Here is a 65,838-nt window from a genome sequence, read left to right on the forward strand (position 1 = left end):
AAGAGAGCGCGAAGAAATAGCTACACAATGAGACAATCTGGTATACCCATACCAGGCTTCCAGCCAGGCCTTCAAGAAGCTGTGAAGTCAGTTATTGTCATCAAGTATTCTTGATCAGGCGGGCACTCGAGTACCTACCAATGCTAACATACATACGCACTCTAAACAATCCAGCTTTCGGTTTCCTTTGTTAGTTTTGTATGGCCATTTATATTCTGTTCATGGCAAACGTGCTTGTGATTCCTAGCACACGTTTTATAAATAATAATTATTGAAAAAAAATTCTTCAAAAGGTTGGTGCCTGATTATAGCAACCAGTTTGTTTTATAGAAGATAAATGAAGCACAGAAAGGAGGGGGTTTCCTGAGTTGCTTTTAATGATTAGTTAATTTACCACTGTGTGTCCGATGCATCCTTATTGCATGGTGCTCTTGCTACCTATGCCAAGTATCTGTGCAAAAATATGCAATCTGGTTGCCTGCATTCTTCTGGAAACACCACACCCAAAGCAGCACACATCTATAAAAATGCTGAATGCTATGTAAAATAAAATACTTCACTTCCGTTTGTTAAATACATTACGTTGGGGCATGGATTTAGCAGCATGGCAAGGCCCCTAGGGAGATATTTTCAAACCAAATTTAGCATGGCTGCACTTTGCTTGGAAAGGATCTGTCAGGTCTGCAAAATCCATTGTTCTATAGGAATTGTAGATAAGTTACGCCTGCTGTGTAGTGAGTGGTACTGGAACGACTGCATGTGCACCAAATGTTCTTTACTCTGTTGCAATGTAATGGGCCGTGCTGAAAATGACGTCCCTTAATTGCTGTTTTTTCCTACACGAAGACGCTGCTTTGTAGACCGAGGTGTTTATTTTTGAGAGTCACGTACCCCAAAATAAACAGTGAGGAACAGAACGAAAACGCAATTAGAGGTTTTCGTCTGCCACTTATTGGTTTCTCCATTCTTGCCAGTCAGGGGAGCCCTGTGTTCAATATGTGGTGAGCTCCGGTCCGGCAGCGAGATTGGATTTCTCAAGAATGCTGCTGTAATTAAGAGGAATGGAGCTTGCGGGAGCCGCGGGAAGACACTGGAGGTGGAAGAAGTGAAACTGGTGTAAACTGTCTGCATTTGTTTTCCTACCCTCCTCCCGAATACCATATAATCCAGCTGACATGTTCACAGCTTTGTTGCTGAACTTTGCTCTTTACATAATGTGTTCCGTTTGGTCTACGCGGGTTATTACAGAAAGTACAGTTTGTGTCAACAGAAGATGTCACGTGCCTCTGAACAGCCCTAGCGGCCAATTGTGGGAGGGGTGGAGGGAGTGCGGCTGGGAGCAGGACGCGCAGCGTTTACCCTGCAGGAGTGAGCGGATAATTGCTAACAGATGGCGCCGCTCGCTCCCGCAAGGGAAAAGCCAAACGTGCACGCGTTGCAATTGAAAGCAATGCAAAGCGTGCACGTTTTTGGGCAAAAATGCAAATCGATTCCAAGAGGTCCCCTCCTATACAGCGCATGCGTGCTGCGTAGGCGAGACCTAAACATATCTGGTGCCTCATTGACTTCCTGGGGCTGGCCAGGCAGACACCAGCATGGTTACAGTGGGGCAGGCACTATGCCTCAAAACACCAACAGACAAGGCGCTGTCCGCTGATCCACCTGAGGGCACTGCATGAATAAATCCTTAAGATTAAGGAGCTTATTTACAAGAGGCCTGCACCACCGGAGTGGCACTTGTTTGACGCGCCAGTGGCGCAGGCCTCGCAATCATTCTACGAGATGAGGCTAAGCCACCCTGCATGGCTTTGCATGGCCTCATACATATGAAGTAAGGCAAGGCTGCGCAAAGCGTTGCGTTGTCCTACTCTGCGTCAAGGAAGCATTCCATGGGCGTTGCGGTGGGTTTTCCCATGCAACACTCATGGAATTTGACATTTTCCCAGATGTATAAAATCATGTAAACCTGGGGCAGCGCAAGAACTTTACGTCCCCCCAGAGCAGGCATAACGAGGAGAAATGTAGTTTTTCCTCTTTCCATATTTGTTGCATTCTGCAGCACACTTAGAGCAAGGTAAATGCCTCTCTGGATTGTTGTTGTGCAGTAATGTGCCACTTCCTGCTCAATAAAAATCCTGCCAACAATGCAGACACCCTTGTACCCTGGTGCAGGGGTGCCTGCCTTGGCACTAGACACCAGATTGTGTGCTGGCTGAAAGGACAAGAATACACCATATCTCATAAATACAGTGCATTCCTGCTCTTTCAAATTGGCGTAGGGCAGCGCTGCTCCAAGCCAATTTTTTTTAAATGAAGCCCTAGGTTTTTCTCAACCGACCATGACCACGTGCTGAGAAACCACGTAGTATGAGAGAGACACAACACTCAAAGGTGGCCAGGTTCAGCTTGCTTGACGCGAGCCCAGCCCCCCATGGCACCTTACTGTATTAAAGTGATCATCATGAGAATTAATGTAAAGTCTTTAGATGCCTGTGTTTAACTGAGCAGGCTCTCCTCAGCTCAGCGCACACTGACATTACCACTTGCTGCCTGCTTAAATGTACCATGAGGCAGCCTCTTTGCATGCACCTCACGGTGGTCCCAGGCCAGACTGGGAACCCAAAGCAGCCCTGGCAAATTTTGTCAGACCAGCCCCCATACAGTGCCTAACCAGCGCAGCACAACGAGTGAGCCTAAATACTGATGGGAGGATTGAGGGGGTTCTTCCCCAAGAAACTGTGGAAAAATGGTGCATACTAAAACACATTTTTCATTATCTATTCAATTGTATTAATTTTTAAAGCATAGTAAGAGATGACCTTACAGTGCACAGGGATATGGAAATCTTTATTGGGGCTCTTCAATAATTCACTCTCTATCACCGTCTAACAGTGCCTCTCGTCTCTCCACAGCCCCTCTCTGACATGTATTTTTTTTGTTTTATATCCTCTCTCATAGCAGTGTACAGTGTTGGAGCATTTTACCTCACAGACACATACAGAGACCATGAATCATACATGTGTAAATCAGTGTATAGAAAATGTTATAGAAAAGGGGACTACACGTTGAGTGATTCATATGTCATTCAGACTGGTAGGCATTTTTTTAAAAGTCCTTGGTCTGGGGAAGTGTGGGAAAGTACCCCTTTTTGTATGGTTACCCCCTGACGTTTTGCCAGATAACTGATGCTAACGACCTGACTGAGTGTGCCCCGGGTCCCCGCCAATCAGGTTCACAGGGCCTGTGTTCTTTCCCAACAACTGTACCTTTGTATCCATAATTGGCACACCCCTGGGCCACACGTAAGTCCCTTGTAAAAGGTACCCCCATACCAAGGGCCTTGTGACCAGAGAGTGCCTCTGAATGCTGCAGCATGTATTATGCCACCCTCAGAGACCCCTCACCTTAACACCCACACCCTGCCATTGCAGGCTGCATGCTTTGGTGCAGACCAAACTGAAAAGTCGACATGGCACATATACCTGTGTGCCATGCCCCCCAACATCACCTGTGGCATGGGTAAGTGACCCCTCTGGTAGGCCTTACAAACCTAAGGCAGGGTGCACCATACCACAGGTGAGGGCGTAGCTGCATAAGCAATATGCCCCTACAGTGCCTGAACCATTTACAGACATTGTAAGTGCAGTGAAGCCTTTTTGAGTACATGGGCTGAGAGTTTGTCATTACGAACTCCACAGCTCCATGATGGCTTTACTGAAAACTAGGAAGTTTGGTATCAACCTTCTCAGCATAATAAACCCACACTGATACCAGTGTTGGATTTAATATAACATGCACTCAGAGGGCATCTTAGAGATGCCCCCTGAAAAATGACCAACTTCTAGTCTATTGGGGGACTGGTCCCCACCAACAAGCCACCACTAGACAGGTGTGTGACCTCATGCGGCGAGAGCCTTTGTGCTCTAGGAGGTGAGACCCCACTTTTGGTGGCAGGGCAGGTGGGAAGAGCAGTATGAGTGTCTACCTCAGCCTGGCACGTCCCTAGTGTTCCTGTTTCGGATTGACAATACCAAAACATTTCTAAGACCAAAAAGTTACTTGCGTTGTGAAAGTATTACCTGCCGGAAAATTCCACCTACCTGTAACTGAATTCAACTTGGTCCCTAAAATAAAAGTAAGTAAAGTAATCTTTTTGAAAAGCATTGGTCTGGAGTTAGTCATTGAGTGTGTGTTCCTGTCTTGTATGAGTGGGTGCAACAAATGCTTTCACACTAAATTTAGAGTAAAATATTTTTTTTTTAATCTCTACCATACATTTGCGATTCCCTGGAAACTGTGCACACTATACCTCTTTTTGGTACAGTATATACAGAGCCGGCTTCCTACATTGGTGCGTCAGTGGTGTGATCTACGACTTTGCATTTGTTGGAATACTTAGCGAACTCCTGATCACACAACAAAACTCCTAAATTATCTTTAAATTCAGATTTTTCGAATGGACAATTCTTTCTAGATTTTGTAAAGCCTGTTAGGGCCTTGTTTAAGTCCCTCTAGCATTTTTAAAATAACAACTTACCGTAGTTAGGGGCAAAAGTATTTTAAATGTTTTCTAGACCTCTAGTAAAAAAATCCCCACTATTAGTGAAATTATTACTGATACACAGGACAGGGTTGAGGAGCTCAACCTCACCCCCCTACATTCATCTAGAGATATTAGTGTGCTAAGGACCCTGTGAAGAGTAAAAAAAATGTCATGCGGTCCCATGCTCCCAAGGTCAAGCTCCAGGAGCTCTTGGTCGAAAATGCAAGGGACCACCCTTCTGAGGGGGGAGATGCCAACTCAGGAAATGATAATGTTATTGACGTGGAGGACAACCCTCAAACTCCCTCACTAAATAGGGTGGACAGCGTCCCTGTGCCCCTGACCCAAGATTAGTACTTACAGCACCTAGAACCCACTCAGGTTGGTCAGGCCTCAATGAGATCACTGAGGACAGCCTCAATGAAGAGGACATCCTTCTAGCAAGTTTGACCAAACAAACAAATCTAGAGTCCAGAGTCATGGCTCTGGAAAAAATGAGAGCAGAGATGGACTTACCTCCCATCAATGGTGGCAGCCAAACAAATAGGAAATAGAGCAATCTTGTGGCCCTAAAAATTGTCCCCAAATATGAGGAAGGTGATGAGTTCGCCAAATGGTTCACAGCCTTTGAGAAGGCCTGTGGCATGTGAAAAGTGAAGAGGTTACACTGGGGAGCATTACTTTGGGAACTGTTCACTGGTAACTGCAGGGACAGACACTTGACCCTTAGTGAGGCAGATGCTGAGTCCTATGACTTCATGAAGGGCACCCTGATTGAGGACTTCAGACTCACAACTGAGGAGTATAGGATTAGATTCAGGGGGGCTCACAAAACCCCACTCCAATCCTGGGTTGACTTCATAGTCTACTCAGTACTAACACTAGATGGTTGGTTAACTGGGAGTGAAGTACATGACTATTTTAGGCTTTATAATATGTTTATGAAAGAACACATGCTAAGTAATTGCACAAATGAAAAGTTGCATCAGTGTCAGGTAGACCTAGGTCTAATTTCGCCTCAAGAATTGGGAAAGAAGGCAGACCATTTTTTGAAGACTAGGGTGACCAAAACTTCCACTGTGGGTGACCGAAAGAAAGGGTTTGCAAAACCTCCCCGGGGCAAAGGGGGTGATTCCCACAAGGATAAAAAACAAAAGTCTTCTAAAAGCCCACAAAAACCTGCTCAGGAGGTTTGACCCCAGAAGTCTTCTCAGCCCAATGGTGGGTATTATGGTAACATTTTTGATCTCCTAAAGGCCTGGTGTCACACCTATAGGCAGGTTGGACACAAAACTGGAGATTCTGCATGTCCTAACACGAATTCCCCTAGTCCACCTCCTTTTAGCACTGGTGTAGCAAATCTCCAGATAGGATCAACAGTGTGCACAGAGCAAATCAGGGTTCATACTGAAGCTGTTCTAGTTTCTGAAGGAGAGTTGGACACTAAAGCTGTCTGCCCCACTTAAAAAAATACTTACAGCACCCCTTAGTGAATGGGACTAGAGTACACTGGGTTCCACAGGACAATACCTGACTGCAAAACCCTATCCAATCACCAATGCTGATAGTGTCACTACAGACCAATCCATGGCTATGGTGACATTAGACTGTGGTGGGAGTGGGGGTGTTGGGGTTACTAACCTGAAACAGGTAGTGGTGCCTCCAAAACATCCAGCAGCCTGTCTGCTTGGAAATGACCTGGAGACCTCAGCATCGACTGAAACTGAAAACCCATGCTGCCATGCTACAAATCCCTGAGATAGTGTGTGTGAAAACAAGAACACAAACTCAAGCCCAGGTTGAAAAAGAAGTGTTGGAGCCTGAAAGGATGGCCCAGTCTTCCAAGAGGAAAGGCAAGAAGACTGTGGCACCAACTTCTGAACAGCCAAAAGATCAGGCTCCCTCTCCTCAGGAAGAGGACTTGTCAACGCCAGAGGGAACTGAGCCCATGGAAGTTGGACCTTACCAGGTGTTAGAAATGGGGGTCTCTAGTTGGCAATGGTTTGCAACTCTGTTCAAATAGGGGCCCTTCCTTCTAGTCAGGATAAGGGGGATACACTCCTAAAATAACCCCTTCTAACCCCTTTGGTAGCTTGGCACTAACAGTCAGGCTTATCTCACAGGCAGTGTGTATAGCATTTTCACATAACCAACAGAAATAAAGTGAGAACACTACAAAAGGACACCACACGAGTTTTAGAAAAATAACCAATATTTATCTGTGGAAACAAGACCAAAAATGATAAAAATCCCCCATACAGTTCTCAGAAATATCAATACTCAAAAATAGACTTGAAATACAGTTTCTTGAAGTTGATAGCTCTGTCCAAGGCTATCACGGCGTCGTGAACAACAAATCCAAGCAGTTCAGGCTGACTGCAGCATCGCGGGCCAGCTACGGCATCAGAAAGACCCGCAAAACAGTACTTTTAGAAATGCAGGGCATCGGTGACCTCTCGTTGAGCTCCTAAGAGCCGGTGTCCACAGGCATCGGTTCCGGAGGTTGGTTCCGGAGTCATCAGGCCTTTGAAGTCATACTTGTTGCAGATCGAACCACTCACGATTTAAGTTGGGAGCACTGCGAAGTACATCGGTGTGACATGCAGTGCCCTCAGGTCACTGTGCAGACAGCGGCTCTGTGACGGTCATCCAGCAGCGTCAGTGAAACCAGGGGTGCGGTGCGAAGTGATGCAGTGCTCATCGCGGTGCTGGCAGGTCATGGTGCAAGCAGCGGGTTTGTCATTGCAGAAGCGCTTTAATCGGCTGACGAACTGAAGTCGATGGCACCGGCATCGGTAGGCCAAGGCTGTGGTGTGGGATGAGGGCGGTGTATCGTGTAACGTACGAGCAGTGCCCTCGAACCACAGTGCAAGCAGCGGCATCGATGCCGGCGTGGAGCGTCGTCGTCAGTGATACCACGGTGGCGGCGTGAAGAGAGGCGGTGCGGAGTGCGGTGCCCACAGGTCGCGGTGCAAGCAGCGGCTCGGTGACGGCATCAGGGGATGTCAGTGAGACCAGGTTTGCGGTGCAAGGTGCGGCGCTGCCCTCTGCAGTGCCTTCAGGACGCGGAGCCAGCACCGGTGTTGTTGATGTTGTCGTGTTGCTTTTACTTCTGTTGCAGCACAACACACAGTTTCCTGTGTTGGTAGCAGATGACTTTGAAGTCTTTGCTGTTCCTGAGACTTCTTGAACAGTGGGCAAGCTCTACCTCAAGCCCTTGGAGAAACTAACACAAAGAAGTTGCAGAAAGTTCAGTCCAGTCCTTTCTTTGCCCAAGACAGAAGCATCTACTGCAGGCCAACACAACAAAGCACACAGCAAAGTGGTAGTTCTACCCCACAGATTCTCCAACTCTATTTCTTGGCAGGTTCCTTATCCAAACGAGTTCTAAAGTTCTGGGACCTGGCCCCAATTTTTATACTGCATTTCACTTTGTTCGCTGGAGCAGAGAGTGTCTGCGCAAAGCCCAAACCAGTTCAGTCCTCTCTGGCCCAGCTTCCAGGCAGGAGTAGGAGACAGCATTGTTCAAAGCAGACCAGGTCCATTCAGGTGCAAGGACATCTCCTCCCACTACACTTAATGCAGCCCAGGTCTATTCAGCCCAGCCCTGACTCATCCAGGAAAGGTAGGACACACCTTGACCCCTCCCCCCAGTGGCTGTCTGAAGAGAATGCCCATCCCCAGCCCCTGTCACTCCAAAGCCAGACAGTTAATCCACAACCCAGCAGAGGCACATCGGATAGCTAAGCAATAAAATACCCACTTTTTAAAAGTGGTATTTTCAAACACACAGTATAAAAATCATCTTTACTAAAAGATACATTTTTATATTCTGAGTTCAGGCATACTAAACTCCATTCTTCTACCTTGTCCCAATGGGAAGTTATACTTATAGGATGCTACAAATAAACTCCCATTCTATCCTATGGGACATATAGCCTTTCCATAGTGAACAAGCATTTGCGATGCGATTGGTCTCACCTTTGGGCCCTTATATGGATTTAGCTATGCAGCACATTAGCCTGCGTTCTGAAACATCTACTATTCTTTAACATGGAGGGAAAGTAAGCACCAAACTACGTGACACGCCAGGTATGAGAACACATGGAGAGAAATATTGCCTTTCAGCAGGAAAATTATATAGTGCAAAGCTCTGTTTTTAATATAAAATCAGGGCCTTCGGTGGTAATAAAATTTGAGAAAAATATTATTGTCTACAGGTGTTTGTGAAAGAAAATTTCTATGGACTGGAATCTAGAGAATGCTAAAGTGATTCTGGTATTTTACTGACCTCTGCTGGTCGTTTTCTATCAAGAAAGTTAAATAGAGGTAGTTGCCACAAAACATTCTAAAAAAAGAAAGTCCCTCAGCAGAAAGCAATTCTGGTATTTTACTGACCTCTACTGGTCGTTGTCTATCAAGACAGTTAAATGGAGGCAGTTGAACAAGCAGAAAGCAATTCTGGTATTTTACTGACCTCTACTGGTTGTTTTCTATCAAGACAGTTGAAAAGAAAAAAAAGTCGCTAAGCGGAAGTAGACAAGTCCTAGGGCTGATCTCCAAAGCCCACAAAGTACATACACATATAAGTATATACTAAAGTGTATACAAGAGGTCTCGAATGCTCGACCTAAAAATGAAATACACAGTATTTCACTATCAGGACATGTCACACACACCAGGACATGTCCTAACTTTCACATACACTGCACCCTGACCACGAGGGGGGAAATTGGGCCTACCTTAGGAGTGACTTACATGCAATAAATGGAATGTTATGGCTTGGCAAGTGGGTGTACTTGCCAAGTCGACATGGCAGTAAAAACTGTGCACAGACACTGCAGTGGCAGGTCTGAGAACCCTTTGAAAGGCTGCTCGTATGGGTGGCACAATCAGTGCTGCAGGCTCACTAGCAGCATTTGATTTACTGGCCTTGACACTCTCAATGCACTTTACTAGGGACTTACCAGTAACTCAAATATGCCAATCATAGAAACACCAATCCATACTACAATTTACAATAGGAGCACTTGCACTTTAATACTGAACAGCAGTGAGAAAGTGCATAGAGATACTACACCAGCAAAAACAGGAGGGCAGAAAACAAAACGACAGGGAAAACACATCAAAAGATGCCAGGTCTAACACCAGATTGAGCTCCAGTGACCAGTGGAACCCTCTATGGAACAGCTGTATCTTGGACAGCAAGTCTGTCTCACTCTTGAGAGCATGGGGCAGAAAGCTGCTGCACAGGAAAAGGGAGATGTCAGTGGCTCACAGAAGACCTATTGGGAGGAGGGACTCCTGTATACTGAGGCCTCAGCTGTACAGAGAGTTTCTGCTCACTTTAGCCCATGACATCCCCCTAGCTGGGCCTCTGGGCCAAACTAAAATGTGGGAAAGGCTCGTCAACCATGTCTGCTGGTCCCAGATGTCCCAAAAAGGAAAGTCAGGCCATTGCAAAACAGGTGGACACCCAAAGGCCCCCTTAATTCCACTACCAGTGGTTGGGATTCCCTTTGAAAGGGTTGGTGTGGACATAGTGGGTCCACTAGAACCACTCACAGAATCAGGAAACCAATATATTCTGGAAGTAGTGGATCATACTACCAGGTAGCCTGAGGGAATTCTCCTTAAGTCTACGACAGCTCCTGCAGTATCCAAACCCCTCATTAGTATCTTTACCAGGGTAGGGTTTCTTAAGGAGGTGGTTTCAAACAGAGGTACAAACTTCATGTCTGAACACCTGAAACGCATCAGCCAGGTGAGTTAAAGAATAATGATGGATTCAACCCAGATCTGTGACTGGGGGTGAGTGTCTGAAAAGTTTCAGCGCTCTGTCCGTTATCTCCTTGTGTTTGCTTTGTTCGCCCTAATTTGGCAGGGTATGACCAGACATGGGTCCCTTGCTCACTTTGTCACTGGATTCAAGCTAGCCAGGCTGATGAGGGGTGTTATTCCAAAACCGGTCCCAGGATGCTTTTTTCCAGTCCAGGGAAGATATGGCTTGGCAGTTTGGGCTGGACTGTTCCCTTGAGGCACAGGGTCAAGACTGATTTGCACAAAACTGTGTCTGAACTGGGATGGAGAAGTGAGCTAAAGAATGATGATGGATTCAACCCAGATCTGTGACTGGGGGTGAGTGTCTTAAAAGTTTCAGAGCTCTGTCCATCATCTCCTTGTGTTTGCTTTGTTCTCCCTAAGTTGGCAGGGTATGTCCAGATGTGGGTCCCTTGCTCACTTAGCCACTGGATTGAAGCTAGCATGGCTAATGAAGACTGTTACCCTGACACCGGTCCGAGGATGATTGTTTCCGGTCCAGGGAAGACATGGCTTGGCAGTTCGGGCTGGACTGTTCTTATGAGGCACAGGGTCAAGACTGATTTGCATATAGCTGTGTCTGAACTGGGGTGGCGAAGTGAGCTAAAGAAAGATGAGGGATTCAACCCAGATCTGTGACTGGGGGTGAGTGTCTGTAAAGTTTCAGCGCTCTGTCCATCATCTCCTTGTGTTTGCTTTGTGCGCCCTAAGTTGGCAGGTTATGGCCAGAAGTGGGTCCGTTGCTCACTTTGCCACTGGAATCAAGCTTGGCTGGCTGATGAGGGGTGTTACCCCCAAACCGGTCCCAGGATGCTTGTCTCCGGTCTAGGGAAGACATGGCTTGGCAGTTCTGGCTGGACTGTTCCCATGTGGCACAGGGTCAACACTGATTTGCAAATAGCTGTGTCTGAACTGGGGTGGTGAAGTGAGATAAAGAATGATGATGGATTCGACCCAGATCTGCGACTGGGAGTGAGTGTTTGAAAGGTTTCAGAGCGCCGTCCATCATCTCCTTGTATTTCATAAAGAGCACTGACTTTGGGGCTCTTAGGTTCTTTTCAATCTACTTCATTGCTGGTCATAGCAAGTGAGAAAAGTCACCCTCATTCACCTAAAGCAAAAAAAAGAAAGACGAAAAGCCACCTGCACCTGATCTTCACAGTGATCTCCGATCCTGCGACTAACCAGGGCCGACCATGCATACCTTCTAAGATCCGGTGCTTTCTGGCATGGTATGGCTCTAGGCATGTTCAGCATGTACATTGCTTTTTTCATTCTACATCAGTGCTGGCCATAGTAAGTGAGACAAACTACCCTCATTCACCTAAAGCAAATAAAAAAAGATAAAAAGCCTACTGCACCTGATATTCCCAGGCGATCTCACATCTAGTTACTAAACTGGCCCGACCATGCTTAACATCTGGGATCAGGTGTTTTCATGGTGGTGTGGCCATTGGCTTGAGGAACACTAACTTTTGGCTCTTAGATTTTTTTCATTCTACTTCAGTGCTGGCCATAGCAAGTGAGACAAACCACACTCATTCACCTAAAGCAAAAAAAAAGATGAAAAGCCTACAGAACCTGGTTTTCCTAGCCGGTCTCCCATCCAGCTACTAGACAGGCCCAACCTGCTTATCTTCTGAGATCAAACAAGTTGAGGTGCTTTCAGGGTTGTATGGCTGCAGGCTTGAAGAGCACTAACTTTGGGGCCCTTATCTTTTTTAATTCTACTTCAGTGCTGGCCTAGACAGTGAGACAAGCCTCCCTCATAGAGCAAAAAATGAGGAAAAGCCTAGAGCACCTGATATTACCACATGGTCTCCCATCTTTGTACTGTCCAGGCCAACTTGAATAAATTCTGAGATCAGACAAGATGAGATGCTTTCAGTGTGGTATGGCAGTAGACCTGCAGAGCATTTACTATGGGGTCTTAGCTTTTTTCATTCTTCTTCAGTGCTGGCCATAGCAAGTGGGACAAGCCACTCTCATTCACCTATAGCAACAAAAAAAAAAAAAAAGAAAAGCCTACAGCACCTGGTATTCCCAGGCGGTCTCCCATCCAGGCACTATCCCGGCCCGACCATGCTTAACCTCTGAGATCAGATGAGTTGAGGTGCTTTCAGGGTGGTATGGCCGTAGACATGCTGAGCATTTACTTTGGGGTTTTAGCTTATTTCATTCTACTTTAGTGCTGGCCATATTAAGTGAGACACGCCACCCTCATCCACCTAAAGCAAAAATAAAATTATGAAAAGCCTACAATTCCCAGTATTCCCATGTGGTCTCCCATCCAGGTTCTATCCAGGCCCACTCCTATTTAACTTCTGAGATTAGGGTAGTATGGCCATAGACATGAAGAGCATTTACTTTGGGGTTTTAGCTTTTTTCATTCTACTTCAGTGCTGGCCCTAGCAAGTGGGACTAGCCACCCTTATTCACCTAAAGCAACAAAAAAAAAGATGGAAATGCTACAGCGCCTGGTATTCCCAGGCGGTCTCCCATCCAGGCACAATCCAGGCCCCGACCATGCTTAATTTCTGAGATCAGATAAGTTGAGGTGCTTTCAGGGTGGTATGGCCGTAGGCATGCTAATCATTTACTTTGGGATTTTAGCTATTTTTCATTCTATTTCAGTGCTGGCCATAGTAAGTGAGACAAGCCACCCTCATTCACCAAAAGCACTAAAAAGATGAAAAGCATACAGCACCTAATATTCGCATGAGGTCTCCCATTCAGGTACCATATTCAGGTACCATCAAGGCCCAACCCTGCTTAACTTCTGAGATCAGAGGAGTGGAGGTGCTTTCAGGGTGGGAATGAACAGCATTGCCTTTTAGCCTCTTTGCTTTGTTTATTCTACATCAGTTCTGGCCATAGTGAGTGAGACAAGCCACCCTCATTCACCTAAAGCAACAAAAAAAGATGAAAAGCTATTCCCAGGCGGTCTCACATTCAGGTCCGAACCAGCCCGACCCTGCTTAATTTCTGACATCAGACAAGATCAGGTGCTTTCAGGGTGGTATGGCCTTAGGTATGAAAAGCACTTTCTTTGGGGCTCTTAGCTTTTTTCATTCTACTTCAGTGCTGGCCATAGTAAGTAAGACAAGCCACCCTCATTCACCTAAAGCAAAAAAAAGATGAAAAGACTACAGCACCTGGTATTCCCAGTTGGTCTCCCATTCAGGTACTTACCAGACCCAACCCTGCTTAACCACTGAGATCAGACATGTTTAGGTGTTTTCCTATTGCTATTGCCATAGGCATGAAGAGCACTTTTTTCATTCTATTTCAGTGCTGGCCATAGCAAGTGCGACAAGACAGCCTCATTCACCTGAAGCAAAAAAAAAAGATGAAAAGCCTACAAAACCTGGTATTTGTAGGCAGTCCCCCATCCGGGTACTAACCACACACAACGCTGCTTAATTTCTGAGATCAGACCAGATATGGGGCCTTCAGGGTGTAGGGTGCATGCAGGAGGCATAAAGAGTACTGATGTTGGGCTCTTAGGTTTTTTCAATCTATTTCAGTGCTGGCCATAGCAAGTAAGACAAGCCACCCTCATTCACAAGCAAAAAAAAAAAGACAAAAAGTCCTCTGCAACCGATCTTCGCAGGTGGTCTCCGAACCAGGTACTAACCAGGGCCAACCCTGCTTACCTTCTGAGAACCGGTGCTTTCTGGGGTGGTATGGCTTTAGGCATAATTCTAAATCAGTTCTGGCCATAGTAAGTGAGACAAGCCACCCTCATTCACCTAAAGCAAATACAAAAAGAAAAGCCTACAGCACCTGGTATTCCCAGGCGATCTCCCATCCAGGTACTACACTGGCCCAAACCTGCCTAATGTCTGGGATCAGACGAGATCAGGTGCTTGCAGGGTGGCGTGGCCGTAGGCTTGATGAACTCTGACGTCTGGCTCTTAGCCTTTTTCATTCTTTTTCAGTACTGGCCATAGCAAGTGAGACAAGGCACCCTCATTCACCTAAAGCAACAAAAAAATGATGAAAAGCCTAAAGCAACTGGTATTCACAGGTGGCCTCTGATACAGGTGCTAACCATGCCTGACCCTTCTTAACTTCTGAACTCAGACGAGTTCAGGTGCTTTCAGGGTGGTATGGCCATAGACGTGAAGAGCACTGACTTTGGGGCTCTTAGCTTTTTTCATTCTACTTCAGTGCTGGCTATAGAAAGTAAAACAAGCCACCCTCATTCAATAAAGCAAAAAAAAGAGGAAAAGCCGAGAGCACCTGATATTCCCACACGGTCTCCCATTTTTGTACTGTCGAGGTCGACTTGCCTAAATTCTGAGATCAGACAAGATGATGTGCTTTCAGGGTGGTATGGCCGTAGACATACTGAGCACTTACTTATGGGTGCTAGCTTTTTTCATTATACTTCAGTGCTGGCCATATTAAGTGACACAAGCCACCATCCTTCGCCTAAAGCAAAAAAAAAAGATAAAAACCATACAATACCCAGTATTCCCATGTGGTCTCCCATCCAGGCCCACTCCTGCTTAACTTCTGAGATCAGACGAGTTGAGGTGCTTTCAGGGGGTATGGCCGTAGACATGAAGACTATTTACTTTCGTGTTTTAGCTTTTTTCATTCTACTTCAGTGCTGGCCATAGTAATTGAAACAAACCATCCTTAGTCACCTAAAGCACAAAAAAGATGAAAGTCTACAGCACCTAGTATTCCTTTGTAGTCTCCTATCCTGTACAATCCAGGCCCGATACTGCTTTCATGGTGCTTTCAGGGTGATATTGCAGTAGGCAAGAAGAACACTGACTTTGGGGCTCTTCTTTTTTTAATTCTACTTCAGTGCTGACTATAGTAAGTGAGACAAGAAACCCACATTCACGAAAACCCTATAGCACCTGGTATTCCCAGGTGGTCTGCCATACAGGTACTAACCAGACCGACATGGCTTAATTTCTGAATTCAGACAAGATCAGGTGCTTTCAAGGTAGTATGGCCATAGGCAGGAAGTGCACGGACTTTGGGGCACTTAGCTTTTTTCATTCTACTTCACTGCTGACCAAAGCAAGTGAGACATTCACCCTCATTCACCTAAATCAAAAACAAAAGATGAAAAGCTGACAGCACCTGGTATTCCCATACGGTCTCCCATCTAGGTTCTAACCAGACCCGACCCTGCTTAACTCCTGAGATCCTGTGCTTTCAGGATGGTATGGCTTTAGGCATGAACAGCACTGACTTTGTGGCTCATAGCTTTTTTCATTCTACTTCACTGCTGGCCACAGTAAGTGAGACAAGCCACCTAAAGCAAATAAAAAAAGATAAAACGCCTAAGCAACTGGTATTCCCAGGCGATCTTCCATCCAGGTACTAAACTGGCCCAACCCTGCTTACCTTCTGGGTCAGACGAGATCAGGGGCTTTCAGGGTGGTGTGGTCGTAGGCGTGAAAAACACTGACTTTTGGCTCTTAGCTTATTTCATTCTAATTCAGTGCTGGCCATATCAAGTGAGACAAGCCACCCTCATTCGCCTAAAGCAACAAAAAAAGAAGAAGAAAAGCCTATCTCGCCTGGTATTCGCAGGCCGTCTTTCATCCAGGTACTAACGAGGCCCAACCAATGCTTAATTTCTGAGATCAGACGAGATCAGGTGCTTTCATGGTTGTATGGCCATAGGCACTAAGAACACTAACTTTGGGGCTCGTAGCTATTTTCATTCTAATTCAGTGCTGCCTATAGCAAATTAGAGAAGCTACCCTCATTCACCTAAAGCAAAAAAAAAGGTGAAAAGGCTACAGCTTCTGGTACTACCAGGCGGTCTACCATTCAGGTACCTACCAGGCTTGACCCTAATTAACTACTGAGATCAGACAGGTTCAGGTATTTTCACTGTGGGAGGGCCGTTGGCATGAAGAGCACTGACTTTGAGGGTCTTAGATTTTTCATTCCACTTCAGTGCTGGCCACAGGAAGTGAGACAAGCCACCCTCTTTCACCTAAAGCAACAAAAAATAAGATGAAAGCCTACAGCACCGGGTATTCGCAGGCGGTCTACCATCCAGGTACTAACCTGGCCTGACCCTGCTTAATTTATGAGATCAGACCAGATTAGGTGCTCTCAGGGTGTAGGGTGTGGGCCGGAGGCATGAACAGTACTGACTTTGGGACTTTTAGATTTTTTTCAATCTACTTCGGTGCTGTCCATAGCAAGTGAGACAAGGCACCCTCATTCACCTAAAGCAAAAAAAAAAGAAAAGATAAAAAGCCTACAGCACCCGATATTCCCAGGTGGTCTCACATTAAGCTATTAACCAGGCCCGACCTGCTTAATTTCTGAGATCAGACAACATCAAGTGCTTTAAGGGTGGTATGGCTTTGGCCATGAACAGCACTGACTTAACTGTTTTCATTTTACTTCAGTACTTGCCATAGCAAGTGAGACACGTGACACCCATTCACCTAAAGCATAAAAATAAAGCTGAAAAACCAACAGCAAAATGTATTCTCAGGCGGTCTCCCATCGTGGTTCTAAATAGGCCAGACCATGCTTAACGTCTGGGATCAGACGAGATTAGTTGCTTTCAGGGTGGTACAGCTTTAGGCATGAACAGCACTGACTTTTGGTGCTCTTAGCTTTTTTCATTCTACTTCAGTGCTGGCCATAGCAAGTGAGACAAGCCACACCATTCACCTACATCAAAAAACATAAAGATGAAAATCCAGTAGCACCTTTTATTCCCAGTGGGTCTACCATCCAGTTACTAACCAGGCCCGATCCTGCTTAACTTCTGATATCCAACGAGATCAGGTGCTTTCTGGGTGGTACTGACTTTGGGGCTCTTAGCTTTTTTCATTCTACTTCACTGCTGGCCATAGCAAGTGAGACAAGCCACCCTTATTTACATAAGGCAAAACGAAAAAGATGAAAAGCCTACGGAACCTGGTATTCCCACGTGGTCTCACATCAAAGTACTATCCAGGCCAGACCCTGCTTAACTTCTGAAATTAGACAGGTTGAGGTACTTTCAGGGTGGTATGGCCGTAGACATGAAGAGCACTGACTTTGGGGTCTATGTTTTTTTCATCCTACTTAAGTGCTGGTCATATGAGACAAGCCTCACTCATTCACCTAAAGCAACAAAAAAAAGATGAAAAGCCTACAGCACCTGGTATTCCTAGGCGGTCTTCCATCCACTTACTAACCAAGCCCGACCCCGTTTATCTTCTGAAATTAGGTGCTTTCAGGGTGGTATGGCTTTAGGCACGAACAGCACTGGCTTTGGGGTTCTTAGCTTTTTTCATTGCACTTCAGTGCTGGCCAAAGTAAGTGAGACAAGACACCATCATTCACCTAAAGCAAACAAAAAAGATGAAAAGCCTATACCCCATGGTATTATCAAGCGGTCTACCATCCAAGTACTAACCAGGCCCGGCACCTGCTCAACTTCCGGGATCAGACGAGATCAGTTGCTTTCAGGGTGGTCTTTGGCATGAAGAGCACTGCCTTTGGGGTCTTAGTTTTTTTTAGTCTACTTCAGTGCTGGCCATATCAAGGGAGATAAGCTACCCTCATTCACCTAAAGCAAAAAAAAGATGAAAAGCCCACAGCACCTGGCATTCCCATGTGGTCTCCCATCCAGGAACTAACAACGCCCGACCCTGTTTAACTGCTGTGATCAGAGGAGTTCAGGTGTTTTCAGGGTGGTATGGCCATTGGCAGGAAGCTAATGACTTTGAGGCTCTTCACATTTTTCATTCTACTTCAGTGCTGGCCATAGCAAGAAAGACAAGCTTCTCTCATTCATCTAAAGCAAATAAACAAAGGTGAAAAGCCTACACCCCATGGTATTATCAGGCGGTCTCATCCAGATACTAACCAGGACCGACCCTGCTACACTTCTGGGATCATACGAGATTAGGTGCTTTCAGAGTGTTATGGAGGTAGTAGCAAAAGCACTGACTTTGGGGTCTTAGTTTTTTTCATTCTACTTCAGTCTTGGCCATTGCAAGTGAGACAAGCCACCCTCATTCACATAAAGTAAATAAAAAGATGAAAAGCCTACAGCACCTTGAATTTCCAGACAGTCTCCCATCCAGCTACTAACCAGGCCTGACCCTGCTTTTGTTCTGAGATCAGAGGAGGTGAGGTGCTTTCAGGGTTGTATTGATCCAGTGAAAGGCCAGGATGAACATTTTACAAATCAACTAATTTCTCAAAATGAGCCCACATACACATTCAAGTTTCCTGCCTATTTTGCTGGGTGTCAAGTTTTATTTCACCTGGATTAGTCAATGCCTAACTAGCCTTCACAGATCAACACACTTCCTTTGGTCAATGGACCATTAGTCGAGTAGTTGAGGGTGATATTAACAAATTAACTAATTTATCTTATAACTCTCAATAAAATAATCACAGACTCCGGGTAAGATTAACTGAATTATATCTAATAACTCAGTCAAAATGAACGCTCATTTGTACAGATTCACAGTGCAAACTCCATCAACTTCCATGGGAGAGAATAATTTGTTTATCAAATACATTCAATTCATAGACTCATTCAACAAATTAATGCATTTAGGAGTGATAGATGAAGAGACAAAAGACATAAGAATCATACATTTGCAACTGATATGCAAAATTTTAAGACAGAATAATAATTACCAAATGGTGAAATGCGGAAACCCAACTCTCTGGCCAAAGGACTGGTGGAGGTCACCTGATTAAGAGTTAGGAGACAAAGACTATAGGACAGGATCAGGACAGGGAAATACTTAGTACACTTCTCTAGAACCCCCGACACACCCGAACGCATCCTTCTCTTAATCTCTCTTTCCCTCCTCGATATTCTTCCGCAAAATTCAATCTAATCAGGCCGTCTTTCAAGAATGAATCTTCTCAGTCTGTTCTCTTCTTTTCAGCGGCAGTTCTCACCCACACCTCACTCAACAACCTCTTAACTTAAGTCACTCTAATTATACTCTTTAATTCAGCATGTCCCACCCTCAAAAGTTGCAAATATCAGTGAATCATGGACTGTGATTGGGCAGGGGCAGGGGAGTTGTCATCCCCTCATGCTGTCATGTTCAATTTCTTAACTAATTCTTTGTTTAGCAAAACCCTTCCCCATTAGCTCATTTATTATTATGCCTTATTATTTTCCCATGTGTCTGTTGTATCAATTTAAACAATTTTTCGATAGGATTCTACAGTCGATGAACGCGTTCACACAACAACTTGTCCTTGGCTCTTGGCAGCCTGTCAACGGTCCGGTCAGAGGGTCACAATTTTATCACACCACGCATGTCCCAACTGGCGTACATCTTCACCGCCATCTTTTTCATTGGCTTAGCGCATTAGGCCCAAACATACACTATTAACAAAGGAAACATAAACAGATGTTAATTTCTTAAATATGTGATTGTCACTGTTCACCCCCCACTTCTACTCCATTCTATGTTATATTCTCTTTCTTTAAGAAAAAGCATTAGCAGCAAAATATTCTTTTGAGGTTCAGGAAAGCATATGCCAAGCACGCGGTGCCTCAAGACGTAAGGTTAGTAATCTTTGGGCATGCGTGAGAGTCTTCCCTCTCAAACGAGTTAGCCACATGGTTATTTACACGGTACTGATTTACACATGCTCAAAGCGTTTTTCGGTTTCAAGCGGGATTTTAGTTGCGTAGCAAAATATTCTTTGTTATTCAAGCGTGCATAAAGCTCTTTTACCCATATGTAAATGTCGTGTGCATGTCAATTTTCTCGTATTTACTATTTCTAGTTATTAGTACCTGTTAATGAGAGATTGATCCGAGCAAGTTTCTTTTCTTTGAATCCTTGCTCCCTCAGTATGACTGTAGGCATGAAGAGCACTGACTTTGGGGTCTTAGTTATTGTCATTCTACTTCAGTGCTGGCCATAGCAAGTGAGACAAGCGACCCTCATTCACATAAAGTAAAAAAAGGGTGAAAAGACGCCTGCACCTGGTCTTCCCAGACACTCTCCCATCCACTTATTAACCAAGCCTGACCATGCTTAACTCCTGAGATCAGGTGCTTTCAGGGTAGTATGGCTGTAGGCAGGAACAGCACTGACTTTGGAGCTCTTACATTTTTTCATTCTACTTCAGTGCTGGTTATGGTAAGGAAGACAATCTACCCTCATTCACCTAAAGTAATTTACAAAAATGAAAAGCCAACAGCACCTGGTACTCCCAGGCGGTCTGCTATCCAGGTTCTAACGAGACCCGACCCTGATTAAAATCTGGGATTAGACGAGATCAGGTGCTTTAAGGGTGATATGGCCGTAGGCATGAAGAACACTGACTTTGGGTTCTTAGCCTTTTTCATTATACTTCACTGCTGCCCATATCAAGTGAGACAAGCCACCCTCAGTCACCTAAAGCAAAAAAAAAAAAGATGAAAAGCCTATAGCCCCCGGTTTTCCCACGTGGTCTTCCACACAGGTACTATCCAGGCCCGACCCTGCTTAACTTTTGAGATCAGAGAATTTCAGGTGCTTTCAGGGTGGTATGACTTTAGGCATGAACTGCACAGACTTTGGGGCTCATAGCTTTTTTAATTCTACTGCAGTGCTGACCATCGCAAATGAGACAAGCCACTCTCATTCACCTAAAGCAACAAAAAAAAGATGAAAAGCCAAAAGCACCTGGTATTCCCAGGCAGGTCTCCCATCCAGGTACTAACCAGGACCGCAAATGCTTAATTTCTGAGATCAGAGGAGTTCAGGTGCTTTCAGGGAGGTATGGATTTTGGCATGAACAGCACAGACTTTGGGGCGTGTAGCTTTTTTCATTCTGCTGCAGTGATGGCCATAAAAAGTGAGACATGCAACCCTCATTCACCTAAAGCAAATAAAAAAAAGATGGAAAGCCTACAGCACCTGATACTCCCAGGGGGTCTGCTATCCAGGTACTAACCAGGCCCGAGTCTCCTTAACTTCTGGGATCAGACGCGATCAGGTGCTTTCAGGGCGATATGGCCGTAGGCATTAAGAGCACTGATTTTGGGGTCTTAACGTTTTTCATTCTGATTCAGTGCTAGCAATATCTGTGAGACAAGCCACCCTCATTCACCTAAAGCAAAAAAAAAGATGAAAAGCCAAAAGCACCTGGTATTCCCAGGCTGGTCTCCCATCCAGGTACTAACCAAGCCCAACCATTTCTAAGATCAGAGTAGTTCAGGTTCTTTCAGGGTGGTATGGCCGTAGGCGTGAAGAGCACTGACTTTGGGGTCTTACCTTTTTTTCATTCTACTTCAGTGCTGGCCATTTCAAGTCAGACAAGCCACCCTCATTCACATAAAGCAAAAAAAAGATAAAAAGCCTACATTACCTTGTATTCCCACGTGTTCTCCCATCTAGAAACTAGCTAGGCCGACCCTGATTAACTTCTGAGATCAAAGGAGTTCAGGAGGTAAAGACATCCCAAGAGTAGGTACTAAGTTGATTCCCGCGTTGTTGTATGCGGATGACACGGTCTTATTTGCTAGAACTGCAAGAGGCCTTCAAGCCCTTTTAAATGGTTTTAACGATTTTATGGTCTCTTTGGACTTAGTAATAAATTTTAAGAAATCCCATTCTATGACAATAGGAGATGGAGCTGCAAAAAAGGTTAAATTCTTCTGCAATAAGCAGGTGCTAACAAAAGTCCAGACCTTTCCATATTTGGGGGTCACTTTTGATGACCGAGGATCATGGGTCGCGCAACGCGCGCTGAAACAGAATATCCTCGCCAGGGCAACTGGAGCGTTGTTGGGTTTTGCAAAACGGCTGGGTTGCAAGCCCTTGCCCGCGATTTTGAAAATATACAACGCTAAGTGTGTCCCTATGGCCCTGTACGGTAGTGAGGTCTGGGGCTATGCATCCGCAGTGGAGATTCAACTAATTGAGAATGCCTTTTTCCGGAAACTTTTGTCATTGCCTGTTTCTACTTCAATTTTTAATATCCATGAAGATTTGGGGGCCGAGTATCTAGTGGACCAGATTGCCGTTGCCCCTTTAATGGGTTGGCTAAGGGTTTGGGCGCAGCACCCACCAACCCTAAACCAGCTCATTATACAAGATTGTCTGGTCCTTGACAAAGCCATGTGTATTCCCTGGCTACGATACATTAAATTTAATATGGAGACTCTTGGCTGCCTAGAATTATTTGAGAGACCATGTGAGCTGTCCAAATCGAAAATAAAAGACTTAAAGTCTCAGTTCATGTGTAGGGCAAAGTTGCAGAGAGAAGGCGTGGAAGTGTGTAAACCGTCTGTTAGGAGATTTGTCATGTTAAGTATGGGCAATGAGATTCAGCCATACTTGACTTATATAAATATCCCTTTTCATTTGTTTTTACTGATTAGGTTTAAACATGACATGTTACCCTGGCTCCTAGCACACCCGAAGGGCTTTTTTAAAGAGGGCACTTTGGGCCCTTGTCCATGTGATAACGCCTCCGAACAAAATACGCTGCATATGATTTTTTGCTGCAAATTTTACACTCGGTTACGCAAGAAATTTATTTGCCCAATTTTTAAGAACTGTCACTTTGACCAAGTAAGGCCCGCCTTGGTATTTCTGCAAATGCTGGGCTCTCCTTTTGTCTGTTTTGGAGTTGCCAGTTATCTTTCAGGGGCTATTAGAAGTAGAAATCGAATGTAGTTTAATATATTTTAGCTCTATTCTTTTTATAACGTTTGAGAGTCCGAGACCAGGCCTTTTTTATCTTCTTTCTTTTGAAATCATGAAATAGTCTTTTAAATCTTGGCCTGTTTTATATCTTTTAACGTTCACTTTCGCCAATTATCTGTTTAAACATATTTTTATGTATATTTGTGTATTTTGCACTGTTTGAATTTTCTTTGTTAATTATCTTTATTTGTAACTATTTGCAAATGAAATTTTCTGTATGCTTTGATGGTTTTAATTATTAACCGAATAAAGCTATTGTTGACTGACTGAGTTCAGGTGCTTTCAGGTGGTATGGCCATGGGCATGAAGCGTACTGAATTAAGGGCTCATTGCATTTTTCATTCTACTTCAGTGCTGGCCATAGCAAGTAAGATAATACTCTCTCATTCACCTAAAGCAAAAAAAAAAGGTGAAAAGCCTACACCCCATGGTATTATCAGGCGGTCTCCCATCCATTTACTAACCAGGAACGACCCTGCCTAACTTCTGGGATCATACGAGATTAGGTGCTTTCAGAGTGGAATGAATGAAAAGCACTGACTTTGGGGTCTCAGTTATTTAAATTTTACTTCAGTCTTGGCCATAGCAAGTGAGACAAGCCCCCCTCATTCACATAAAGTTAAAAAAAAAAGATGAAAAGCTGACAGCACCTTGAATTCCCAGACGGTCTCCCATCCAGCTGCTAACCAGGCCTGACCCTGCTTTCATTCTAAGATCAGAGGAGGTGAGGTGCTTTCAGGGTGGTATGGCTGTAGGCATGTAGAGCACTGACATTGGAGTCTTAGTTTTTTTCATTCTACTTCAGTGCTGGCCATAGCAAGTGAGACAAGCCACCTTCATTCACATAAAGTTAAACAACAGAGGTGAAAAGCCTACTGCACCTGGTCTTCCCAGGCGTCACCCATCCACTTATTAACCAAGCCTGACCATGCTTAACTTCTGAGATCAGGTGCTTTCAGGGTGGTATGGGTTTAGGCATGGAGAGCACTGACTTTGGAGCTCTTAGCTTTTTTCATTGTACTTCAGTGCTGGCTATAGGTTGTGAGACAATCTACCCTATTCACCTAAATCAAATAAAAAAAGATGAAAAGCCTACAGCACCTGGCATTCCCAGGAGGTCTGCTATCAGGTACAAACCAGACCTGACACTGATTAACTTCTGGGATTAGACGAGATCGGTGCTTTCAGGGTGATATGGCCGTAGGGATGAAAAGCACTGACTATGGGGCTTTGGTTTTTCTCATTCTACTTGAGTCTTGGCCATACCAAGTTAGACAAGGCCCCCTCATTCACATAAAGTTAAAAAAAAAGATGAAAAGCCTACAGCACCTAGAATTCCCAGGTGGTCTCCAGTCCAGCTACTAACCAGGCCTGACCCTCCTTTAATTCTGAGATCAGATGAAGTGCTTTTAGGATGGTATGGCCGTAAGCATGAAGAGCACTGACTTTAGGGTCTTAGTTATTTTCATTCTACATCAGTGCTGGTCATAGCAGTTGAGACAAGCCACCCTCATTCACATAAAGTAAAAAAAAGGGTGAAAAGATGCCTGCACATGGTCCCATCCACTTATTAACCAAGCCTGACCATGCTTAACTCCTGAGATCAGGTGCTTTCAGGGTGGTATGGGTTTAGGCATGGAGAGCACTGACTTTGGGGCGCTTAGCTTTTTTCATTCTACTTCAGTTCTGGCTATAGTAAGTGAGATAATCTACCCTCATTCACCTAAAGTAAATTACAAAAAATGAAAGCCAACAGCACCTGGTACTCCCAGGCGGTCTGCTAAATAGGTAATAACGAGACCCGACCCTGATTAAAATCTGGGATTAGACGAGATCAGGTGCTTTAAGGGTGATATGGCCGTAGGCATGAAGAACACTGACTTTGGGTTCTTAGCCTTTTTCATTATGCTTCACTGCTGCCCATATCAAGTGAGACAAGCCACCCTCAGTCACCTAAAGCAAAAAAAAAAGATGAAAAGCCTATTGCCCCCGGTTTTCCCATGTGGTCTTCCATACAGGTACTATTCAGGCCCGGCCCTGCTTAACTTTTGAGATCAGAGGATTTCAGGTGCTTTCAGGGAGGTATGGATTTTGGCATGAACAGCACAAACTTTGGGGCTTGTAGCTTTTTTCATTCTGCTGCAGTGCTGGCCATGGAAAGTGAGACATGCGACCCTCATTCACCTAAAGCAAATAAAAAAAAAGATGGAAAGCCTACAGCAACTGGTACTCCCAGGGGGTCTACTATCCAGGTAATAACCAGGCCCGACTCTGCTTAACTTCTGGGATCAGACAAGATCAGGTGCTTTCAGGGTGATATGGCAGCAGGCATTAAGAGCACTGATTTTGGGGTCTTAACGTTTTTAGGTCTCGGCTGCGAAGGCTGCGCTTGCGCAGTCTCGCTCCGAGATTTAATGACTTGGAGAAGAGGGGCTTGAACCCGCCCCTCTTCTCCCCTGTTCTCCATTGGCTGGCCTCTTGAATGCTGGCCAGCCATTGGAGAAGAGGTCAGTCATTCAGATTAGGCCCCGTCCTTTTCGGATCGGGGGGCGTGTTTTTGCAAGAAGTCTCAAGGAGGAGACAACAGCAAAACACGCCCCCGAATCCGAAAACGACGCTGCCTTTCTCCGAGGCATTTCTGCTCTGCCTCGGAGAAAGGCGTGGTGTCTTCCGGTGCCCTCGGCTTCATCCTCGTTACTTGTTGCTTTTCTTTCTGCTCCGCTCTCAAGGCTTCGTGGTTCTGGGCAGGATCAAGGCGGACATAACAATACGCGAATACTGCAACACAGTTCGACTCATCTGGGGTTTTGGGAGTGCTGGAACATGTCCCTTCTATGAATTCAAGCCTGTTCAGCCCGTCCTTTTCCATAGAGCTAGCCAGGCATAGTGCCGAGTTGCACACTGTTTTTTGAATCCATACCAACGGCCCGGATTCTTTCCTCCCAATGCTGTGAAAAGCACGCGTGTAAACTGGGGCACAACGATAATAAACTCGTCACATTGTCCGTTTTGTTTTTCGTGGTGTTTTTGCACAATATCCAGATGTCTCATGCGTACACATTCAATGCTACTTGTAGATAATGCACGATGAATAATAAGCTCTACGACTTGCTTAATGCGGGCATTTTTTAATTGCGAGCTGAATGGCGTTCTTGTCGGTGTTCGTGTCAACTAGTTTATTTTGTGGGTTTACCTGAAGGGAGATAAAATATCCACAGATTTGGGTGAGATGTCGTTTAGTGAGCGCTGAGTGATTTGGGATGAGATTTGAGCTTGGTGAACAAGTACCAACTACATGGCCGCGCTTGATCTTGCCGCCTTAAGTAGCGGGCTCGGCTGCTTAATGTGGTTGTAGTTCCCCACCCACCTGCAATGCTGGGAACTGCAGCTCGGTTTACATGTGAGCAGCGGCGCGCGGGTCTGCAGCTCTGTGCACGCGGCTGGAGAGGCGCGATGCCCGTCCGTACCACTTGGAACAAGCATTTACAATGCAATGGTCTCGGCATTGGTAAAGTTAGAGCTATTGGCATTGCTCATGACATTATTTTTGTTTATGTTTTTAAAACATTTAAAGAAACGGCATTGTCATGAGCAATGCCAATAGCTCTAACTTTAACAATGCCGAGACCGTTGCATTGTAAATGCTTGTTCATTCTGATTCAGTGCTAGCCATATCTGTGAGACAAGCCACCCTCATTCACCTAAAGCAAAAAAAAGATGAAAAGCCTACAGCACTTGGTATTCCCAGACGGTGTCCCGTCCAGGTACTAACCAGGCCTGGCCCTGCTTAACTTTTGAGATCAGAAGATTTCAGGTGCTTTGAGGGTAGTATGGCTTTAGGCATGAACAGCACAGACTTTGTGGCTCATAGCTTTTTTTAAATCTACTGCAGTGCTGGCCATAGCAAGTGAGACAAGCCACCCTCATGAAAAGCCTAAAGCAACTGGTATTCTCAGGCAGGTCTCCCATCCAGGTACTAACCAAGCCCGAACCTGCTTAACTTCTGAGATCCGACAGTTCAGAAGCTTTCAGGGTGTTATGGCCACAGGAATGATGCTACTGACTTCGGGGCTCTTTGAATCTTTCATTAAACTTCACTGCTGGTCATAGCAAGTAAGACAAGCCTCTAACATTCACCTAGAGCAAAATACAAAGATGAAAAGCGTACAACATCTGGTATATCCAGGCAATCTCCTATCCACTTACTAACCAAGCCCGACCCTGCTTAATTTCTGAAATCAGGTGCTTTAAGAGTGGTATGGCCATAGGCGTGAAGAGCACTGACTTTGGGGTATTACTTTTTTCATTCTACTTCAGTGCTGACCATTTTAAGTCAGACAAGCCACCCTCATTCACATAAAGCAAAAAAACGATGAAAAGCCTACATCACCTAGTATTCCCACGCGTTCCCCGTCTAGATACTAGCAGGCTGACCCTGATTAACTTCTGAGATTAAAGGAGTTCAGGTGCTTTCAGGTGGTATGGCCATAGGCATGAAGCGTACTGACTTTAGGGCTCATTGTATTTTTCATTCTACTTCAGTGCTGGACATAGCAAGTAAGATAAGACTCTCAATCACCTAAAGTAAAAAAAAAGATGAAAAGCCTACACCCCATGGTATTATCAAACAGTCTCCCTTCCACTCACTAATCAAGCCCGACCCTGGTTTCGTTCTGAGATCAGGCGAGGTGAGGTGCTTTCAGGGTGGAATCGCCGTAGGCATGAAGAGCACTGACTTTGGGGTCTCAGTTTCTTTCATTCTACTTCAGTGCTGGCCATAGCAGGTGAGACAAGCCACCTTGAATAACATAAAGTAAAAAAAGGTGAAAAGCCTACAGCACGTGGTGTGCCTCGGCGGTCTCCCATCCCGGTAATAGCCAGGCCCGACCCTGCCTAACCTCTGGGATACAACAAGATCAGGTGCTTTCAGGGTGGCCATAGGCATGAAGAGCACTGACTTTGGGGGTCTTAGTTTGTTCATTCTGCTTAAGTGCTGGCCACAGCAAGTGAGATAAGCCACCCTCATTCACCTAAAAGCAAAAAAAAGATGAAAAGCTTACTGCACATGCTATTCTTACGTGGTCTTCCTTTTCGGAAATAACCAGGCCCAACCATGTTTAACGTCTGAAATCACAGGAGTTCAGGTGCTTTTAGGGTGGTATGGCCTTAGGGATAAAGTGTACTGAGTTTGGTGCTCTTCGCATTCTTCATTCTACTTCAGTGCTGGCCATAGCAAGTAAGACAATCCTCTCTCATTCACCTAAAGCAAATAAAAAACACATTCCCAGGCGGTGTGCGATCCAGATACTAACAAGACCCACCCTTCTTAACTTCTGGGATAAGACGAGATGAGGTGCATTTAGGATGATATGGCCATAGGCATTAAGAGCACTGACTTTTGGTCTTAGCTCTCTTCATTCTGCCTCAGTGCTGGCCATAGCAAGTGAGATAAGCCACCCTCATTCACTTAAAGTAAAAAAATGATGAAAAGCCAATAGCACCTGTTATTCCCAGGCAGTCTCCCATCCAGGTAATAACTAAGCCCGACTCTGCTTAACTTCGGGGATCAGACAAGATGAGGTGCTTTCAGGGTGGCCATAGGCATGAAGAGCACTGACTTTGTTGTCTTGTTATTTTTTCATTCTACTTCAGTGCTGGCCATGTCAAGTGAGACAAGCCACCCTCATTCACCTAAAGCAAAAAATAAAATTATGAAAAGCCTACAGCACCTCGTTTTCCCAGGCAGTCTCCCATCTAGCTACTAGCCAGGCCTGACCCTGCTTTCTATCTGAGATGAGACGAGGTGAGGTTCTTTCAGGGTGGTATGGCCGTAGGCATGAAGAGCACTGACTTTCGGTTCTTAGTTTTCTTCATACTACTTCAGTGCTGGCCATAGCAAGTGAGACAAGCCACCCTGATTCACGTAAAGAAAAAAAAAAGATGAAAAGCCTACTGCACCTAGTATTCCCAGGTGGTCTTCATCCAGGTACTAACCAGGCCCGACTCTGCGTGTGGGATCAAACGAGATCAGGTGCTCTCAGAGTGGAATCAATGTAGGAATGAACAGCACTGACTTTGGGGTCTTAGCTTTTTTCATTGTTCTTCAGTGCTGGCCATAGTAAGTGAGACAATCTACCCTCATTCACCTAAAGCAAATAAAAAAAAAAAGAAAAGCCTACAGCACCCGGTATTTCCAGGCGGTCTGCTATCCAGGTACTAACCAGGCCCGGCCCTGATTAACTTCTAGGATCAGATTATATCAGGTGCATTCAGAGTGATACAGCCGTAGGCATTAAGAGCACTGACGTTGGAGTCTTAGCTTTTTTTATTCTTCTTCAGTGCTAGCCCTAGCAAGTGAGACAAGCCATCCTCATTTACCTAAAAGCAAAAAAAGAGATGAAAAGCCTGCAGCACATGCTATTCCAACGTGGTCTTCCATCCAGAAACTAACCATGCCCGACCCTGTTTAACATCTGAGATCAGAGGAGTTCAAATTCTTTCAGGGTGGTGTGGCAGTAGGCATGTAGTTTACTGACTTTAGGGCTCTTCACATTTTTCATTCTACTTCAGAGCTGGCCATAGCAAGTAAGATAAGCCACCATCATTCACGTAAAGCCAAAAAAAAAAAGATGAAAAGCCTACACCACATGGTATTATCAGGCAGGCTCCCATCCCCTTACTAACAAAGCCTGACCCTGCCTAACTTCTGAGATCAAGTGCTTTCTTTAGTGGTATGGCTTTAGGCATGATCAGCCCTGACTTTGGAGCTCTTAGCTTTTTTCATTGTACTTCAGGGCTGGCCGTAGTGAGTGAGACAAGATAGCCTCATTCACATAAAGTTAAAAAAACAGATGAAAAGCCTGTTACACCTGGTATTCCCAGGCGTCTCCCATCCACGTATTAACCAAGCCCAACCTTGCTTAACTTCTGAGATCAGGTGCTTTCATGGTGGTATGGCTTTACGCACGAACAGCACTGACTTTGGGGCTCTTGGCTTTTCTCATTGTACTTCAGTGCTGGCCATAGTAAGTGAGACAATCTACCCACTTTCACCAAAAGCAACAAAAAAAGACGTTCTGCTATCCAGGTACTAACCCGGCCTGAGCTGCTTAACTTCTGAGATCTTGTGCTTTCACGGTGGTATGGCTTTAGGCATCAGCAGCGCTGACTTTGGGACTCTTAGCTTTTTCCATTGTACCTCATTGCTGGCCATAGGATGTCAGATAAGCCCCCATAATTCACCTGAAGCAAATACAAAAAAAGATAAAAGCCTACAGCACCCATTATTCCCAGCCAGTCTCCTATCCAATTACTAACCAAGCCCCACCCTGCTTATCTTCTGGGATTAGGGATCAGGTGCTTTCAGTATGGTATTGCCATAGGAATGAAGAGCACGGACTTTGGGGTCTTAGTTTTTTCATTCTACTTCAGTGCTGGCCATAGCAAGTGAGACAAGCCACCCTCATTCACCTAAAGCAAAAAAAAACTGAAAAGACTACAGCACTTGCTATTCCCACGAGGTCTTCCAAGTACTAACCAGGCCTGACACTGCTCAACTTCTGAGAACAGAAGAGTTCAGGTGATATCAGGGTGGTATGGCTGTAGTAGGAAAAGTACTGACTTTGAGGCTCCTAGCTTTTTTAGTCCTACTTCAGTGCTGGCCATAGCAAGTCAGACATGCCACCCACTTCACTCAAAGCATCAACACCACTCAAAAAGATGAAAAGCATACATCACCTGATAGTCCCAGGAAGTCTCCCATACAGATCAGACCCTGCTTAACTTATAAGATCTGACGAGTCAGGTGCTTTCAGGGTGGTATGGAAGTAGGCATATAGAACACTCACTTTAGGGCTCTTAGCTTTTTTCATTCTACTTCAGTGCTGGCCATAGCAACTGAGACAAGCCACCCTCATTCACTAAAAGCAATGGAAAAAGGATGTAAAGTCTGCAGCACCTGGTATTCCCAGGTGGTCTCCCATCCAGGTACTAACCAGGCCGACCATGCTTAACGTCTGAGATCAGGTGCTTTCAGGGTAGTATGGCCGTATGCATGAGGTGCACTGACTTTCGGGCTCTTAGTTTTTTCATTCTACTTCAGTTCTGGCCATAGCAAGTGAGACAAGCCCCCCTCATTCACCTAAAGCAACAAAAAAATGAAAGGACTACAGCACCCAGTATGTGCAGGTGGTCTGCCATCCAGTTCCTAACCAGCCCGACCCTGTTTAACTTCTGAAATCAGATAAGATCATGTCCTTCCTGCTAGAATGGCCTTAGGCATGAAGAGCACTGACTTTGGGGGTCTTAGTTTTTTCATTCTACTCTGGCTGCCCATTGTAAGTGAGACAATCCACCCTCATTCATCTAAAGCAAATAAAAGAAGATGAAAAGCCTATCTCGCCTGGTATTCCCAGGCCGTCTCTGATCCAGGTACTAACCATGCCTGACCCTGATTGACTTCTGAGATCAGACGTGTCCAGGAGCTTTCAGGGTGTTGTGGCCTCAGGCATGAAGAAAACAGATTTTGGGGCTCTTAGCTTTTTTCATTTTACTTCAGTGCTGGCCATAGCAAGTGAGACAATCACCCTAATTTACTTAAAGCAATAAAAATCAAGTATTTGCAATGACATAGGTCTCGCCTTTACGTGAGTTTGAGCTATTTGCATTGTAAATGACAATGCCTTTTATTTAGGATTTGATTTTTAAAACATAAATAAAAGGCATTGTCATTTACAATGTCAATAGCATAAACTGTGGTAAATGCAAGACCTATTGCATTGCAAATGCTTGTTTTCTACAGTAAACAAAACAGTATAGTCCAGGGTTTAACTTACAAATTAGAATAAATATTTCCCTGTTTGAAAAAACCCCCCAAAGTTTTCAAGTTTGATGCCTCAAAATAAAAATGCAATATAAAGAAACATATAGGCGCAGGTAGCATGGTCCAAAACTCTCCTTGTGGGGTGGTATTGACATGTACAAATCTCTCGTTGTGCATCATGATGTCATGAGAAATCCTCAATGGCAATATAGGACCTTATTACACAGTTGCCCATTAACTCCTTATAGAGCATCTCTCAATATATTTATATAATACCTATACAAACAATATGCATAGCGAATCTTGTTAATTTGTTTTTCTACTTATTTATAATCTATGTTCTGCAGTTCATTTTGTTATGGCACTTCTGCAGATTGCTGTGGCCATGTAGTGACGGGTGCAGTGGCCCACCACAGATATTTGATCATGTGTGTCTTTCATAGTACTCTTTGCTTGCTGGTGAGCAAATGTTCTACACATATAAAACACCAGTCCGGTTATGGAGAAACACTTCATGAATTGACGCTCGCTGCTGATACATGCAGTGATAGGACAGCTCAGAGTTCCTCACATGTGTGGTTGATAATTTCAGTGCAACTCGATATGGTAATTGTAAAATCTGTTATTTACAGCGCTTTCAAACTGTAAAAGTATGCGTAATATGCTGTACATAATTAAATTAATTGTAGATGTAAATGCTATGAGAATCGCGATGCAATATCTTCTGGTTTTGAACAGACTCAATCGGGTCTCTGATAACTGGACAGTTTACATTGTAATACAGTTTCTTAATTGCATTTTTCCACCACAGGATTACTTTTCGTACACGATGGCATGTGGTCAACTGACTTACTCACAGAGCCACGTGTCGGTGTTTCACGTGACCGGAATTAAAAAGAGCCATCAGGCGCAGTGGCGCTATAAACGACAGGAAACTTGTTTCATCCCACAGCAAAATATACTGTGTATTGTCCGAAACCGGAGGCACGTTGTATCTGTGATCCAGCACTGTACTTTGTACTGTGTTAATGATTTGAATCACTTTTCTTAATTTCCCATGTTTTTACAAGGGAAAGCCGTGGTCCCGTTCTTTTACTACTTCTTGGATAACATGGGAACCAAGGCTGGAAGAAACTATTTCACTAACTATAGCAGTGAATAATAATTCGACACAAACACACTAAAATGTAAACCATGTGCCTATAAAAATATATAAACAACGCACATTAAACATTAAATGCTCGTTTGCTTTCATTGCACAAAACACAGCGGTTGAAAGTAGATAATTCACAGGGGATCGTGAAATATGGAAAAAATGGCCTCCAGGCCACTATATAGAGCTATTTCTTTGTCAATGCCCCTGGGATTGTGTGAAAAGAGAGGACTGAATTATGCAGCAGGGATATCTAAATCATGGGGCATGGAAAGGCAAATTATGCAACTTCCCGTGACACTATGTACATATAATGCGTAGAACTCACAGTGACGCCCCGTGTGTTCTGTATTCATAATGTATAGAGGACATTTTTAGTGCACTCTATTTTAACAAGAATTTGCAATGCAATAGGTCTCTAATTTACGCAAGACGTATTGCATTGCAAATGGTTGGCAACTTGGCATCACGAACAACGGGAGGAATAGCGGGGGCGGGGGGTTGAAGGCATGGACATCTGTAGGGCGGAAGGGCTGGGGGCGAGGAGAAGGCATGGACAACGGAAGGGAGGGTGGGGAGGGGAAAAAAATGCACGGACAACTGAAGGGGGGGTGGAGGGAAAAGAAGGCACAACAACGGGAGGGGGGTAGAAGGCACCAAAAAATGTTGTGTTGCGCTATTCTACACCCCACATCCCCCATGTTGTTTGAAAAGCTGCGTGACGTTACGCGTGCCCCTCTACACACTCCACATTTACCTGGTCCGTGTCCTGAGGCGGGCTCCGGCTCTACCTGCTTAATAAAGGAAAAAGTACACGCCCGTGTAACAACCAAGTACAGTGGCCAGTAGCCATGGGAGGATACAAATGACGACATGGCTGCACTAAGGAGGGACTAACAAGCCTCATAATGAATCAGAAGACAGCATTTACAAAGGACAAACACACAAGCGAATGAAAAATAAGGGCGGGGGGAGTAGAGGAAGTTTCTCTCCGTACTGAAATACCACAGCTCTTCGCGCTGGCTCACTCTGACCTAAAGAGATGAAAAGCCTACAGCACCTGGTGTTCAGGCAACCTCTCATCCAGGTACAGGTTCGAGATCAGATGAGATCAGATGCTTTCAGGGTGGTATGGCCATTAAGAGCACTGACTTTGGGGCTCTTAGCTAATTTAATTGTAGTTCAGTGCTGGACATAGCAAGTGAGACAAGCCATCCTCATTCACATAAACACAAATAAAAAATAGATATAAAGCCTACAGCACCTGGTTTTCCTAGGTGGTCTCCCATCCAGGTACTAAGTAGGCCAGAACCTGCTTAACTACTGGGATCAGACGAGATCTGGTGCTTCCAGGGTTAATGGCCGTAGGCATGTGGAGTTTTGGACTCGTAGCTTTTTTCATTCTACTTCAGTACTGGCCATAGTAAGTAAGACAAGCGGCCCTCATTCACCTAAAGAAAACAAAAAAAGAGGAAAAGCCAACAGCACCTGTCATTCCCACAGTCTCCCATCCAGGTACTAACCAGGCGCTACTCTTCTCAACTACTGAGATTAGACAAGTTCAGGGTTCTATAACCAAAGACCTGAAGAACAATGACTTTGGGGCTCTAAGCGTTTTTTTCATTCTTCTTCAGTGCTGGCCATAGCAAGGGAGACAAGCCACCCTCATTCACCTAAAGAAAAAAAAATGTAAAGTTAACAGTTCTTGGTATTTCCACGTGGTCTCCCACCTAGGTACTATACAGGCCCGACCCTGCTTATCTTCTGAAACCAGATGAGATGAAGTGCTTTCAGGGTGGTGTGGCCGTAGGCATGAAGAGTATGGACTTTGGGATCATACATTTTTTCATTCTTCTTTAGTGCTGGCCATATCAAGTGAGACAGGGCAACCTCATTCACCGAAAGTAAATAAAAAAAATAAAAAGCCTACAACACCTGGTATTCCCAGGCAGTCTCCCATCCAGGTACTAACCATGCCCAACCCTGCTTAACTTCTCAGATCTGAAGAGCTGAGGTGCTTTCAGGGTGTGTTGGACCCGGCCTCGTGGCGTGGTCCTTAACCCCGTGGATTGTGCCCGTTCCCCGCCCCGGCCTTCACGGGCCACCCTTCTGAACTGCACCGAGGCCCTTCATCCAGAGCTGCACGAAGTCGCATACCCCTCGTGGCTCCGCCATCTTGTTGGCATCCACGTGACTCTGTGCACCAGCCAGTGCGACCCCGCTCAACCCGGCCTCGACCCCAGCGAAGCCCCGACATCGAGGCACCACGAACTGGCCAGGGGGTGCCGCAGGAACCATTCATCGCCCCCGGCGGAGGACAGTATCGATGGGACCCCCAACTGTCCTCCCCTCTCGAGGTGTGATCGCCCTGCAACTCCCTTGGGCCTGGCGCCTCTCCTGCTGGGCGTCTGGCCACCTCCACCCGGCCTCTCCGCCCCCCCCGGGCGCCTGGGTCCGGACATCAAAGGGCTCCAGACCTATATCTGGGGCGACCCCGCCACAGATCGGCAGTTGTATCCCGGAGTCGAGAGCCCTGCTGATTGAATCGCGGCTGACCCTACGGAGAAGAACTCTTGTCGGAACCATCACGAGCCCTGCTGACTGCGTCGCGGCTCCTTCTTGTGAACACTTTGAACCACCTGGAACATCGGAGCCCTGCTGACGCTGTCGCGGCCCAACCTCGCTGAAACCTCCCTCGGAGCCCTGCTGACAACGTCGCGGCTCGAGCTGAGCAGAAACCATCTTGAGAGCCCTGCTGATTGGATCGCGGCTCTCCACGAACTGTACGCCGGAGCCCTGCTGACGCCGTCGGGGCTCGACCCCTCCGAGATCCGGAGGTCCTCCAGCTTGAGGATAAGAACTGGGCCCCAGGTACCCTCGTACCGCACTCCTGCCAAAGACTGTCCCGCTACCCCTACCCTTCCAAAGAGACACTGAGACTTTTGGTGGATCCCTCGATCCCTTCGTGTAAATATTGACCTCGTAACCTTTTTATTGCTGATAAAGAATTGCTTGTCGTAAGACAACCTCCTTGAGTCCTGTGTGGTGGTGTTACTGTGCTAGTACGTGATAGGAGAAGGATCTCTCAGGAGACTTCTCGGCAGCGCTCGGCTACTTCGTACAGTGTGAGGGCCCCCCTTGGTGGTCTCGCCGACTCCTCGGGGTCCGCCTTCCAACATTTGGTGGCAGCGACGGGATCCGAGCCGAACGCAGTACGTACCAGCCAGTACCCACTAGCTACCCATCCAAACGAACAGCATCATGAGCAGCCAGGAAAACAACGCGACAATGGAGTTCCAGCCCGAACGGCTGGAGGAATATACGCACAAAGAGTTAAAACAGTTCTGCAAAGACAAAGGCATTGCAACCACCGGCCTAGGTACCAAAGAGGAGATGCAGAAAGCTCTGAGGTCATGGCTGGAGGCCGGGGCAGGCCCCTCCCAGGAAGAAGGTCCCTTGCCCCTGACTGAGACCACATCAACCGCACTGACTCCGGCAACCGGAGGAAGAAAGAGCCTAGAAACCGGCCTCTCCGAAGAAGAAATACGAGAGCGGGAGAAGGTCCGGAACCACGAGCTAGAGCTCGCACGACTGCGGCTGGACGGCGAACTCCAGCTGGCAGAAAAGAAACTGGCCCTAGAGCAGCTACGGCTTCAAGAGGAGATAGAGGAGAAGAGACGACACCGGGAGTTGGAGGAAAAGAAACTGACCCTTGAGCACGAGCGCAGTCTCAAGGAGCTCGAGATCAAGGCCAAGAACGGAGGGACCAACACCCCCAGTACTAGAGACACTCTACCGCCTTCCGAGACCAAGGTGCATATCCCGAAAGAGGTCGTCAAGGAGTATTACAAGAATGACGACATCCAACAATGGTTCAAGGCCTACGAGGTGGCCATGACCTCTCATCGGGTGCCCCGAAAAGACTGGGGCGCGGGCCTGTGGGGGCGGTTCCTGAGTGAGGGTCGAGACACGCTGCTCCAGCTGCCGGAGGAGGTGATGACCTCCTACGATCACATGAAGGAGGCCCTGCTCACCCGCTACGGGCTAACCGCGGAAATGTACCGCCAGCGGTTCAGAGACTGCAAGAAAATCCCGGGTACCACATGGGTGGAATATGTGGACTTTTTCAGTCGGGCCCTAGAAGGGTGGATCAAAGGGAGCAAAGTAACCACCTACGGGCAGCTGGTCGACCTCATCGTGTGGGAACATCTCTCCAACAATTGCTTCGTGGAACTGAGACAGCACCTCCTCGACAGCAAAATGACCGACCCGCGAAAACTCGCCGTCGAGGCCGATCGATGGGTCAACTCCCGGGTCCCCCGGAACGCAATGGGGGAGTACCAGAGGAACCCCACCGGACCCCCCTGCCAGCGCGGTGGAGGGGGAGGGCCGAACAGGAACCAAGACCCTCCCGCCGGGGCCCCCAGGAGCCCCCCTCGAGGGCCACCGCAGCAACAACTCTCCCCGAGCCTAGCCCGAAGGGGGGCGCCCCCGGCCAGACCCGGACCACGGCCACCAGTAACGTGCTACGGCTGCCAACAAACCGGACACTATGCCAGCGATCCGGTCTGCCGCCTGAACCGAAGAAACGGGGCCGGCAGGCCCCCGCCCCGACAGCTGGCGGCCGCCGCCCTGGGAGAAGGAGAAGAGGAAGAGGAGACCCTCGACCGAGGGACCACTGAGTGGGAGCCGGCAGCCATGTCCCTGGTCTGCCTGGGTAGCCGAGAAATGGTACCCTGCACCCCCATCCCAAGCAACACCCAGAAGTACCGGCAGCAGGTCACGGTCAATGGACAACGGGCCGAAGCCCTTCGTGACACCGGCGCCAGTGTCACCACTGTCCGCTGCCACCTGGTGACCCCTGAACAGATTCTACCGAATGTGCTGTGCCCCGTCCGGACGGCCGACAACAGTGAAAGCCTGTGCCAGATGGCCCTGGTCCCCTTCGAGTGGGGAGGGGTGACGGGCCTGCTGAAGGTGACGGTACGCGACGACGCCCCTGTCGACTGCCTCCTGGGGAACGACTTGGAGAGTTCCCCCTGGGCTCAAGTAGAGCGACGAGAGCACCTCCGAATGCTGGGACTGGCTGACTGGGCCTGCGCCATCACCCGGTCCATGACCGCCCTGGCCCCCCGCTCATCCTCGGCCCCCGGGGCCGCCCAGCCCGAGGGGCTCACACCCCCTCCCGCCAGCAGCGAGGAGGAGGCGGACACCGACCCTGGACCTAGTGAATCCTCCCCCGAAGAGATGGCTTCCCCGTGCGCCCTACCAGAGCTGACACAATGGCGACACGAAGGGGGCCCCACCCGGGAGCAGTTCCAACAAGAGCAGCAGTCCTGCCCCACTCTCGAAGGGGTCCGCCAACAAGCGTCCGCCCAAACCAACGGGGACCAGACCGGCACCCACTGGGTCTACTGGGCCGAGGGCCTGCTATACAGTGAGCAAAAAGTGGCAGAACTCGGGGCCAGCCGAGTGTTGGTGGTCCCCCTCCGCTTCCGGGAGTTCCTGCTCAACCTGGCACATGATGTGCCCCTCGCCGGACACTTGGGGCAAGACAAAACGTACAGCCGTCTGGTGACCCACTTCTACTGGCCCCGGATGCGGAGAGACGTGGACAACCACTGCCGGTCCTGCCAGACCTGCCAAGCCAGCGGGAAGACGGGGGGTCGGGTCAAGGCCCCCCTCCAGCCCTTTCCAGCCGTCAGCACCCCGTTCGAACGGGTCGGAATCGATATTGTGGGGCCCCTGGACCCCCAGACCGCCCTGGGCCACTGCTTCATCCTGGTCCTCGTGGACCACGCCACCAGGTACCCGGAGGCGGTCCCGCTAAGAACTATAACGGCCCCCGTGGTAGGCCGGGCCTTAATGGGGATCTTCTCCCGAGTGGGATTTCCCCGCGAAGTGGTGAGCGACCGCGGCACGAACTTTATTTCCAGATACATGCGGTCCCTGTGGCAGCAGTGCGGGGTCACATACAAGTTCACGACCCCCTATCACCCTCAGGGGAACGGACTGGTTGAGCGGTTCAACAGAACATTAAAGGGAATGATCCAGGGCCTGGAAGAGCCCCTCAGGCGGAGATGGGATGTCCTGCTGCCGTGCCTCCTGTTTGCCTATCGGGAGGTCCCGCAGAAGTCCCTGGGGTTCAGCCCGTTTGAACTATTGTATGGACACCCGGTCCGCGGACCGCTCAGCCTGGTCAAGGAGGGCTGGGAGATGAAGCCCCAAGGCGCCCCTCCTGACGTCTACCGATACCTCCTGACCCTCCGAAACCAGACCCGCAAGTTCCGAGCCATGGCCGAAGCCAACCTCGAGGCCAGCCAGGAGGACATGAAGCGGTGGTACGATCGGAACTCCTCTACCATAGAATTCGAGCCAGGTCAGAAAGTATGGGTCATGGCCCCGGTTGAACCCGGCGCCCTCCAGGACAAGTGGACCGGGCCCTTCAAGGTAGTGTAGAAGAAAAGTCCCGTCACCTACCTGGTCGACCTGGAGTCCCCCCGGAACCCCCTCCGGGTCCTACATGCTAACAGGCTAAAACCCCACTTTGCCCGGACCGAGCTGAGCCTCCTGCTGGCGACCGACAAGGGGGGCGAGGACGACTCCGAGCCCCTGCCCGACCTCTTGCAGTCCAACGTCCATGATGGATCAATCGAAGGTGTCCAACTCGCCTCTTCCCTGACTCCGGAACAGCGCAACGACTGCCAGCAACTGCTGCGGGACTACGCAGCCCTCTTCTCCCTCACCCCGGGGGTGACCCACTGGTGCGTCCACGACGTCGACACCGGGGAGAGCCCCCCCGTGCGACACAGAGCCTACCGGGTACCCGACCGAGTGCGGGCCTGCATCCAGGCCGAAGTAACGAAGATGCTGGCCCTGGGGGTCATCGAACCCTCCGACAGCCCGTGGGCCAGCCCTGTCGTCCTGGTGCCCAAGGCCGCAGCTCCCGGCCACCCCCCAGAGTTGCGATTCTGCGTGGACTACCGAGCCCTGAATGCAGTGACCAAGACAGACGCCCACCCTATACCCCGGGCCGACGAACTCATCGACCGCCTAGGGGCCGCTCGCTACTTGAGCACGCTGGACCTCACCGCCGGGTACTGGCAAATCCAGCTCACCCCCGGCGCCCAAGAAAGATCCGCCTTTTCGACCCCGGATGGGCATTACCACTTTCGGGTGATGCCCTTCGGAATGAAGAACGCCCCGGCCACCTTCCAAAGACTGGTAAACAAGGTTTTGGCCAGGCTTGAGGCCTTCAGCGCGGCCTACCTAGATGACATTGCCGTGTACAGCAACCACTGGGCAGAGCACCTCCTTCACATTAAAGCCGTCCTGGCCGCCCTCCAGCGGGCCGGGCTCACAATCAAGGCCAGCAAATGCCAGATCGGCCACGGATCCGTGACCTACCTGGGCCATCAAGTGGGGAGCGGGCAGGTGGCCCCTCTCCAACCGAAAATAGATGCCATCCAGGCCTGGGAACCCCCCACTACCCAGACCGCTGTCCGGGCCTTCCTGGGTCTCACCGGATACTACCGGCGGTTTATCCGGGACTATGGGAGCATTGTTGGCCCCCTCACAGAGCTAACGTCCAAAAAACAGCCCAAGAAGGTGCACTGGACACCCCGCTGCCAAGCAGCCTTCGACACCCTAAAGACAGCAATGTGTACTGCCCCGGTGCTGCAGGCCCCTGACTACAATAAGGAGTTCGTGGTGCAGACGGACGCCTCCGAGTATGGGATCGGGGCCGTCCTGTCCCAAGCCGATGAAAAGGGGCTCGACCGACCAGTGGCCTTCATCAGCCGACGGCTACTGCCCCGAGAGCAACGATGGAGCACCATTGAGCGTGAGGCCTTCGCTGTAGTGTGGGCCCTCAAGAAGCTCCGGCCCTACCTCTTTGGTACCCACTTCCGGGTCCAGACCGACCACCGGCCCCTGCGGTGGTTAATGCAAATGCGGGGCGAGAACCCCAAGCTGCTGCGGTGGTCCATCTCGCTACAAGGGATGGACTTTGACGTCGAACACCGGCCCGGCAATGACCACGCCAACGCCGATGGCCTGTCCCGCTTCTTCCGCCTTGACGAGGAGAATCCCCAAGGAGATGGGTGACTCTCCATGCCTTCGGCTGGGGGGGACGTCTGTTGGACCCGGCCTCGTGGCGTGGTCCTTAACCCCGTGGATTGTGCCCGTTCCCCGCCCCGGCCTTCACGGGCCACCCTTCTGAACTGCACCGAGGCCCTTCATCCAGAGCTGCACGAAGTCGCATACCCCTCGTGGCTCCGCCATCTTGTTGGCATCCACGTGACTCTGTGCACCAGCCAGTGCGACCCCGCTCAACCCGGCCTCGACCCCAGCGAAGCCCCGACATCGAGGCACCACGAACTGGCCAGGGGGTGCCGCAGGAACCATTCATCGCCCCCGGCGGAGGACAGTATCGATGGGACCCCCAACTGTCCTCCCCTCTCGAGGTGTGATCGCCCTGCAACTCCCTTGGGCCTGGCGCCTCTCCTGCTGGGCGTCTGGCCACCTCCACCCGGCCTCTCCGCCCCCCCCGGGCGCCTGGGTCCGGACATCAAAGGGCTCCAGACCTATATCTGGGGCGACCCCGCCACAGATCGGCAGTTGTATCCCGGAGTCGAGAGCCCTGCTGATTGAATCGCGGCTGACCCTACGGAGAAGAACTCTTGTCGGAACCATCACGAGCCCTGCTGACTGCGTCGCGGCTCCTTCTTGTGAACACTTTGAACCACCTGGAACATCGGAGCCCTGCTGACGCTGTCGCGGCCCAACCTCACTGAAACCTCCCTCGGAGCCCTGCTGACGACGTCGCGGCTCGAGCTGAGCAGAAACCATCTTGAGAGCCCTGCTGATTGGATCGCGGCTCTCCACGAACTGTACGCCGGAGCCCTGCTGACGCCGTTGCGGCTCGACCCCTCCGAGATCCGGAGGTCCTCCAGCTTGAGGATAAGAACTGGGCCCCAGGTACCCTCGTACCGCACTCCTGCCAAAGACTGTCCCGCTACCCCTACCCTTCCAAAGAGACACTGAGACTTTTGGTGGATCCCTCGATCCCTTCGTGTAAATATTGACCTCGTAACCTTTTTATTGCTGATAAAGAATTGCTTGTCGTAAGACAACCTCCTTGAGTCCTGTGTGGTGGTGTTACTGTGCTAGTACGTGATAGGAGAAGGATCTCTCAGGAGACTTCTCGGCAGCGCTCGGCTACTTCGTACAGTGTGAGGGCCCCCCTTGGTGGTCTCGCCGACTCCTCGGGGTCCGCCTTCCAACAGGGTGGAATAGCTGTAGGAATGAAGGGCGCTGACTTTAGGGTCTCTTAGCTTTTTAATTCTACTTCAGTGCTGGCCATAGCAAGTGAGACAATCCACCCTCATTCACATAAAGCAACAAAAAATAGATGAAAACCCTACAGCACCTTGTATTCCCAGTCGGTCTCCCATCCAGGTACTAACTAGGCTGACCTTGCTTAACTTCTGAGATCAGACAAGACCAGGCACTTTCAGGGTAGTATGGCTGTATGCATGAAGTGCACTAACTTTAGGGCTCTTAGCTTTTTTCATCTACTTCAGTGCTGGCACTAGCAAGTGAGACAAGCCAACCTCATTCTCCTAAAGCAAAAAATTAAAATAAAAGGACTATAGCACCTGGTATTCGTAGGCTGTCCCCATACAGGTACTAACCAGGCCAGACCCTGCTTACCTTTTGAAATCAGATGAGATCATGTCTTTTCAGGGTGGTATGGCCTTCGGCATGAAGAGCACTGACTATGGGGCTCATAGCGTTTTTCATTCTACTTCAGTGCTTGCCATAGTAAGTGAGACAATCCACCCTCATTCACCTAAAGCAAATAAAAAAAAGATGAAAAGCCTATATCACCTGGTATTCCCATGCGGTCTCCCATTCAGGTACAAAAAAAAGGGCCGACCCTGCTTAACTTTGAGCTCTGGTGCTTTCAGGCTGGAATGGCTTTCGGCATGAACAACACTGACTTTTGGGCTCTTAGCTTTTTTCATTCTACTTCAGTGATGGCCATAGTAAGTGATACTAGCCACCCTTATTCACATAAAGCAAAAAAATAAAACATGAATAGCCTATATAACCTGGTATTCAGAGGCGGTCTCCCATGCAGGTACAAATCAGGCCCAATGTTGCTTAACGTCTGAGATCAGACGAGGTGAGGTGCTTCCAGAGTGATATGGCCATTGGTATGAAGATTACTGACTTTGGGGGTCTTAACTTTTTTCATTCTACTCCATTGCTGGCCATATCAAGTGAGACAAGCCACCCTCATTCACCTAAAGCAAAAAAAAGAAAACCAGATGAAAAGCCTACAGTAAAAAAAAGATGAAAAGCCTAAAGCACCTGGTAGTCCCAGGCGATCTCCCATTCAGGTACTAACCAAGCACGACCCTGCTTAACTTCTTTCAACAAAAGAGATCAGATGTTTTCAGGATGTTCTTCTTGTGAAAGCTGCTGCTGCAGCACACTCTGTGTGAAGGCAGCATGAATTAAAGGTGTGTGCACTGGGCACATAGGGATGAGAGCGCGCCCGTCCCTTTGGTTCTGTGGAGGGCGGCTGCAGTGCTCAGGCACCAGGGCGGTTTCGCAATTTAGCGGCCTTGCTCCAACGAGAGGAGGCACTTTTGTACCTGACAGTCTCTGACCAACTAGTTCTGGTTATTTTTTAGGTCTCACCTGGCAATAGCAGCACATGCGCTGTCTCGCCATGCGAAGGCCTTTTACGATCAATTCAGCCAAAGCTGAATGCACGTGCGCACAAATGGACAAAAATGGCAACTCCCGCCATTCACAATGTTAAACATGCATGCGTACGGACAAAAAATGCACATGCATGTGGACAGCCCGACGCCATCTTTGTTTACTTTAATTAGCGTACGGATGTGCTCATGTGCGCGCATTTTTTTGTCCGAACGCGTGCATGGCGTTGTGCTTTTAAAGAAAGTCTACTGAAACCAGTGAGTTGCGTCTTTCTGTTTTCCAACGCAGGGATAATTAGCAGCTGTTAAAATAAAGACATTAAGACATGGTACTGGTTTTTTTTCTTAGTGTCTCTGTAATTCCCTGCTGATGAGCACCATCTTTCTGTGTACTCGATGTTATATTATAGTAGCGTTCAAATTTTGCTAAAGTTCCCGGCTTTTTTGCACCGCCTCTGTACTGCATAGAAAGATCTGTGCACTGGTCTCCATGGGGCATGACGTGGAAGGGTGGCTTGTGTGAGTACTGCTGTAGGTGCGGCTGGGGGATTGTAAAACACAACTTGTGGGGAGTTATAGACGTACGTGCCATCCGTTTTGCTTATGTATTAATGGCGTTATCTTCTGTACCTTCTTTAGGTTCGTCTATGGATTATTTAAAAAACCCACCCGTATTGGGCAAACAATCTGGTCCGATAAAATCACTACAAAGGCTGGTAAGCAACGCCATGCAGCCGAAGCGTATTTGACGGCCATTGCGCGGTACATCAAATCTAGCTCTCTGGTGCAGGAGGATGGTGGTGGTGGTGGAGGCGGCTGAGGGGTGCTTTCCACTAATGTCTGCAGAACCGGCCCTCCTCTTAGACAATGATTACGGACATCCTGTAGAGGGGGGGCGTCAGTGGGAACTAGTTTACCCATTCTACAAAGCAAGTAGATGTTTCCATATTTCTCCAGTCTCTAGATGTGGATGGCGTCTGCGAGTGCCTGGGTGGGGCAGTGATGGTGGTTGATGCAGTGACTTGCTTGGGTGCCAGAGGCCTAACGCACGGTTTCTTCTTTAGCTAAGAGTTCTGACTCCATCGACACGTGGCCCGGCCGAAGAAGCGGCGGGATGATCGTCATCACCTCCATCCTGAGTACCCTTCTGTTCTTCCTGCTTTTGGGGTTCGTGGCAGCCGTCGCCGCCAATGTGCTGTAAGTACCCACCCTTCGGTGGCTCCCTACTGGTGACACCTCACTAGCCGGGTGGGATGGGAGGAAGTAAAGTGCATGAAGTGTGTTGTGTAAATCATTGACCCTCGGCTCGTTTCTTGTGCAGGAGCGGCGCCTCCGCCGGGGTTCAGACCACCAGACACAAGACCACGACTCATCAGCAAGCGGCGCCGAAGGCCCAGGCCAGCGCCGACCCCGCCTACTCGTCTGTCATCCAAGGGGAGGGAGTGCTGCGCCACCAAGCCCCAAGTGTGAGGTAAGGGGCGTGGATGGATCGCCGGGGGGCTTCCGTGAAGTATTGGCTGGCTGTAGGGTGGAGATGCACTAAACCGGAAATTGGGATTACCACGTTCACTTAGATTTGGTATTAATGAGTGTAATTTATCCCTGTGGTCCTAACTCGAGCTTTCCCTGCTAGATGTGGGCGTGCTTGAGCTGACGAGTCTGACAGCACACTCTGCTTCTTACTGTAACTTCTAGTGCACGTGTAGTGCCATAAAGGTGCTTTACTACAACGCATGCGAGGCAGGAAAATCCCTTGTCTGGAAGGTATAACTCAAAGTGAAGAGTTTGAGAAATGTGTTTCAAGCTGTTTATCTGCAGAATTACGAGGCCCAGATAACGCTAAAGCCTAATCTTAGTCACACGCACTAACCAGCATTGGCATAGCCAATAGGTCACGCCTTTGGGACCTTATAAGTGTTTCACCATGCAACAGTTAATATTGTTGCACCAAGGATATTGTTCTGGATAACGAAACACTTATAAGGTCCCAAAGGCGAGACCTATTGGCTATGCCAATGCTTGTTTTACTTTGCTGTACAGTGGCGGCACCCCGCTTTAGTTTTAAACATCTAAAGCTAAAGCGCGGGTGCTGCGATTGCTTCAAAAGTAAAGGAATCGGACAAAAATGCATACTTTGTTCTGATTGCTTTACTTATGAAGCAATCACGGCACCTGCGCTTTAGGTTCAGATGTTTAAATCTAAATCGTGAGTGCCACCATTGCAATATGGTATTTACCCAAGTGCGACTTTCACTTCACAGCATGATGCCCGCTCCCATGGGTTACAGCAGCTTCCCACTTCCCATATGCATTTTTGCTGAGTTTTCTCTCCCCTTTCTGCCTCCTTATGCCTTCCCACCCTCATCAAGGCCGGTCTGGACGTGGTCTGCGTGGCACCCATTTTACAAGCGCTGCGCTTTAATTTTATTTGCAGCTTCAAAGCTGCATCTGCTCCCCTCCAGCCACCAAGGATGTCAGTGTGCAGGACGAACAGGAAGCGCCCTAGTTACCACAAAACACACTGGCCTAGGCCATAGTTCCATTATAGGCACAAGACCCCACCCACACCACAGCAGAATAGGCATGCATGAATAAATACACAACACTACTTTTTGTTTGGAGAAAATATTGCTGCAGGTTTATTCCATACTAAAGTATGCAAATACGGTGGGTTATCTTACGGGCGATCCAAGGGCAGGCAGCTGTACCAACCTATGCTGCCCTGCCCGCCTGATGAGCCAAGCACTGTGGAAAACCCAATCAGCGCTACCCTTATAGGGGTGATCCCCTTACTGGATCACGTGACACATTAGTCCCTTATTACTCACGCCCCTTTCAGGGCGGAGCGTAGCAAGACAAGCCCCCGGTTATTCAGGCCCACAACCGCCCAAAGGACTAACGGGGCGCTGACGTCATTGTTCCAGGAACCTCCCATGAGGCTCCTGGGATTTGGCTCTGGCACCCCTATTGTGCTCTTGCAGAGGTATCCTTCTGTACCCAAACTGCTTCCAGATCGCCCTGTAACTCTGCCACAGCTCTAGAGGCAGCCCCCGTCGCCTAAAGAGCCCCCCACCAACACAGCTGTATTCTCACTTGCCACCTGCAGTTTCCTGGGCCTCATTCATGTCCAGTAAGAACAGATTCATGCCCACCTGTGCCAGGTGCACCCCAACTTTGTCAAAATAACCTTTGGTGTTCGCCCGGCATAGCCCATGCCTGCTGAAGCCAAAGCCCCTAGCTCTGCGAAATTGCGCATGGAGCGGGTTATCCTTCTCTGGGAATGTACCAGTGCCTCACATGACCTGCAAGATGGTGATGGCTTCACAGGAGGGAGCTCTCTCTTAAACATCGCTATATTACTCTGCAAGCTGATGTGGCTCCCACCTCCTGCAACCTGTAGTTGCAGCCCTTCTAGCATTTTGTGCTCCTAACGCCTGTTTCCCCAATTTATGGAACAGCAGCACACTTGCTAAGAAGACTGCTTCCCCAACCATCCTATTTATTCTGGCTATGCGGACGAGGCATGTCATGCATCACTGAAGCAGCCCGTAACCTGCCCTGGGAGCAGAGTGCACCTACTTTGTTGGGGTTGACCAGACATGTGCACAGACCTTTGCGATTAATAAACCATGGCAAACAATAATGTTCGCATGGCGCACACTATTGCAGTCACAGCAACCATATGGAGTGACCAGTTATGCCAACTACCAGGCTTGCTTAACTAAAGAACGATCACAGATAACCACATACCTGCTAACCAGCTGTGACCCTTGATGCTCTATAGGTCTTGCCCCCACTCTATTTATGCAGATTCCTGCAATGTACCCTTCTGCCCCTGTAGGGGCGGGAAAATACCTGTAACATTGAAAATCTCACTGCACTCACATTCTCAGGCAGTCCAGTGGGGGAGAGGGGGGCCCTTGGCATTGGTTCTGCTACATTGCCTGGCCTCCTAGCCCGCAAGCACCCTCGTCTGACAGCAGACTATCTACTGTGTTGCCCGCGCGATGACTGCACCATGGTGCAAGACGTCCCGCTCTACACCTCTGCTAAGAAACTTCCTACAGTGAGGCTGGAGTGAACGGTTGCATGTTGTTCATCTGACCCTAAGAACTTTGGTTTGCTTTGGCAGGGATCAAATTGTTGCATCTGTCACACTCAACATAGTGGTAATGTGCAGTTCTCTTGCATTCTACACTTCAGAGTGGGACTACATACTCCACGAGACCACGGAGTCGTGTGCATCTTACCAATGATACTATTAGAATCTAAGGTTCCCAGTGTCAAGTGGTGACTATCCCGCCATGGAATATGTGACTTAAGCAAGGTGGTCTTCATGTACTTGCCATTATCTCTCCTGTCATACAGTAATTTTGCCTTTATAGTTTAATCTGTGGTATTCGCCCCCATACTTCCCAGGCTGCGTACTGCTGGCCACATGCGCATCTGCTGGCGTAATGAGGGAATCTCCCGTTGCAACTTGCAATAAAACAGCGCCCACTTGAATGTGCTACGTTGTAAGCAATTAAGTGCCTAACATATCTCTTGCCCTTGAAAAGATACCACAAACCGCACTGGTCATTAGAACCTTAAGCAGCGCACAATTTTCACCTGGGCATACTCTACACCGCCGTAAGGGCAGAAACACCCATCTTTACACCAACCTGTTGCCTGGTCAGTTTAATCTGTGGTGACTGCACCCAGACCTCTCAGGCAGCTTTGCTGCTGACAATGTGAGCAGTTGCTGAAATTGAGGTAATCTCACGCTTACCACTTGCAACTAAAGCGATTATTTAAATTAATATGATATGGTGTATCTGCGAGAACTATGCACAGGTAACTGACACTCTCCCACGTGCAGTTTCTGTGAAACCTTTTGGACTAGTCCATCAAATTCAGCCAGCCACCTCCCTAGGTGGAGTTTAGCACTCCCAAGCTTCTGCTAGTGTAAACCACGGTCAAGCCTCTTGTTCAGTTGAATTTAGTGATTCATGACACTGACAAACCCAGGGGCCTAATACTGGGCTGTGAATGTGAGGCACAAGATGACCTTAAATAATCGGCTTGGAGTGGCTGGGTAATAACATTGCCTGGCTGAAGTGCAATACCTTTGACTCCTGACAAGATGTGCCAATATAGGGAGAAGTAAAAATTATCCAGCCCGCCTTACTTCCTTTCCCAGCTATCTGTGTATAGCGCTTGTTGGAGCATGACGCTTGTGTATTTTAGAAGTGCAAGTGTTCCCGCAGGCATGTTGCCACTGGATCAGAGATCTTTCTTACCCCGCTACTGATATTCATTTTAACAACCACAGAGGAAAGAAGGTTGATTGAAACCCGAAAGTGGCCAATTGTCTGACACCCCAGCGGGACCTGGCAGTCGTATTTAAACTTTATATCCTTACAGCATGGCAACACTCACCGCTGCACTATGCCTTGGTGCATAAACGCCTGGTAGTTGCACTACTCCGTACAGCGATTAATTAAATTAATACTGTGCATATGAATAAAACTATGCACCAGCAACTGAAGACATTCACACGTTAGTAAATGGGAAACATATTGGATTTGCCCATCACATTAAGCCAGTCACCCCCCCCCCCCCAGTGAGGTCTTACCCTACAAATATTTCTGCTAGTATACCAGGGAGCAGACAAGACAATGGGAACATGAGGGGAACAATATGCATCAATACCTGCCCTTTCTTGAATACTGGGAATGCCAAATGTTCTTCAATACATTGTGGCCTATTTGTGCCTTAACTTATTGCCCCCACATAGTTTGACCCAAAAAAAATGAACTTTGGGACAACTTTAGTGGCAACATGCCCTTAATGCCTTAATGGTATGTGACATTCTACAAGCACTGCGCAGAAATCCCCCTTTGACCTGCTTGAGCCTGTGGCCATTCCGCTGAAAGCCCTGTGGGCGGGGAGTGCTACTAACCCTCAAGTTCTTGGCAATCAGGAAACATCCCTCACTGCTGCAGGTGCCCTAAAGCATTTATTATAAAAACCTTTAATGGGTAACAACCCGGCTTGCGCCCACCTTAATGAACCATGCTGTGAACAATTAGGTACCCCACATCTCTTCCCTATGAAAAGATGAAAAAAAACGGCCAAGCACAATGCACAGGCAGTGAGTGTGCTCAATGGGACACCCCCAGTTCTGTGTGATACAAAACCTAATGCACCTTGTGCCAGATTGTGCATATCCTTTTTGTGGTGACCAGACCATATTGTGCCCCCTTACCTGGATGATCCCCCGTATGAGGGTACAGACACATGTCCAAGTGGTGCGCCAGTCAATAAACATGTATACATGGAGTGGTATTCGTCCCAATTTACGCTATCTCATGCCATACCAGGGTGCTTGGTGCCCACCTCACCTAAACAAGGCAAGGTTGGATCACCATATCCTTATTGCCTGCAAACCCCCTCCGCCATCTGCGCGAAGTTGCTGTGTCGCCATGCTGGCATCCCTCACCCAGCATATGTATCTCATAACAACTTTTGTTACGGTATCCCAGTGTGCCAAAAGGTTAGCCAATGTATTTGGATATGAGGACAGGGAGTAAAACATAAACAACTATACCTGCCCCTTCTGAAATAGAAATGCCAACTGTACTGGTGATTATCGGCAATTGTGCTCCAACCACATCTTCCCAGACTGCTGAAAGACAGCACCCTTTCATAAAGCTCCTGGGATGGTGAACAAAAACCTTTCAAATTCCCATTTCGGACTAATTGTGAATACCTTCACCCCGCGGTATCTTGGTGCTGACTAACATGGTTATTGTTACCACTCACTGGTACTTGTTTTATCGACCTCTGGAGGATGAAATGCTAAGTGGACCTTCCAGGCTCTGAACCTGTGACCAGGAGGTCGAACACAAGCCCCTTCTGTTCTGCCGCTCCACAGACCTGTGAAATTGTATCCAAGTGCCGACTTCTGGCTCTTGAACCCTTACTTATACAGGCCCGAGCTAGAAGCATTCCTCTCGACGGCCTGCCAGCCGGCTGACCACTTCCCAGTCCAGAGTGTCACACAGCCACCCCTTAGCCTAGGTACTCAACCAGGCATAGATGTATAGAAAGACCCGTCTCTTGTCGGCTGTCTGCCACAAATTCCGCTGCATGTCTTAGTCTGTTAAAACCATCTGACCCCTTGATGTGGACAGAGCCCATGGCACCAGATGCGGATGACTTCTCTGCTCAGCAGGTGTAAGACACACCTACTGTGCCCGTCAGGGCACCAACCACTAAATTATGAAAGCATATAGTAGCATTACCTTGGAATCTGCAGCTAATGGCTTTCTAGGTTGACCCATATGGCACAATGTTATTCTGGATTTCCATTATCGTAATAGGATAGCTGCTTGATACCAGTGCCAGGGTGCGACTGGGGAATTGCTGTGACCTGCCCATGTCCTGGTCAATGGTTTCCCTAGGCAGACCTTCGATCTCTTCTGGCAGAACCTAACCCATCACACCCACTTATGCTCCTTTTCAAACTACATTTGACCAACTTGCGCCAGTGGTCATCTGGCTGAAGCCCAGTAGGACCTAGCCGTAACTGAGTTGGGAGCTACCTCACTGTGAGGGCCCTGCTTCGGAGAGGTTAGAACACGCGTCCTCTCACCAGGAGGGTTTATTTACTTTTTAATCTGACCTTTCCGGAGCCTTTAAAGCTGGTGTTATGGACGCGTCAAGGTGGCCACACTGTTGTTTGCCAGTCTACCTGGCGCTAGCTGATTGTTCGCTTCGCTTCTCAGAAAGGTTATTGTTTTTTTTAAACATTGATTGTCACGTATTTTGCTGAGCACTAAAAACATTTTTAATAATATAAAAATTGTACTTTGCACACGAGGAACTCCTACCTGAGCTTTTCCAACCAGCGCGTAGCCCTTCCGGTTACTCCCCGGTCCACCACGGGTCCTTATCCCGATTGTGTGGAGGGAGCAGACATCCGGTTCAGGGTCAGCGCTCTAGCTGTTCCTCCCCCTACGCCATAAAACCTGATGCAGGGCGAAGCGCGCAGCGGACGCGTCAAGGTGGCCACACTGTTGTTTGCCAGTCTACCTGGCGCTAGCTGATTGTTCGCTTCGCTTCTCAGAAAGGTTATTGTTTTTTTTAAACATTGATTGTCACGTATTTTGCTGAGCACTAAAAACATTTTTAATAATATAAAAATTGTACTTTGCACACGAGGAACTCCTACCTGAGCTTTTCCAACCAGCGCGTAGCCCTTCCGGTTACTCCCCGGTCCACCACGGGTCCTTATCCCGATTGTGTGGAGGGAGCAGACTTCCGGTTCAGGGTCAGCGCTCTAGCTGTTCCTCCCCCTACGCCATAAAACCTGATGCAGGGCGAAGCGCGCAGCGGACGCGTCAAGGTGGCCACACTGTTGTTTGCCAGTCTACCTGGCGCTAGCTGATTGTTCGCTTCGCTTCTCAGAAAGGTTATTGTTTTTTTTAAACATTGATTGTCACGTATTTTGCTGAGCACTAAAAACATTTTTAATAATATAAAAATTGTACTTTGCACACGAGGAACTCCTACCTGAGCTTTTCCAACCAGCGCGTAGCCCTTCCGGTTACTCCCCGGTCCACCACGGGTCCTTATCCCGATTGTGTGGAGGGAGCAGACTTCCGGTTCAGGGTCAGCGCTCTAGCTGTTCCTCCCCCTACGCCATAAAACCTGATGCAGGGCGAAGCACGCAGCGGACGCGCGCAGCGGGCGCGCCGGCGGCGGGCCGAAGGCGCGCCAAAGGCAAGCCCGTCTGCGCCCGTCCGCGGCCGACCGGGCCCAGGGCCCAGGAACTCTGGACCAGACACCCCAAATCGCGCCACATACTCGAGAGAAAACCTGATTGCCATCAGGGCCCTCTCTAAGAGATGCTGCGTCCATCCAATGTCCCTGGGCGCCCCCATGAACAAATGCCCACACTGTGGATACATCCTTGCCCCTATGTCCAACACCTCGTCCCCCGCAAATAAACAACTGAACATGGCTCTGCTGAATTGCAGATCCCTGCCAAAGCATGCCACTGAAATCTCCTTACTACTAGACGAGTCAGATTTAGACATTATTTTTCTTACAGAGACCTGGCTCTCACCTAGCTCGGACCCTGACGTGATCCAAGCAATCCCCTCGGGTTACAGGATCCAACGCCTAGATAGGACAGGCAGCAGAGGTGGAGGAATTGCCATTATTTATAAAGATTGGCTAGTCTGCCGTCTCTTAGACAGCCCTATGTTAGACTGCGAAAATGTCCAATTCTCTATACAAGTGACCCCCTTAGTCACCTTCTCCGGGATCCTTGTATATCGGCCCCCAGGAACCCCGGGAAAATTCTGTAGCTCGCTACTTGAAACTACATTAAATCTGGCCAGCACTTCGTCCAATTTCACTGTGCTTGGAGACCTCAACCTACATCTGGATGAGCTCTCCAACAAAGTGACATCTGACCTTATGCACGACCTCGCAGCCTATCAGCTCCACCTGAAAAACCATCAAGCTACACACTTGAAGGGCCACCTCCTTGATCCCATCCTTTCCAATATCAAGGAACTAGAGGGACTAGACCCCATCCCCCTTTCTTGGTCAGATCATTATCTGACCCCTTTTAAATGGCACCCTCCCCATATACATATTCCCTTGAGGTCGTCACGAACCTGGGCACGACACTGGTCCAGACTCAATATCAAGAACTGGACCGATGAACTGGAACGGACTATTCCTAGTCCCGACCCGAACCCTATAGTGGCAAACAGAAAGTTTCATTCATGGATTGAAAACTCGCTCAATACTTTACTCCCCTATAAAAACAGTCTTCAAAAAACTGGCCCTAATAAATGGCCCTGGTTCACTACGAACCTCCGTAATCAAAAACAACAATGTAAAAGATTAGAACGAGCTTGGAGGAAAGACTACTCAAGTGAAAAAAAAGCTGCCTATAGATCATCGATTGCCTCCTATAAAGCAGAAATCAGAGCAACACAGGCGGCTTACTTCGAGGAAACACTCCAAGCCTCCTCCAACTCTGCCAAAGAAATCTTTCGCATCATAAAAAAACTTACACTTATCCCAGATCCCCCTCAGACAATTGATCCCACTGGCAATCACTGTGAGGACCTGGCAGACTTCTTCTCTACTAAAATCAAAAAAATCCTTAATCTTTTACCACCCACTACGGTGAACCATGCTCTGAACCCAGAACCCTTGGAAAACAAGAGACAGCTTGATTCCTTCCCCCCTATCGCTGAGGAACTCCTCTGCCACATCATTGAGACAATAAAAAGTGGCTCCCCCAACGATCCAGCGCCCTTTAAAATACTCAAACAGGCCTCGCCCATCATCATCCCCCCCATTGCCAACCTAATTAATGCCTCCTTAGCTACAGGCTCAGTCCCACAGGATTGGAAAAAGGCCATGGTTAGGGCACTTTTAAAAAAACCCCACCTGGATCCCTCGGATCTGGGCAACTACCGGCCCATCTCGCTGCTCCCTGGTATCAGCAAGGTCGCAGAAAAACATGTCAATCGAATACTCTCGACCCACCTGGAAACTTCGAACATGCTTCACTCCTCGCAAACAGGCTTTCGGCCTGGGCAGGGCACCGAGACGGCGCTTATTGCGGTAGTAGAAGAATCTCGAAAGATTCTGGATATGGGAGGCTCTGCAGCTATCATCCTTTTAGACCTCAGCGCTGCGTTTGATACGGTGAATCACCACATTCTCATTCACCGTCTCAGAAATGTAGGAGTGACAAGCAAAGCGCTATCCTGGCTGGAATCATTTCTGGAAGACAGATCCTTCCAGGTGTTTGACGAGAACACCCAGTCCCAACCTGTTCCCCTACACTGCGGAGTACCGCAGGGCTCTTCCCTGAGCCCTACCCTTTTTAACGTATACATGTCCCCACTAGCTCAGATAGTCTCCCCGTTCGGCATCCAGCTGGTCACCTACGCAGATGATACTCAGCTCATCATGGCTCTGAATCAGGAAGATCATTCCCATAGCAATACCTGTTTATGCCTCAAAGAAATCAACAACTGGATGAGCCTTTCCCATCTTAAGCTCAACGGCGATAAAACAGAGATCATGCTACTGGGTAATCAAGCTGCCTTCAACCCGAACACATCCTGGCCACTATGCATGGGACCTGCACCAGCACCCAAACATGAAATAAAAAGTCTGGGCGTATGGCTAGACCATGAGCTTACCCTAAAAACTCAAGCAAGGAAAACGGCGGCCACTTGCTATGGTATACTCCGTACGCTACGGAAAGTACTCCCCCTTCTACCCATCCACTCAAGAAGGCTTGTGGTCCAGGCCCTTGTCCTCTCCAGGCTGGACTATGGCAATGCCCTCTATCTGGGGGCACCAAAAGCAGTGATTGCCAAACTACAGACTGTCCAGAATTCTGCAGCCAGGCTTCTCACTGAAACTAACAGCCGTAGCTCAGCCAAGCCCGCCCTGCACACACTCCATTGGCTACCCATACAGGAAAGAATCCATTTCAAGACCCTTTGTATTGCACATAAAATACTTCACAACAGAGGCCCCCCTGCTATCAATAACCTCCTCAAACCTTACAAACCCACAAGAAACCTCCGCTCAGATCAACTTCATCTGGCAGCAGTCCCCAGAATCAGAAAGGCTCGATCAGGAGGTCGCCTGCTATCCTATAATGCCCCCAAACTCTGGAACACCCTTCCTCTTTCCATCCGTAAGGAAGCCAACCATCTGGCATTTAGGAAACAACTTAAGACCTGGCTATTCCCTTAAATTCCACCTTCTCCTTGGCCCTCTCCGCAGCGCTGGGATGCTTCCGGGTAGCCATGCGCTATATAAGAACATCTTCATTCATTCATTCTTCATTCATTCATTCATAACTTGATTTATATTACCGGATATGTGAATGATACCCATGATCATTTCTAAATGTCCCACAACATTCGAGCTGCAGGATAAACTATCTTGCTTGCCGTAATTTGACACAGCAGCAGCTCACTAATATTACTGCCGATAGTCTCTGCTATGTGTTTATATTTAAAATTCATCAGAGATAATGATGTGCTTTAAACATTGTAGCAAAGCAGCAGCTCATTAGTATTACTGCAAATAATCTGATACTCCCCCATTTCTCACAAGTGAGTTTCCGTTTTGATCTAGAGAAGGCTTGTCAGGTTGTAGCAGCAGACGAAAATATTATTTCTGACCAGGCTATGAACCCAACCACAAGGAAAACGTCCCCACAGGCAAAATGTGCTCCCCGGGCAAGAAGGCCACTCAACATACCACGCCACTGCTGCTGTTAACCTAAGCAGGGTAACCGACGCCCCTCACAAATGCACCTAAAACTGGTCTGTGGCCATGACAGTTCCTCTTCTTATATTAACTTGTCAGGGACCGTCTTTTGTTTTCCATGACAGTTTTTAGCCCTGTGTGGGCTCCGATTTTACCATACGCTTTGAGGCCTGCGTAATAGAAAGTGAAAAACAGTGACAAAAGGACCGGCGAGAGTGAGACATTCAGCAGGGAGGGACTGGTGGTGAATAAAAGAGGCATGCGGCAAAATCAAGTCTACACAGCCTTGGTATTCTGCACCCCAAATATTGCTAGGGCAGGCCGGGGGAATTTGGGCCCCAGGTGTATTGTTTTGCAAATTGCCCACAGCCCTGGCACTTACTTTTTCCACATTAAGCACTGTGCCAGCGGGACAAAATGTAACTTTCCATAGGTAATGGTAATGCTAGAGAAATAACAATATTTAGAAACTCTAACTCTCAAAGCATTAAAACTCTTTGCAACAAACCTGGACCGAAATGGTGGCAAACCCAAATGCGGACGTAGTGTCAGCGCAAGAAAATACAATAGCAAACCTTCTGCTCGATATGCAGGCTGCTATGCTGTTTTCATCTCATAATAATCCATCCTGGCTCCTAGTAAGGGCAGAAACTATATGGACCATACTGGGCTGGTCCTAGCAACAGTGGGCGGGCGCACACACTACCAATTCCCCAGCCGTGAACTTCCATGCTGTGTCCTAGAGTCGAAACAGAGCAGTGGCCGCACTCGACCGAGCCACCCTCCCTTGGCGCCAAGCCCATCCTAGGACTGCAACCTACCAGACAACCCACGGCAGTAACCTGGTACGGTCCGCCTAACAGAACCACCAGGGATGTACCCCCAAAAGAGGGTTGCCCCCCTGCTTAAAAAGGGAAGGAAGGGGTTAATCTGTGGTGAAAGCTGAACCCTGCCACGCAGACCACGATGACATCTTCCCCCGGGCAGGAGGTCGTCCGTCAAACAGCACCGGAAGGCTAGACTAGAACTGAAGTTCTACAGTTTGCTGTGCTGTTACCTGGAAGGAGGAATCGCTGCTGCAGAAGGGAGGACCCAGTCAACACCTCGCGGAACCCGCTTCGCGGGTCCCGCATCGCCAAGGTCGCCCAGCCGAGTGTTGTTACCTGCAGGGTGTGTGCGCGAGTGACAGGGCTGCGAGCGCTGGGAACCGGGACTCACTCTCCCAGGAGCCCCGGCGATCCCGAGGCCAAGTCACCTGGCCCGCTCTCCCTGACCGCCCCGCCCCTCATGTTCCTCCTAACCAACGCCTACAAGAAGTGACGTGCCTCGCTGCGCGGGAGCGCGCGGGAGTGCCCGGGGCTAAGCCCGGGCAAAGGGCGGGCCCTCTGTGGCCCTCAGAGGCACGAGAAGGCGAGGCGAGGCCACCCCCCTAAGGTTCGCCGTCTGGGATTAGTAAGGTACAGAACTCTATTAACCCTCATTACCCCCAGGTCTTCTGCCATCTGCCTGTGGATCCTGACACATACCTTGGTCAATTGGCTCGGTCGTTTGTAAGAGGTAGGCATTATGGTAAGGAAAAAGCCCGCATCTGCTGCGACGGAGCCCCTCAACACAATGCTCTCATATGTGGTTCAAAAAGTCAATAAGATCAACAATGAGAGGAGGCAATCGCTAGGCTTGAGCCAATCGCCAGTTCTTCCGTTAGAAAGCCCGCCCGCAAGGGCATCTGCTCCAGAGTTACTGACCACACCGCCAGATCTTCCCCAGTCGAATAGCCTAGTTCATATCCCACAAGACTTGGCCAGCGACGCAGAAGATCCTCATGTTTTGGTTAACTCGTCGGCCAATAACGGCAATACCTCAGAGCATAATCACCAGTCATTTTCCATTGAGGAAGTACCGTCACCGGGGCAGCCCGTTCCACGGCCAGTGAGAACCTGTAGAAAATCTCACTCAAAGAGAGGGGGGAAACAACAAGGCAGGAGAAAGGCAGCTACACCACCCCCAAGACGTGAAGGGCAACAAATTGACTTTGATGCCGATGCAGAATCCAGACGTATTGTTGATGATGAACTCTTTAATCGGATCCAAGATATGATTGATATAAAAATTAGGACAATCATCAAGCCCTTGATTGGTAAACTGGATAAATTAACTTCGGAGGTTAAGAAGGCGGGGGGTGCACAAAGCAATCTGGTGGTAGAGGTGGCCAATCTATCTGCTCTTGTCACAAAATTGGCATCGGGAGCCGTAGAGGCTCTACCAAATGAGAGTGTCCCACAGCCCACACTGCCAGAGGGGCCCTTAGCAGTAGCTTCAACTCTATTAACGGCTCCCAGTCAGGACCTAGCAGGCGGAGCCGCGCCGACATCATCATCATCATCATCATCAGGGGACATAATTGGGACAATACATGAGGATATATCAGCCCAATTTATTTTGGAAGCCTCCCCAGTTGTGCTAGTACTAGCAAATGTCCCAGTCTTAGCACAAAACAAAATAGAATCGAAACAGGACTTGAAGGATAAAGCTCTTCATTGGCTTACTACAAACATGACCATGGCCCCCCAAGGGATGGATAGTTTAGCAAGGGATATTGTTATGACCAGGAGGGTACCTTGGATTGGGTCCAATCCCAAAAAATTTAAGGGGGACTGTGTGATTATAAACTTTGCCAACACAGAAGTCCTCCCAAAAATTTTGAATAACATCTTCCCACCCCAAAGGCGAAGCGGCTCTATAGTCCCGCTCACCCTAAAATTCTTCTATAGTGAGGCTCAGCTCCCTACCTATTCTAACCCTACTAGAGTTAGGAGAGCGAATAATGCCCCAAACAGGGAAGGCGGTTTTAGACATAGATTCCCCAACGAGCGCCCTGGGCCTATATTTAACTATGAGCACGGAAGATCTAACCACGCGCATGAGTCAAATTTGTGGCCTCCCATGCCACCAGACCCTGCCGTCAATGGTTGGGGCCTGGGTTGGATGGGCCAAGATGCCATTGGGCGAATCAATAGGTTCGTACCATGGGCGAGAAACGATTACTTTCCGATACGCCCAAATACCCCTTTACCTATGTGGAACATCGCAGCTATGGGTCAAGGTCAGGCAGCTACCCCTTTTGATTGGGGGGGCGGATTGGGGAATAGGTATGCTCCCTTAGCGGATCTAAACAACTGCGATTGACTTAAACCTTGCAATGTCCGAGCAAGTGAGTCCATAACTAGACCCGAAATAAACCTTAGCCAGTGTTACACCAATGACGGTCCCCGCCTGCTTACATTTTATGAAACACTTGAGAGTTATGTCCCGTTGGACAACCCTGGGCTATCATACCAGGGGTAGGGTTGCATAGCGTCAACCCTGAACATCGTTCCAACACAGAACGCACCTGAGGTAGCTCAGAACAAGGCGGTCAGATCCTTAAGCTTAGCTGAGGGGTGTTTGTTGGGGGAAAAAGAGCTGAGGTTACCTACCAACGCCTGTAAAATTATAACATGGAACATAGCTGGCTCATCTGCAAAACGACAGGACAAAGCATGTGTGAGCTTTATTTCTAAGCAACATATAATTGCCCTGCAAGAAACGTGGGACATATCGGCTAATTTCTGGTGGGATGGATTCACCTGCTTCTCTATCCCTGCAGTCCCTAGCCGCATGGGCAGAGCTAAAGGAGGTTTGGCCATTATGTTTTCTCTAGATCTGAAGGGCACCTATAGGCAGATAAATACAGATTCCGTAAACATCCTAATGGTTGAAAGGACGACTAGTAACAATTGCAGGACGATATATATTAATTTTTACAACTCTAGGAACAGCGAACACAGTGGGAGTAATGTCGCTAACCTAGATAATATCTTAAATAAAGTGTTTCAGAATATCTATTTAGTTTATGAGTTTATCCTATTAGGAGATTTTAATATTCATCTATGTAATCTGGGTTGTATGGGAAGAGGTGACAATGTAACTGAGGGGGGCGAGGAGGCCCCTCGGGGCCCCCACTTTGAACACTCTACAGAGGGGCTTGAGTTAGAAGAATTATTAGCAAACCATGACCTTTATGAACCCGATAAGGGCGTTAGGGCGCCAACCTACATTGGCAGTCACCATGGCTCAGTGATAGACTACATCTTTGTTTCACAAGGTATTTTAAACCGGTCTATGGTCTATTGTACAGTCATAATACCCTACAGTGACCACAACCCTGTACTACTTGAAGTGGCCTGGGGTGGCCAGATGGGAGCACCGCCAAAAGCACTTAAACCAGCACACCCCCTGAAACCCTGCGACCAAGACAGACGACTGAAATGGGCCAAAGTGATCCCGGATAATTTCTATGAAATAAATTTTCCAAAAATAAAGGACAAAGTGGCCATCTGTCAAAAATCGGGGGCGCAAGGTAAAGAAATTATAGAGGCTTTTGAGGAAATTTGTGGCCAGGTGGCTAAGGATCTTTTAGTCAAACCAAAAAAAGGATTTTCTGGAACAAAACGTTGGTTTGATTCTGCTTGTTCAAAAGCGCACAGAGCATTGTTGACAGCGTTAAAAACCTCTCCCAGGGCTGGGGAGGATATTGTTAGATTAAGGAAACGCTACAAGGTTGCCATTAAGAACCGCAAAGAATCCCTTAAACGCGAAGCATGGGAAAATCTCCTCTCAGCTGCAGTACTGAAGGACAGTAAAAGATTCTGGGAGATCATTAGACAACCGTTATTTTCTGAAGACAATAATGCTCTTATGGACTGTGTGATCACCGACGACAAATGGCTAAACCACTTCAAAAATGTATATGAGGGTGGGTCCAAAGGAACTGTAGATGTTTCAGTACCTGCTATAGTGGCAGACCCGTTGGTCTTCAACCCCGAAGAAGTAGAAAAAGCCCTGATGGCCACAACAAGACATAAAGCTCCCGGCCCTGACGGTGTTCCCGCTGATTTTTTCATGTACTCTCCCAAATTGTGGTCGGCGGTATTGTCGAAAGTGTTTAACGCAGCCAACAACCATGTACCCAGTTCTTGGGCCACATCCACCATAGTCCCTATCTATAAAAATAAAGGCCAGCGAGATGATCCCGCCTCCTATAGGCCCATATCTCTTTTGGACTCAACGGTAAAAATATTAGGCAGAGTTCTTCTAGCCAGACTTAATGACAACGTTGAGAGCCGTGGAGGGTTGTCTGAATTACAATATGGATTCAGAGAAAAAAAGGGGACGATCGAACAATGTATAAACTTACATCTATTAATTTCTAAATATACAGTGGCAAAGGAGGGCTCCATGTTCCTTGCATTTATGGACCTCTCCTCTGCCTTTGATCTGGTGAATAGGTCGAAATTGTGGCAGTTATTGTTGGAGATGGGCATTGATGAGTCTTTGGTTGTGTTTATGGCTAAACTGCACCAGGAGCTTTTTGCAGCTGTCCGAGTCACAAATGATGGCAGACGTACCCACCTGTTTAAATCCCTTAAGGGGGTGCGGCAAGGCTGTATTCTAGCCCCTGTATTATTCACCATCTACATCAACAGGCTGGGCAGTCACCTGCAGGGACAGGCAGCCGACGTTCCGCATGCAGGAGATGTCAAAATTCCAGCGCTCCTGTATGCGGACGATGCAGTGCTGATAGCCCGCACTGGGGTAGGCCTACAGCATCTCCTGGACGCTTTTGGTAGCTTCATGGAGACGCTGGACCTTAAGGTCAATGCCTCTAAATCACACACGATGGTCATGGGGCGTGAATGCAACAAAAAAAGACACAAAACATTTTTTTGCAGGGGAGTCCCTGTCACCAACGTGTCCACATTTCCATATTTGGGGATAATATTTGACCAGAAAGGAACATGGGGCCCTCAGATAAGAGCAAAAAGATTGGCGGTAATAAGATCCTCCTCAGCGGTTTTGGGCTTTGCTGGGAAGCTAGGGGCTAGGCCCATGCAAGCTCTTCTGAAAATCTACAAGAGCAAACCAGTGGCCATAGCGGCCTATGGTTCCCAACTGTGGGGTTACGTAAACCTGGATCCAATTCAGAGAGCAGAAAATAGATTCATTAGATCCTTGCTCTCAGTTCCGCAATCCACCCCAACGTATTCCATCCATAAGGAGGTGGGTCTGCCCTATCTGTCTGATACCCTGAGCCTTGCTCCGCTAACTTTGTGGCTGAAATTGTGGACAAATGATGACCTACCTCTGAACCACAAGATTCTGCACGATGTCTTATCCTTGGATAAATACACCAGTATCCCTTGGTTGGCATATGTAGCTAAAACCCTTGCAGATCTGGGTCGCCCAGATCTTTTTTCATCTCCGGAAAATATTAGGAGACAGGACATAGTAACCATCAAAGAGTTATTTAGGGATAGGCAGGAAGCACGGAGGGAGGATCTCGAAGTGTTGAAACCCGCAGTAAGGGCACATAACCTCCTGGTTTGTACACCCTCACTCGCCCCCTACTTGAACTTTGTCACATTCCCATATCACAGGTTTTTATTATCAAAGTTCCGATTTAATTTGATACATTTTTATCTAGGTTCATTTAAGACCTGGCAGAAGCCTGAGCAGGCCCCACCGTGCTGCTGCGACAATTTTTCGGTGCAGGATACTCTGCACTTTGTTATGTTTTGTAGTATATACCATGAGCAGAGAAAGAAATATTTGTTGCCTATTCTGAAAAAAGCTGGTTTTGTCCAAGTAAGACCAGCCCTGCTCTTTCTACAACTACTACCTAACATACATGTTACTTTTTGTATGGCAAACTTTCTGGTAGCCGCAATGCGGGCGAAACCTGTTAGCCATAGCTTACTTTAAAACTTCTCTTGTTGTTTGAGCATGTTTACGTGATAGATTTGTATAGAAATATTTTATCCATGTCTAAAATTTTTCTTCTGTTTGTTTATTAGGTTTTTTTGTGTGGGAAATGTAAATAGATGTATAGTAGGCATTGCATTGCAAAGTAATACATTTTTTTTGTTTTTTTGTATGACTTGTAATAAGTCGAATAAAGATATTCTGACTGACTGACTGGCTAGACTAGTCATGGGCAATCTTGGGGAGAAAACGCAATGGGAAAACCCTCCCCTGCTCACGCCTAACAAAGCAAGCGTGTGTCCACAGAAACAATCTGCTGGAAGCGCATGCCACCAGCAGCGCCACGCCCGACGCCAAACAAGACAGACAGAGGTTCGAACCGTGCATCCAGAGTCGAACAGACAGCATCAAAAACACCTGCGCGCAGCACGGTCGCTCACAAAGGCTCCCATGTAATGACCCAACCTTGATCACACTGCTACCTCCATGAAACTTGAGTGCACCCAAAAACATAGGCTGTGGTTTGACAGAGACAGATTGCTGACCGGATTAGGCAGCATCGCTGATGCTGTCCCTATGCCACTCGCGTCCCAGCTGGGCGGTTGTTAATCTGATCAGGCTATACACCGGAAACTGTGTAGTTATAGGGAGAGGCCAAAGAATGACATGGGTGAGGAACCCACTTGCAGTGCATTCTCTAACCAAAGGAGCAGCGCCTTACCAGGGGCACTTAATTACTGTATCAGGAGCAGCTGACCTGTCCTGAAATGCAGGCAAAGTCGCTGCCAGGGTGCAGTTGGTGCCACCTTACCGTACAGTGAAGATTGGCTTGACCCTGATCAACTTACCCCCTTTCCGTCTGGAAGAGTAAGCAACCAAAACAAAGGCCACTTGTAGGTGCAGGCCTGGTGAGCACTGGACGCGGGATATCCTAAAACAATCAAACGGTGGGCAGATGACGGCCCTGAACGCAACCCTTTGCATTACCCAAACCTTGGAAAAGAAAACCACGCGCTATGGCACATACTTTTCCTTTTCAGTTTCATACAGCGCAAACCCCACCCAGAGGTATCAGAGCGCTTTACCAATTGTCAGTTGCCTTACCGGCAAAACATTTATTCAAGTACTTTGAATCAAAACACATGATGTTCGAGCCTCTCGCCATCAACAAACCTGGTCTCCCAGCTTCATGTTCGGACGCCCTCCGCAGGCCGAGATAAATGACTGCAAGAACGCAACCTGCTTTATGGTCCCCAACCTTCAAAAATGTTTTGACCTTCCTTGTTCAAAATTGGTGGACAGGCGAAAACTGTGTACTCGTGACCCCAGCTGGTCAGACTCACCTTGAACCAAATGCCTGCAAATCTGCTTACCTTCCTGTTCCTTGTGACACTGAGGGCCATGTCGTGCAGCCGGCGACCTGCAATATTACTTCTGACTTCCTTACTTAGCAGTACAGAGCAGCCATGCCATCCGAAGGCCCAATCTTCGACGTTACACATATTTCTCTATCGGAATCCCCCTGCCCATGCCATAAACGAATAAAATTCATTGCCTCCACAAAGGGACATGCTGCCAGGTTACTCATCATGCACGGGCCTATTTGTCAAATAATGCCTTTCAGGGACAGTCAACATTTGAATCCCGTATATATAGATTATGCAGTGGATATGCTGAATGGACCTGCACATCGTATAGTTCCAGCCGTAATGTAATCAATTGTTATTCGCAATAGTATTGGGTGCTAGCACCAAGCCACATACTCATCCACCAAGAGTAATATTCATCTCAAGGAAATAAGGAAAATCCCCAAGATGTTCAACATATACAAAAAAGGCAATGCTGCACACCCCAAACGTAACCTGCACCCCTTTAGACAGTCTGTTTCCTGGGTGTAGTCCAAATACGTAAAATGTTCATATGAAGTACACAATGAATTTCCAATCTTGATGTCACAGGAAATGTATATGTTTATTCTTTGTTAATCATATGAGTGTCCAGTTTACACAACGCAGCCGACGCGCGTTTCGCCCAACGGGCTTTCTCAAGGCTGCATACAAATGAAAGACAAAGAAAAAAGAAAAAGAAAAAAACAACGTATCTAAGTTACTGTATTTACAGAGACGTACACACTATTTTTTCAGCTGTGTTATGCCTTACAATCTAATGTAAGCAAGATCCATAAATGAACATCCAATTTAAGGGGATAGAGTTCCCCAAAATATAGAAAGAAAAGCGCTTATTTGTGTGGTTAGTAGAGAGATAGGTTCCGACAGGCTCCCCAAGTGGATAGAACGAAAGTCCAAAGAAAAACCACTGAATTGCTACATACTGTTTTCAAAAATTACCAGAATGCGTGGTTCATCTTGCAACGAGGAAGGGAGTGCGTATTAATGGATGTGCCTGTATTAAATATACCTAACCAAGCAGTCATTGGTGCTAGTGTACTCCAAGTCATAAAAAGTAAGGTGATAACGTCTCACCTTGTGCGTTTCACAATTACTGTTCCTGTTAGATGTATGGGAAATTTCCAAACTTATACCTAAAAAGTAAAGTTGTGCTTTACGACAACCATTGACAATATGGATAAAGTGATGCTCGTCGAGACATCTATTGAAACAGTCTATATTGCTTACCTATTTCCCACCATAGGATTCGGTAAAGCGTGGCTCAAAACGTGCACTATCACTATTTCCTCGTAGTTGTGGTCAGTCACATGTATTTCAAGGACCAGGATCCGTCCCCTCTGAATACAGAATATAACGAAGAAACAGTATTATATTCTATATTATCGTGTAACATAAGGGTCATCATTTCGTGTTGACCACTTAAACAATGTGTCCAATGGCAATTCGTATTTAGCCACATCTATTGTATACTGAATGTCTACATATATATCAAACCGACAGTCATTTACCTATTTCAATCCCCAACGTGATTAAACTTATGTGTCAAAATCAAAATATTGAAGTCGATGTCTGCGT

The 65,838-nt window shown here is 47.8% G+C and overlaps 11 pseudogenes; all 11 read right to left on the minus strand.

Annotated features, from left to right (window-relative positions):
* Nucleotides 1–12,385: 12,385 nt before the first annotated feature.
* Nucleotides 12,386–12,504, minus strand: LOC146856631 (5S ribosomal RNA; annotated as a pseudogene).
* Nucleotides 12,505–14,137: 1,633 nt separating this feature from the next.
* Nucleotides 14,138–14,256, minus strand: LOC146856632 (5S ribosomal RNA; annotated as a pseudogene).
* A 972-nt stretch (nt 14,257–15,228) lies between these two features.
* On the minus strand, nt 15,229–15,346 carry LOC146856633 (5S ribosomal RNA; annotated as a pseudogene).
* A 1,923-nt stretch (nt 15,347–17,269) lies between these two features.
* Nucleotides 17,270–17,388, minus strand: LOC146856634 (5S ribosomal RNA; annotated as a pseudogene).
* Nucleotides 17,389–17,940: 552 nt separating this feature from the next.
* On the minus strand, nt 17,941–18,059 carry LOC146856635 (5S ribosomal RNA; annotated as a pseudogene).
* A 2,703-nt stretch (nt 18,060–20,762) lies between these two features.
* LOC146856636 (5S ribosomal RNA) lies at nt 20,763–20,881 on the minus strand (annotated as a pseudogene).
* Nucleotides 20,882–21,228: 347 nt separating this feature from the next.
* On the minus strand, nt 21,229–21,347 carry LOC146856637 (5S ribosomal RNA; annotated as a pseudogene).
* A 3,898-nt stretch (nt 21,348–25,245) lies between these two features.
* Nucleotides 25,246–25,364, minus strand: LOC146856638 (5S ribosomal RNA; annotated as a pseudogene).
* Nucleotides 25,365–26,757: 1,393 nt separating this feature from the next.
* Nucleotides 26,758–26,876, minus strand: LOC146856639 (5S ribosomal RNA; annotated as a pseudogene).
* Nucleotides 26,877–34,260: 7,384 nt separating this feature from the next.
* On the minus strand, nt 34,261–34,378 carry LOC146856640 (5S ribosomal RNA; annotated as a pseudogene).
* An 8,048-nt stretch (nt 34,379–42,426) lies between these two features.
* LOC146856641 (5S ribosomal RNA) lies at nt 42,427–42,544 on the minus strand (annotated as a pseudogene).
* Between the last annotated feature and the right edge of the window lie 23,294 nt (nt 42,545–65,838).

This window comes from Triturus cristatus, chromosome 4_1, assembly GCF_964204655.1.
Source record: "Triturus cristatus chromosome 4_1, aTriCri1.1, whole genome shotgun sequence".
Taxonomy (NCBI): domain Eukaryota; kingdom Metazoa; phylum Chordata; class Amphibia; order Caudata; family Salamandridae; genus Triturus; species Triturus cristatus.